Raw genomic sequence first — 72,089 nt, forward strand, 5'->3', positions numbered from 1 at the left:
TTATTTAGTTGATATGAGATATAATGAATACTTGAATTAATTAACTTGGTGTGCATATTATGTTAATTTAATTTAATTGAACTAATTAGAGATATTTAAATAGTAGGTCTTATTGGGCCTATTAATTAAATTAGAGGTATCATTCTCTAAGCCCAAATATAATACTAGTATATAAGAGGTGAGGCGAGTGAGGAGTAGGATTATTTTGATCATTTGACGGCAACGGAGAAAGAAAAGAGGAAAAGTAAGGAGAAGAGGGGAAGAACAAGAGAGAAGCTAGGGTTTCCAGAAAATTGAAGAGGTAAGGGGGAGAATCTTTATTATTATGGGTTAGTATGATTGGGTCAATGGGTAGAATATGTTTACGTTGAAACCCCTAAATTTTATGGTTTGGAATTGTCAGGTTTTGATGAGTATTCTTGATTTGTGGTGATTTGATTGTGTTAAAACTGTAAATTAATGTTATATACTTAGAGTATTGTATGAGTTATAATTTTCTGAACGTGTGGCTTTTTACGGAATCGAAATCGGAGGTCCGAAAGTCCTCCAACGATGGAAAACGCAGAAAATTCTGCATTCTGTTTTGTGTTAACGCAGGAATAGCATTCTGTTTTGCGTTAATCGGTTAACCAAAAGCGTTAACCAGTTAACACTGTTGAAAACCTGTTAGAAATTGTGTTCTGTTTTGCGTTAACCGATTAACCAAAAGCGTTAACCGGTTAACACTGTTGAAAATCTGCCAGGAAGTGCATTCTGTTACGCATTAACCGGTTACTTAAATGCGTTAACCGGTTAACACTGTTTGAAAAGTGAAAAATGGAGACTTTAAAAGTTGTATTCATTTGAAACAAAATCTAGTGTACCTATTTGATAATTAGCCTATATTTGTGAATGATATATTGTTATGAATGTGTATATGTACCATTGGTGGATAATTCATAGAGTTGAATTATGGTGATATGTGGAATGTTAAGATGGTAGAGATGATCTTAATTGCATATGTGTTGGTATTTGTACATTCATTCATGGAATGGTCGGCTTCATGGTGGAAGCTGTGAAACTGTGGGTTCACATGGTAATAGACGTTGATCCTTGAATGGAAATAGGCGTAGCAGACGTTGATCCTTAATTGGAAATAGACGTAGTGGCTTGGATTCTAGATATTGAATCGGAAAGCGGTGAAACTGTGGGTTCACATAGACATTGATCCTTAATTGGAAATAGGCGTAGCAGACGTTGATCCTTAATTGGAAATAGACGTAGTGGCTTGGATTCTAGATATTGAATCGGAAAGCGGTGAAACTGTGGGTTCACATAGACGTTGATCCTTAATTGGAAATAGGCGTAGTAGACGTTGATCCTTAATTGGAAATAGACGTAGTGGCTTTGATCTTGTCCGGATCGGAAGCGTGGCTTGGATTCTAGATATTGAATCGGAAAGCGGTGAAATGTTGGGTTCACATTGCGGTACCACATGCATAGAGTCACATGTCTTGCATTGAGTCACATTAGAGTTATGTGATAATTGAATGTTTGCATTGATGTGATTGTGAGGTGTGTATGAGATATAATAATTGAATTTGGTGATGTTTGGATACATAATTTGGCAAAATATGTGATTATGTGATACTTGTAGTTATGTGCATATTTGGGAATATAGTATTGGATTTTAATATTATACTCCTTGAGTTTTGATGGATGTTTGAAACACATGAAATAAATATTGGTTAGTATTATATACATGGTTATACGAAGTGTGATGACATCCTATAATTGTTGATTTAATCATTGTGCCTTATTATACTTCTTCATAATGATTTGAATTCTCACCCTTCTGTTGGAATGATGCTTAAACATGGCATCGTGCAGATACTCCAGAGTAGTATTGCTGAAGTAAGTGGACGGTAGCTCGCTCGAGATTTGCCGGAGAGTTTCCGTATTTTAGTTTGAAGACTAGGTAATGAGTCAATGCTCTGGTCATGTAACACGGGGTAGATTAGTAGTATTGAACTCATATCTTATTTTGATATGTATTATGTTATTACTTGTGAACATGTTTGATTGCAATTGCTGTTTGAGATGCCATAGTGCCAAATATTCTGGATATGGTTTTATTTTATCTTGAGGAGATTATTGAGAGATGATCATGGTATGGGACATGGATCATTTTATGAAATGCATGAGTATTCATTATTTTCCGATGCGAACGCATATTCTTGAATATTCATGATAATTGAAATGTGTTATTTTAAATGACCAGGTGTATTGTATATTGATGATGAATGATGTTGGTTTTTGAAAGCTTTTAGTTTTTGAAAACGTCGATGTGACGCCCTTTTGTTTATATGCGTGCTTATTTACTCTGATTATATGTTGAGTATTTTGGGATAGAAAAAGGGGTGTTACAGCGGACACATTTGAGGGTGAGGGCCTAAATCCTTGGCCCGCCCCGCACAAAAGTGCGGGCAAAATGGGCCTGCCCCGCGGACCGAGCCCGTTTTGCCACCCCTAGCCCCCGCGCTATCCGTGATGTTACATATTCTGAATTTTTTTATGCATAATTACCTGTAAATCATACTCTAATTGTATCCAACAATCCATAAGTATTCGATTAATTTAATTCTATAAAAATATGGTGAATGTACCTAAATGGTTAAACAAAATACAAAAACACGTGAGCAATTAGTTCTATACAAAACAATGAATGTACCATAATTAGATATACTTACACGCACCAATTTTGTAGTAACCTTACATCCAACCACCGGTTTCCAACGATCATATCCTTTATATCTTTAATAAGAATTAAGAATTCCTCTAACCCATGTAAATGAAAAGTGTTAAACTTTAAGCAATTAATTTTTTTTTAAAATTATGAAAAATATATTATAACGTTGTTTTTAGACAACCGTGGTGATATAAGATTTATATTAATAATATGTTATAAAAATACGTCAGGTTTTAGTAATTAAAATTAAAAAAAATAGAAATAACATCAAAACAACTCTAAAGATATAACTTTCATTTTTTAAATAAAAATGTAAGGCGGTGCTAAAATATTGAAGAAGTCACGAATTAGCAGACAATAAGAATCGAACTCATGAAACATCAACTAATATCACTACGGTGTTTTAAAAGTCCGTGGTATTAAATTAACAACGTTTAATATATATATATATATATATATATATATATATATATATATATATATATATATATATATATATATATATATATATATATATATATTATATATATATATATATATATATATATATATATGTCTGAATTTTGAGATATCACCACGGTCCTTCGAAGGACCGTAGTAATGGTGATGTCGTTGTTTACTTTTTGTAGAAGTGTATGTCGCTCATTTATTGAATATGTCGCTCATTTCAAGAATAACCCGACTGACATGAAAGAATGGGGTAGTGACAGGTATATGATCCATTGTGACATAGAATGAGTCACAATGGAGTTCACCATGCTCTATTGGATATCAGGGGATCAAATGTCCATTTCCCATTTTATCAAAAGTTGTTACTACTTCCAAAGGGCCTAGGATCCAAGCTCAACTAATTTATAAATACCTCAACACTAATGGTGGAAAGGCCCATTTGTTTTACTGTCCATTTCATTGAATTATCCCATTGCATCTTCTTACACACAAAAAAATAAGCATATTGATAAAGCCTTTGTCCATCGTTATTCTTGTTTTATTTAAAGTCACCATCACTTAAATTAATTATCTCATTTTATTACCATCATCATCATTATCATCATCATCATTTAATAATTAAATCTAAATTGCCACTGTGAGTGCAAAGGTTTTTAGTCCTTATTTTAATGATGTCAAACCTTTTTAGTTGCTCATAATGTGTACTTTGGACGGTGTCATCATATCATAGAATGCATTCATCCTCTAACATGCTCAAAGTATAAGTTTAATGTGCCCATGCATATAGGAGCATCTCATACATGTGAATAATTTACTTGATCATCGTTGGTACCTAGGGTTCATAAGAGAATGGTTTGAATTGACCAAAATACATCTCAAAAACTCATTTTTGCAGTTTAAGAACTTTGAGACGACTCGTGTCTTGGAGCGGTCGACTCATTCATGCATATCCCATTTTGTGTAACTCTCGAGTCTGGACAGCTCGAGTTATAGGTCGACTCAATCTTGGGAAAACAAAATGAGTCGACTCATCCACTTGTTGCGTCGACTCATTACTTGTTTCAGTTGAACCATGTTGCCACGGGTCTGAACAGGTCGAGACATAGGTCGACTGAACTCTGGAAAAACCTGTTTGAGTCGACTCATCCCATGTTTGAGTCGTCTTTCACCTGTTTCACTTGAGTAATTTTGTTGCGGGTCTGAACAGGTGGAGTGGTCGCTGTTGTTACTCAATTTTCTGTTGTGTATTTTTGCAAAAATATTCTCTTGTGTTTATAACTTGTTCTATGCATCATATATATATATATATATATATATATATATATATATATATTCTAGAGTTTCTTTTTCAACAGTTAACAAGAAATGTGAAAGATATACAGTAAAGTTCCTCTTCATCTTCATTCTTCATTACATGTTTCAACAACTACGCATAACAATTTTTGTTGATCATATTGCATTACTGTGGTGATAACGTCCAAATGAGATTGTGAAATCTAAGTTTGGGTAGATGCTTTGAGTGGGTTTTCTTGAATAAAACCATTGGGTTTTGTCCTCCAAGAATTGGGTTTTTTTTGCATAAATCTTTAATCCATAGATTCAGCCTAGTGAAAGGTTTGAAGAACGGTGGGTTCGTTCGAATAAGTAACGATAACCGAAGGATTTTTGAAGCGCCACAAAAAATATAGAGTCGCCACTGGATTTTATTTATTCCAAAGGAAAGGGAAAATAGCGATAAAACCCTAAATGAGAGAAGCATTCTTACAACCAAGAGCGGATTCGGAAGTTAGTTATTCAAGAGAAAGGTATTAACACCCCTCACATCAATAGTACTCCATGGGAACCACTTGCTCGTATCAAATGCATATGGATGTTTATTTATCTGTATGTTGCTTACTATCGGGAATGAGATGAGAGAGAATGAGATGAGAGAAAATAAGTTTTAAGTTAGTGTGCTTGCCAAGGATTTGGGCCCTTGTGCCTACGTATCCTAATACATGCAATAAGGAAGTCAGAGCTTCGTAGTTAGGATAAAAAATGGCATATTTGTTTGGTTGTTTTTATTGAACATTATTCACGTTCGCGCACTACTGTTCAATTGCTTGTATACTCTGTCATGGGAGCGGAAAGTATTTGCTTGTCTGTGATAAAGTGGATACGCTTGGTTCGCACTTTAGCAATTGAACATTACTTGCTCACACATGGAAGCTTAAGCTTCGTTCACGGTAGAACGGAAGTAACACATCCTTATTGAAAGGTTTTGAAGAGAAAACCCTAAGGCAAAAGATGATTTGATTGGTTGGGATCAATTTTATGCATGGAGACAAGCATTAAACTCTTAGCTAGATACAGTCAACGGTCCAATAACTCGGGAATTGAGAGGACAAGTTATCCTAACCACTCTTTTTCATCCAAAAAATAGATTTGAATTGTGAAAAAAGTTTGGCAAGTCTAATCGTCGGAACTTAGAGGGAGACAAGTCTCTAACCCTTGACTAAGTACAGTCAACAATTAGAGTACTTTGTAATCAAGAGGACAATGGAGTCCTAACTATTCTTTTTTCTTCCTCATAGACCCTAGATCTGACTTGTTTGAATGATTATATGTTTTAAAGGGGAAAGTCAAGTGTCGGGTCCTCTTCGTGTGTGCGCAAAAATAAAACAAAATGAGAGTTGGTTATTTGTAGGTTGGAGAGAGTCATGAGGGATTCTGTTATGAAGTGGTTGTTAACCCTGGGCAGTTATGGCAGTTGGAAATTCGATTCAGATTCTTTTGTGAGTTATTGAAAGTAAGTCGTGAAGGAGGTTAGAAAATCCTCAGTTTTGAAGGTGTTGTATTGTTAGGGAGGTTGGAAGTTAGTTAGACATTTTGCCTCTTTCTTGAAGGTTCACTATGAAGGTTGGTTGGGTTTTTTTTGTGTGTTAAACCATTTTGTGCAATATTCTTTGAATGCGCATGTTGGTGTATATTGTTTTCAGCATTTTCTAATTCCAGTTCTGCAGGATTCATAAGCTACTCCTGACCATCAAGTGAAGAACATGCCTGAAAAAGATGATCTGGTGGTGGTGAAAAAGATGATCTGCAGGATTCATAAGCTTCTCTTATGAAATTATTATGGAATTGTTAGGAGGTTATATGTTTTGTTAATGGGAATTGGTTCCTTTTTATAAGTGGATGTTGAATGGATGATACCAATGAGTTGCTGCAAGGCCTTACGACCCGCTCTTTTAATTCATCAACAACATGACCAAGTTCTTTGAATTTCTTACTAGGCACTTCATCCGACATTGGCTCAGAATTAGCAAAAGCATCAATGATTGGCTTCAACAACTTATGTATCTCTTATGCCTTCTGGTAATACTTTGAGGCTGGTTCGGAGTTCATATTTCCAGAAAATGATAGATGCAAAACAAAGGATGTGTTGTCAACTAGAATCTTCAACAACGATATCTTCATAACACCTTGCAAGTCTTGAAGAATCTACAACTAGCTTCTCAAAGATGTCGTTGATGAAACTGTTCATGATACCCACGACCTTGCTTATTGCATGATAGTTAGTAAATGTGATTTTTGGAAATTAGGAAGATTTAATTTAGTGAATACGATGAGATGGTTAAGTGATAACAAAACTGTTAGTTATGTAATGTGAATGTAATGCGTAATGTGAATGTAATACGTAATGTGAATGATAAAATGGTTATGTAGTAAAATGGAATTGCTCCAGGTTTGTTTGTGATAACATGTAAGTGTATGTAATGAGAATGATTCTCATGTTATGCATTCTTAAGAGTATGGTTATCATGGCTGTGAAATGAATTAAATGCAGGGTTGTTTCAAGTGATGGGATACAACTTATGAACTTAGGACATTCGGAGCAAGACCACCATGAATGATTTGAAGAAATTGGTTACTTACAAGTGAAGCAATTTTGGCCATGAATTTAGAAGTGAAATGAAAGCATGAGGAGTAAATTGGGAACTAGGAATTATGCTTATGGGTTTAGATGATGGTTTGATTCACGTTTGGGAATGTACAGAAAGTGATTAGATGCTAGTTGGTGTAATTTCATTTCCCTTTTGAATGGTTTGAATTGTAATGAATGTATAATTTTGGTTTAATGTTTGTAAGTATTGCAATTTTCCCATATGACGGACCTACCTCTTTATGCTTTATAATGGAATTTTCTATTCTTGAATGAAATAAGATTGGTATGGAACTTATATGGACATGATTTGAATTAATTGATATTTGGAATGAATTTGAACATGGTTTAGGTCTTGTATAAGATGAACATGGTTTTTTTTAAAAGGTTTAGGATGAACATGAACATGAGTTAAAAGGTGAAAACGATATTGGTTTAAAGTGGTTTATGAAAATTGTTGGATCTATGTGTTGGCATCAATTTTGGTAAAACCTAGAGTGTTCACAAGTTGTCACAAGTGTTGTCCTGACATGAGATAACATCCCGCAGGGTGTTTAAAATGTGGTTGTGCAGGATTTTACTGAGATGTCAGACCCGATGTCAAGACATTTGTATATAGAACATTCAGTCTGAATGTTATGTACTGCGTGATTGTGCTATTTATGCTAATCTCTGTGTGACTGATGAGATGATTGAACGCGCCATTCAATCAGTAATTACAACCAAATTGACTTATTTTCCAACGAGATATTATCATCTGTCATAAGAAGATACAAATGGAAAATAGTTTTAGGGTTTTATGATGTCCAAGCCCAGCCAAACACTTCTATAAAAAGGGCATGGAAAACCTGGTTTTAATACACAAGAAATAACAAACGAAATATTGAGAGAGAATAAGGGTTTTAGTCTTGTGTGGTCGTGTGTATTGTGAGCCATTCATTCATCCATAGATGATTGATTTGGACTGACTTTTGAGTGGTAATTTGTTCACTCTAAACTTTGCAGCATGAGTGTGTGTTCACTTGGTTGAAGCTTTTAAGCAAGATCAAGTATGTGTTCTTGAAGAGTGTCTTCTTTCATTGTAATATTTGTTTTTACATCACTGTTGTAATTGAGGGGGAGTGAGTAGGATCTCATATCTAAGAGTTCTTAGATAGAAGTCACACGGGTAGAGATTAGGTGAAAAGACTGTAACTTGAAGTTGTTTACTGAGACTCTTTGAACTAATTCTGTTTAGTGGATTTCCTTCCTGGCTTGGTAGCCCCCAAACGTAGGTGAGTTTGCACCGAACTGGGTTAACAATTTCTTGTGTCACTTGTATTACTGTTCTTTATCTTTTATCCTATTTATATTGTTCAGATATTAGTGTCGTGACATTAACTTCGATATCTCATATCTGCTACCAGAATTTCAATTGGTATCAGAGCAGGCATCCTGCTCTAGTTCAGGGTGAGATCTAGGGACTTTACTTTCTGGTACTATGGATAGAGACGGAGGATCTGTTCACAGACCACCAATTCTGGATGGATCTAACTATGACTACTGGAAACCTCGAATGGTAGCCTTCCTGAAATCTTTGGATAATAAGGCTTTGAAGGTTGTTCTAACAGGCTGGCAACATCCAGTTATTACTAAGGTAGGAGAAGTTACAACTGATAAGAAGGCTGAGGAACAATGGACCAAGGAGGAGGATGAACTAGCCCTTGATAAGAACATCTTCAGACTAGTAAACAATTGTGAATTGGTTAAAGATGCTTGGAATATTCTCAAAACCACTCATGAAGTCACCTATAGAGTGAAGATGTCTAGATTGCAGCTGCTCACTACCAAGTTTGAAAATTTGAGGATGAAAGAAGATGAAAATATTCATGACTTTCATATGAATATCCTTGAAATTGCTAATGCCTCAGGAGCCCTGGGTGAGAAGATGTCAGATGAAAAACTAGTGAGGAAAATACTCAGGTCACTACCCAAGAGATTTTCCATGAAAGTGACAGCCATAGAAGAATCTCAAGACATTTGCAATATGAGAGTGGATGAGCTAATTGGATCCCTCCAAACATTTGAGTTGGGAATGTGTGACGGATCTGAAAAGAAAGTCAAAAGCATAGCCTTCATGTCAAACACTGAAGAGAAAGAGGAAGAAAGTGGTCAAGATACTGATGAAGATCTGGAAAATGATGTAGCATTACTGGGGAGACAGTTCAACGAACTTCTGAAAAAGATGGATGTAAGGTCTAAGTATTATGTCAAGAACATATCATCTGACATCAGTAGGTCCAATGATGCTGGAAGAAGAACAAGATTTGATGAAAAGTCCAAACAAGGAAAAGGAGTTCAGTGCCATGAATGTGATGGGTATGGACACATTAGAGCTGAATGTGGGACCTACCTCAAGAAACAGAAGAAGAGTCTTGCTGCTACTTGGTCTGATGAAAGTGAAACAGAAGGAGAATCTGCAAATCTTGTGATTGCCTTGACTGGAAGATGGGGTTCTGATGAAGACTCAAGTGATGATGAAGTAACCTTTGATGAGTTAGACACTACCTACAGAAAGTTGTGTCACAAAAGTGAAGAAGTGTGTCAACAAGTGGAAAGTCAGAAGAAATTGATAACACAACTGGAGGATGAGAAGACAGAACACTTGGAAACCATCTCTAAGTTGAAGACTGAAGCAGTGTTCTTGAACTCCAAACTGGATTAGATGACTAAGTATGTCAGAATGCTAAACAATGGATCTGACACCTTAGACAAAATTCTCCAGACTGGAAAAATGGCAGGAGACAAGTCTGGCCTTGGGTTCAATGAATCCAAACCTGAGTGTAGTCACACTGGTAGCAAACCAAAGATGTCACATCATGTGTCACAACATCATAAGGAAAGACAACATAAAGGAAAACACCAAAGATGGAAGTCTGGCCTTGGTTTCAATGAATCCAAACCTGAGTGTAGTCACACTGGTAGCAAACCAACGATGTCACATCAGGTGTCACAACATCATAAGGAAAGACAACATAAAGGAAAACACCAAAGATGGAGATGTCATTACTGTGGAAAATTTGGCCACATAAAACCATTCTTCTTTAAGTTGTATGGCTATCCTAGTCCCTCTCATCATCAACCTAGACCCAAACACGACATCCCTGTCAACAGAAAACAATGGGTTCCTAGGACTGGTGCTACTAACTTGATAGCTCACACTTCCTTCAGAGTTTCAGCCAAAGAAGACTGGTATTTTGATAGTGGATGCTCCAGACACATGACTGGAAGCAAAAACCTGCTAATTGACCTTCATCCTCATGCCACCAGCTATGTAACCTTCGGTAATGGAGCAAAGGGTGAAATCAAGGGGATTGGAAAGCTGAACTGCCCTGGAGTCCCTAACCTTGACAGTGTGCTACTTGTTAAAGGACTAACTGCAAACCTAATCAGCATCAGTCAACTATGTGACCAAGGTCTAAATGTAAACTTCACAAAAACTGAATGTCTGATTACTAATAAATAAAATGAAGTAATCATGAAAGGATTCAGGTCTAAAGGCAACTGCTATATGTGGAGTTCTCAAGAAACTGGTTATTCATCAATGTGTACTCTAGCCAAAGAAGAAGAATTGAAGCTATGACATCAAAAATTGGGCCACCTGCATCTTAAAGGAATGAAGAGGATTAAATATGTTGAAGCTGTCAGAGGAATTCCAAACTTAAAGATTGATGAAGGAAGAGTTTGTGGGGAGTGTCAGATTGGAAAACAAACAAAGATGTCACACCAGAAGCTCATACATGACATTACTTCAAGAGTACTGGAACTTCTCCACATGGACTTGATGGGACCTATGCAGGTGGAAAGTATTGATGGGAAAAAGTATGCTTATGTGGTGGTGGATGACTTCTCCAGATACACCTGGGTCAATTTTATAAGGGAAAAATATGATGTATTTGAAGTATTCAATGATCTTTGCCTAACACTTAAAAGAGAAAAAGAAAGTCAGGTTATCAGAATCAGAAGTGATCATGGGAAAGAATTTGAGAACAGCAAATTTGCTGGATTCTGTGCATCTGAAGGAATTAGTCATGAGTTCTCATCTCCCATTACCCCTCAGCAAAATGGTGTGGTAGAAAGGAAAAATAGAACTCACCAAGAATCTGCTAGAGCTATGATTCATGCTAATAAATTGCCTTACCACTTCTGGGCTGAAGCTATGAACACAACCTGTTATGTTCACAATAGAGTAACTTTGAAGAAAAGGACTCCTACTACTTTATATGCAGTGTGGAAAGGAAGAAGACCTACTGTCAAATACTTCCATGTGTTTGGTAGTAAATGTTATATCTTGACTGATCGTGAACAAAGAAGGAAGATGGATCCCAAGAGTGATGAAGGAATATTTATGGGCTACTCAACAAACAGCAGAGCATTTAGAGTCTTTAATTCCAGAACAAAAGTAATGATGGAATCTATCAATGTTGTGGTTGATGATCAACAGACTGATGTTGAGACATCTCTAAATGATGCCCCAGCTGATTTCCCAGAAAAAGTAATGAGAGTGAACTCACTCAAGCTGAACCTGAAGCTGACAAAATTAATAAGGGACCCTCCATCAGAATTCAGAAGGATCATCCCAAAGATCTCATTATAGGAGACCCAAATAAAGGGGTCACAACTAGATCAAGGGAAGTGATCTCACATGGTTGTTTTGTGTCCAAGATTGAGTCTAGGAATGTCAAGGAAGCCTTAACTGATGAATTCTGGATCAATGTCATGCAGGAAGAGTTAAGCCAATTCAAGAGAAATGAAGTATGGGAACTGGTTCCAAGACCTGAAGGAATAAATGTTATTGGAACAAAGTGGGTTTACAAGAATAAATCTGATGAACAAGGGGTGGTTACTAAAAATAAAGCAAGATTAGTAGCACAAGGATATACTCAAGTTGAAGGAGTTGATTTTGATGAAACATTTTCCCCTGTAGCTCAACTTGAGTCCATTAGACTACTGCTTAGAGTGGCATGTATTCTGAAGTTAAAACTGTTCCAAATGGAAGTAAAAAGTCCCTTCTTGAATGGTTACTTAAATGAGGAAGTGTATGTTGAACAACCTAAAGGGTTTACAAATCCAAATCTTCCAAAGCATGTGTATAAGTCGAGGAAAGCCCTCTATGGTTTGAAACAAGCTCCTAGGGCTTGGTATGACAGACTCACAGTGTTTCTCATTGACAATGGATACAAGAAGGGAGGCATTGATAAACCTTATTTATTAAGAATGAAGGAGGAAAACTCGTGGTGGCTCAAATATATGTTGATGATATTGTGTTTGGTGGCATGTCAGATAAGATGGTCGAACATTTTGTTAACAAATGCAGTCTGAATTTGAAATGAGCCTTGTTGGAGAGCTGACCTATTTTCTTGGGCTACAAGTCAAGCAAATGGAAGATTCTATCTTTCTATCTCAAAGCAAATATGCCAAAAACATTGTTAAGAAGTTTGGCATGGAGAATGCAAGTCATAAAAGGACACCTTCTCCTACACATCTGAAAGTCTCCAAAGATGTAAATGGTGTTAGTGTAGATCAAAGTCTCTACAAAAGCATGATAGGGAGTCTGCTATATCTCACAGCAAGCAGACCTGACATTGCTTTTGTTGTAGGTGTTTGTGCTAGATATCAAGCTGAACCAAAAGTCAGTCACATAAACCAAGTGAAAAGGATACTGAAATATGTCAATGGCACCAGTAACTATGGGATGTTGTACACTCATGGATTTGGATCTATGCTGACTGGATACTGTGATGCTGACTGGGATGAAAGTGCTGATGATAGGAAAATCATATCAGGAGGATGTTTCTTCTTGGGGAACAACTTAATATCATGGTTTAGTAAGAAAAAAAATTGTTTGTCTCTGTCCACTGCTGAAGCTGAATATATAGCAGCTGGAAGTAGTTGTTCTCAACTGGTTTGGATGAAAGAGATGTTGACTGAATACAATGTCAGGCAAGATGTCATGACATTGTACTGTGACAACCTGAGTGCTATAAATATTTCTAAGAATCCTATTCAGCACAGCAGGACAAAACATATTGATATTCGTCATCATTTCATTAGAGAACTAGTGGAAGATAAAATCATAGCCCTGGAGCATGTTGCTACTGAAATGCAGTTAGCTGATATATTTACAAAGGCTTTAGATGCTAATCAATTTGAATGTCTAAGAGGGAAATTAGGGATTTGTATCTATGAGAATTTGTAGCAATTAATTTGGAGTGGAAAAGGTAATAAAAATATTGTCTGTCCACTTAAAATAAAGTACCCCATTTATGGTAAATCATCACCTAGCATTGGAACTTCCATCTATTACCTTTTCACACGCAACCTCTACTCAAACATTTCCACCTCCCTTCGACTTCATCAAGCTTCTCTGCTAGGGAAATAGAAACCTTTCCACAAGAACAACAAGATGTCAAAACATCCTTCACCATTTGGTTCTAAGACTACCAAACCTGCTCACAAAGATAGAACGCCTTCTATGGACCTTCTTGATGAAGATATTTTGGACGTGATTCCCATGTCTGTCATTCCAGGCGGCACTCCTGGTTCATCCTCCACTGCATGTCCTACTCAAGGTAATAGTTCCAATATCCCCTCCAACTCTACTTATACTCCTAGTTCTAAGGACGACATGCATCACACTGATCGGGTTATAAGGATCCTTGTCACGAGAATCCTCAATGAAGGACACTCTGTAAAGGGAGTTTCTACTCCTATATCAAGAAGGGACCCCTCTCCTGAGGCTGGACCTCACAATGAGAAGGAGGATAATTCCTCTAGGTCTGAAAAAGATATAGCTGCTGAAGGATTATGCTCTTTAGGGAAAACTTTGTCTAGTAAGAAATCTATGGCATCACCTACTGCCAATGCTTCACAGTCTAAGAAGCATGATTCTACAAAGAAGGTGATTGACCTAGAAGTTGATAGTTCGAATGATCAAGATGACATCTTGCTTCATCACTTGAAGCCTAGTGTGGCTAAGAGGATGAAGACTAGAAAGGGTAGGTCTGTGGCTGAAATGATGTCAGCCAAAACTGCGAAGAAGGCTACTGGTGTAGACCCCTCAAAGTCTTGGGGCAAGGTTGAGGTGAAGAAGAGGAAAGTGAGAGAGAGTTCTGACTCAGATGAAGATGTTGAAGAATATGTCTCTGACATCTCCCCTGTCAAGAGGACAACTGTTAGGAAATCCCCTATAAAAGTTACTACTGTACACCTGGACAACATCTCTTTCCATCTTGAAGATGGAGCAGCAAAATGGAAGTTTGTAATCCAAAGAAGGGTGGCTATGAAGAGAGAACTGGGCAAGGATGTTGTGGAGGTCAAAGAGGCCATGGATCTTATTAAAATTGTTGGACTAATGAAAACTGTTGCTGGGTTATCTTAGTGTTATGAAGGACTGGTGAAAGAATTTGTGGTCAACATCCCTGAGGACATTGCTGATAAAAACAACAAAGAGTTTTGTGAAGTGTTTGTAAGAGGGAAGTGTATCACTTTTTCTCCAACTGTGATTAATAAGTTTCTAGGAAGAGGAACAGAAGGTGCATGTGAACTGGAAGCCACAGACAATGAGGTCTGTCGGGAAATAACTGCAAGACAGGTCAAGGAATGACCTAGCAAGAAGCATCTCCCTGCTGGAAAGCTAACTGTGAAATATGATATTCTGCACAAGATAGGGTCAGCAAATTGGGTGCCAACTAATCACATCTCTACAATCTCAAATGCCCTTGGAAGGTTCATCTTTGCTATTGGAACCAAGCTGAAATTTGATTATGGTAGATTCATGTTTGAACAAATTGTCAAATATGCTTCTACAAATGCAGTGAAGCTGCCCATAGCTTTTCCCTCAATGATTTGTGAGATAATCCTGAGCCAGCAACCTGGAATTCTGAGCACAAACGATCTTCCTAGTAGAGGAAAACCTCCTCTATCAGTTCATTACAAATTGTTTGAAGGTAGTCATGTCAATGACATTGTCATGACATTTGCTGTGAAGAAGCCAGCCTCACAATATAGTCTTATTGCTGAACTGAAAGAAACTTGTAAAGAATTAGATACAGGGATAAGGGTGGAAAAAGCCAGGAAAGAAGCTTTGGAGGCTCTGATTGAAAGCTTGGAGCAAGCTGATAGAGATAATGTTGGACAGGCCAAGGAAACAGAAGCCCAAACCTCTAGTGAGAGGTCTGAATCTAAAGATGAAACAAGTGGCAGTTCTGGTTCTAAAGCTGATGAAGATGTAAACTCCTCTGACTAGGTTTGTTGAAGTTGTCCCCCACTTTTCTGATGGTGTTTTGTGATGGATTTGGTGATTCTTTTGGTAGTCATGCCTTGATGTATTTTATCTGGGTTCTTTTTGGTTTTTCTGGATTTTTTTTCTCAGCTTGTATAACTGTGTATGTTTGTGGATCTGTAACACCTAACAATCTGCCTTGACATTCTGTGTGACATTCTGTTTGACTAATAGACATTTAGGTGAAAAGGGGGAGAAATAGCTAAGTAGCTCGTAGCTAAGTAGCTCTGCTAGCTATTTTATAAACAGATGACAGATGATGATGAAGATGATGTATGTGGGAGATAATCTGTGTAGTACATGTGTTGTTGGAGGAGATGTCAGATGGGGAGGTGTATGTTACATGTGATGTTGAAGGTGATCTCTGTGTTGAGCAGAATGAGGAGGAGGAGCACAAGCGCATGTGTGTTTAATATGTCTTTACTAGTTGTTATCTTAGCTAGTAATGTGTGTTTTATTACTTTTGTTGCTAAAACTGATACTGTGATTATACTCTTGTGAAACAAATGGTCTGATGTATGTTTTAAGCCAAAATTTGCCAATGGGGGAGTTTTTTGGTTCTATGTGTTGGCATCAATTTTGGTAAAACCTAGAGTGTTCACAAGTTGTCACAAGTGTTGTCTTGACATGAGATAACATGTTTCTGCAGGGTGTTTAAAATGTGGTTGTGCAGGATTTTACTGAGATGTCAGACCCGATGTCAAGACATCTGTATACATAACATTCAGTCTGAACGTTATGTACTGTGTGATTGCGCTATTTATGCTAATCTCTGTATGATTGATGAGATGATTGAACACGCCATTTAATCAGTAATTACAACCAGATTGACTTATTTTCCAACGAGATATTATCAACTGTCATAAGAAGATACAAATGGAAAATAGTTTTAGGGTTTTATGATGTCCAAGCCCAGCCAAACACTTCTATAAAAAGGGCATGGAAAACCTGGTTTTAATACACAAGAAATAACAAACTAAATATTGAGAGAGAATAAGGGTTTTAGTCTTGTGTGGTCGTGTGTATTGTGAGCCATTCATTCATCCATAGATGATTGATTTGGACTGACTTTTGAGTTTTAATTTATCCACTCTAAGCTTTGAAGCATGAGTGTGTATTTACTTGGTTAAAGCTTTTAAGCAAGATCAAGTATGTGTTCTTGAAGAGTGTCTTCTTTCATTGTAATATTTGTTTTTACATCACTGCTGTGATTGAGGGGGAGTGACTAGGATCTCATATCTAAGAGTTCTTAGATAGAAGTCACACGGGTAGAGATTAGGTGAAAAAACTGTAACTTGAAGTTGTTTACTGAGAGTCTTTGACCTAACTCTGTTTAGTAGATTTCCTTCCTGGCTTGGTAGCCCCTAGACATAGATGAGTTTGCACCGAACTGGGTTAACAATTGCTTGTGTCACTTGTATTACTATTCTTTATCTTTTATCTTGTTTATATTATTCAGATATTAGTGCCGTGACATTACCTTCGACATCTCATATTTGATACCAGAATTTCAAAAATGATTAAGAGTTGTCTTAACCTATGAAGATGATAAGAAGTGGACTTTGGCTGGATGGTTGACTTCGGTCAACTGGTTTACCAAAAGTCAAGTTAGGTCGAAATGTTCGTTTTCTTATGAAAGTAGACCATGATGACAATGCAATGCACAGATGAACTGGAACTATTAAGAATTGATTATCTAATGAACCAAACACAAACCAAGGTCTTGACCATCTATGAACATGTATGCACCATGACTGAATGTGGATATGATTGGAAAGCTCAATGTTCTTAAACCAAATAAAACATGCCAAGTTCCAAGACTTGAAGCTCAATCATGGAAAACCAGCCAACTGATGCTTAATCAAGCAATTGTAACACCTTGAATGAATTCTAACCAATGAATCAGAACTATGGATCATGAACAAACAACCGAATCATCCATAATAGACCATATAAGATGAAAAGTTCCGACACAACCATGTCCATCACATGAACCCTATCCTGGAGACTTAACCTTCATTCCATGCCTTGTGTGATAAAGCCATTGAACCCATGATTTTTATATTTATCAAATGCAAGTGGAATGTACTATGATATTATGGTTATGTAAATGAGATGACTGCTTATCAAGATATGCAAATGCTTATGGTTAGTGACCTAGATGAACTTGTGAAGGATAGGGTGAATTTTGGGGTATGACAATTGTGAAGAAAGGTTTCGGCACAAGCGTCTTGCGATTGAAGTCAGTCGAGATAGAATTTTGGAGAACTTAGAGTTCTTGTAATAAGGTAGCTACAATCGGAGGTTTCACACATATCCGATTGAAATCAGCCGAGCTAGAGTTTTGGAGAACGTGGAGTTCTTGCAATAAGGTAGCTACAATCAGAGGTTTGTTCGGAACGCTTGAATCACTTGGTTCAACTTGAATCAAGGAGAGAGAAGTAAATAGGATCTTCTGTTGGTGTAAGCCCTAGAGGCTAATACTTTTGGTACTTGTATCGAATTATTTATTAATAATAAAAGGCATTTTCTTTATTATGGTTGATTAATAAAGTCCCTAGAATAGATAGTCCGTTTAATGTATTAAGTGTGACTTAATCATGAGAACACATTAAACATAAGGGCACTGTTCTTAAAGTATCCGTAGTCGAGCTTTAATGTGAAGTGGGATAACATTAAAGTATTAAGACTATTATGTTTGTAGACCGATGATCACATCTCATGGATCATGGATAAAGAGTTATCAAGTCTTAAACATAGGTATGAATATTAGGAGTAATATTTATACCGGATTGACCCGCTATGAGAATACTATATAGAAAGTTATGCAAAGTGTCATAAGTTATTCTCATGGTGATAATAGTGTATACCACTCTTCGACCTAAAACCACTATGGATCCTAGATGTAGAGTCGAGTGCTTTATTGCTGATCCAACGTTGTCCGTAACCGGATAACCATAAAGACAGTTGATGGGTACTCCACGAAGCATGCTGAGGGACATGAGTGTCCTAGATGGAATTTGCCAATCCTGCGTAACAGGATAAATGTCTATGGGCCCAATATTGAACTGGACAAAGGTGACACAGTCTATACCTTGTGTTCAATATAGACATAAGGGCAAAGGGGTGATTATACACATAATTATTATCACAGGAGGTTTTGTCAGATCACATGACATTTTCGTGACTTGGGTAGCAGTGATGTGTTGCTAGATACCGCTCACTGTTTATTATGTTAAATGCATGATTTAATATAATTGCGAACGTCGCGAAAACCTATAGGGTCACACACAAAGGACGGATTGATGAGAGATAGAATAATTAAGGAACATCGTAAGGTACGGTGTACTTAAGTAGAATACGAAATATGGTAAGGTACCAAATACTTAAGTGATTTTGGCATTTTATGAGATATGAGCCAAAATGCACTTAAGTGGGCTTTTTGGCTTGAAGCCCACACAAGTGGTTCTATAAATAGAACCCCTTGGGTAGAAGCATTGTAACTCACTGAGACAGAAAACACAACTGAAGAGTTGGAATTTCGTATCTCTCTCTCTCACTCAAAGCCTTCATTCATAACAGCTAGCACTGCGATTGAAGGAATCCGTTCGTGTGGACTGAGTAGAGACGTTGTCATCGTTCAACGTTCGTGATCGCCCCATGGATTTGTATCAAAGGTTTTGATCATTATCAGAGATCTGCACCAAAGGTTTGAATCGCCACAAGAGGTAACGATTCTATCACTGATCATGCCCATTCGTAAGGATCACTAAATGGAGAAATTTTTAAATTCCGTTGCGCCTTGGATGGCAATTCTCCTACATCTTCAACAACATTTAGGTTTGCTTGGTGGTGATCATTTCTTCTCTTGTATAAACTTCTTAATTTGATAATAAATATCTCAATTCTAGTTTTAGAATTGGGGGCAAAGGTACCCTAAGCGAGGACGAAAGGGGAACTGCCTAAACAAATCTGGTGTTGTTCTCTCGTTCTCTAACTCTTTAAATTCTGCATAAATTGAATTTTGTGTGAAATTAATTGTAAACTTCATCTAGCTTAATTGTTGTGCATTAAAGTTTTTTGATATATTGGTGCAATCACTTTGATTGCAACTAAGGAAAATTCTGCATAATTAATTCTAGTGAAATTGAGAAATGGTGTAGTGTGCACACCAAGTGTTTGATAAAGTTAACTTCACACAAGTTTATCAATATTTTACTTGTTCTCTTATTGTGTTAAATCATCATTAGCGGTAACTATATCAAGGATTGGTGCAATTAATCGATTTATTAAGATAGTTGTTGATTATCTTTATCTTAGTCATTTCATTTGGTTTAACAGATCGTTTAGATGACCGTGGTCTACAGAGCTTTCGCAACCTTTAAAAACAATTTTGAAAAGTGATAAACTTTAAATACTGATCTCTTCAACTCCCCTTCTAGATCAGTACTATCGTCTAACAAGTGGTATCAGAGGTTGGTTCATCTAGTGCTTCACATATAACTCTTTAGAAAATGAGTAACGATCCTAAAGGGGCGTACAATAGAGCGCCTATTTTTACTGGTGAAAACTACAATTATTGGAAAGATTTTATGCGTATCCATATCAACTCTATTGATATGAAGGTATGGAAAGTCATCCAAGATGATCCTATGGAAATAACTATGACCAATGTGGATGGTATTTTTATACCTAAACCTGAAGCACAATGGAATGAAGAGGATGAGAAAAAGTATAGCTATGATTAGAAAGCCAAAAATATGATCATCGCCACCTTAGATGTTGATGAGTATTATAGGGTTTCCCATTGTACTAGTGCTAAAGCAGTGTCAGACTTGTAAGACCCCAATTTTGACCATAAGATCCCTTATGCTATCTCATCATATGCATTAACATTGGGATCACAACTTGGCATCCTCCTTACCCCTCATTCATTGGGTTTGCATTGGGAGAGATCACCAAGCACATTTGATTATGTCATACTTCATTTTTATTATTTACTAACCAAAATACCAAAAATATGTCAATATATAGTTTGTTGCTTTTGTAGGTAGTGTGCATGCTCACCTATGCTCTATCAAGCTTATATCTAGGGTTTGAGACCCTCAATGCAAGGAGATCAATCAATAAATGGTTTACATTGGCTATAAGTATAATATATGGATCCCCATGTTCTTCACATGTTATTTTTATCAAGAAATCATCAAGATTTTGGAGTTGGTTTGCCTTGGAAACCCTAATTCATTTGGGTATCTTGTGTGACTTCTTTAACAAGTTTCTTCAACAATTGATCAAATATTTTAAAGGATACTTCAGATTACATCATATTAAGAATATATGATCCTCCATGATCCCCAAAAGTCAAGATAATGTCAACCTAGCAAGTTGGTTCATGGTGGTTGACCAGAGAAAGTCAACTGGTCAAAACTCGGGTTCCCTATACCCTATCTCCTACAATTGTTGCCATATGAAAATGATTCCAAGAGAAATGTTACTCAAAATGACATTCCTAACAACTTTCATGTTGAATTCAAGAGCTAGGTTTTCTTGGAAAGTCATTATTGTGAAAGATTATAGGTCATTTTGTCTGGACCCTAGTTTGGAGGTCAACTTCCCAAGACCATAACTTGCTCAAGTTTTATAAGATGAAAGCCATTCAAATTGAATGATTAAATTCAAGATGTCTACTGCAACTATGATGTTTGGGGGAAGTGAAAATTAAACATGAAAATGCATGTGCCAAGAGGAAACATTATAGGTCATTTTGGACCATTACCATTGAAGTGATTTTCCTCAACTTCTAAAATGCATAACTCCTTCATTCCAAATGCATAACTCCTTCATTAGGTTTTAAAGAGATACAACTTTGGTGAAGGAACTATTCTCATATGAAGCCCATAGAAAAAGTTATTCAAGGTGGAAGAAGTTAACATTTGACTTGGGACTTAGAAATTTTTCAAATATGTTTGATTTCCCAAACTTCCACCTCAAAATTCACCATGATCCAAGCTTAAAATGAAAAGGTGTTCAACACTAAAGTTGTTCCCCTTGATCTCACCTTTCCAAAAAGTCCAATATCATCTCATTTGGATCAAAATTGAGGGATTGGCGCATGGCTTCATTGTGGGAAGTGTTTTGGCAAGTTTTGAATTCAAATTACCAAACTCTTTTGCATGCTTCCACATGATGGATTCAGTACACTTTGCACATGAATTTAAAGTGGATTTCATCATTCCTAAGGCCTAAATCATTGCCCATGCACCCATGCAAAAAAGTTTCTAAAATTGGCCAAATTTCAAGTGGTAAAAATATCAAGTGCATTGCCTATTTAAACAAGCTCAATGCTTCAAAGCCATCATCAACACCTTGCCCAAGCTTTTCTAGACTGATTCAAACCCCCACTACCATAGAATTTCTGAAGATTTATCTTAAAATTGAGCTTGAACTTCATCTTCTGTTTGGAAGTTCAAACTCCAGAAATTCACTTCCCTTTTCATCTCAATTGGTTTCTGCAAGCAAGAGGAAAAGAAAGCAATCAAATCCAGATCAAGATCAAGTGGAATTGGATCAACTCAAAGGTGATTTTTCAGAAACTTCATCTCTTCGATTCTCTCTCAATTATTCACCATTCTTTGTGATTTTTCGTTGTCTGGAGTCCTATCAATGTAGGCAAGAAGATTGAGTTGCATTAAGGTCAAATCGAAGCAACTCAGTTCATGATCCTCAAAATTCAAATCCCTGTATCTTTCTATATACTTGGCATTGGACAAAATTGAGGCCAGATTCGAGCTCCTGTGCATTTTTTCTTTAAATCCATGTCTTGCTTTTTCATTTTGGTGATGGTTGATGGTGGACCAGTCCGGTGAGGTCCACCGGAGAAGAAGACCGGAGCCCTAGCTTCGGTGATGTGTTGTCACACGTCTCAGCCATAGGATCCACTTTAAATATTTTAATCTCGTGTGTTGCTTTTGATTACCACGTGTGTGAGACAGTTGACTGAAGCACATGTGGAACGCGCGTTTCCATCCTGTAGCGGTAAATTCATGATCATCAAGCTATGGATAAGCTAGACATCAATAAAACCAGAGTCGCCATCGCGCTTTTATTGCTCCCAAGGGAAAAGGGAAAAGTACGAACAAAACCCAAAAGTAAGAAGTTTTCAAATCAAAACTAATAAATTGTCAGAGATTACAGGTAAGGGGGTTGGTTACACAGAGGGAAGGTGTTAGCACCCAAAGTGTCCTAGGTACTCCTAGGGAGCCCTTTTTGTGCGCATATGTATTTTGTACAAAGTGATGTTTACAAGCAAATAGAATGGGGGGGGGGGGGTGAGGAAAGAATTCATTAATTATATTTTTTGTGTTTGACAAGACCTTCGTACTTGTGCCTACGTACCAATATAAAATTGAGGGATCAAAACCTCGTAGTTCATGGTATAAATTTCAAAGTGGATCCAACATTTTTAACAAAAATTAAGTTTGAAAGGCACAAAGGCCTAAAAATAGTTTGAATGAGTTAATTCGTTTTGGCTTTTTGAAATTTTAGGTCAAGTATAATTAAGTCTATTTACAATTTTGATTAAGAAAAGAAGTTTGAAAATGTAATGGCATAAGGCCAAAGTTTCTAGTTTGCAAAGTGGTCAAAGTTTAGAATAAAACTAGTTCAAGCAAAGAAGAATTTTTTAAAAGGAGGGAGAGATTTTGAAATTAAATAAGTGGGGAGGAGATGAAGAGACTAATCCTATGCACAAAATTAAAAGTTAAGAGTTGAAAAGATCTGACCAATGGGTAGCAATCCAACAGACAAGAATGTCATATAGAAACCCAAATTCCCTTGGACATTTAGAATCAAGCAACACACAATGCATATCATATCAATCTTGAAGAGCAAGGCATCAAATAAAGTTAGCCACATCCAAGCTTAGCCACTCCATGATCTTCTTCAAATTAGCCCATGTAGAAGATGAATTCCACAAGTCACAAGTTCAAAATAACAGCTTCATAATGATCATGTTACATATGAACTCAAAGGGATCTTTAAAGATGTATCAGATGAAGTTTCAAATTGCAAGCACTTGGTTACATGATAGTTGGCATTATCCAAGTCCTTTAGCATAGGAATGTTTTCTAAATTCTAAGTCCAATTGTCCAAGATCAAGCGAACAGTCCACACAATAGTCTTTTAGGTTTTTTTGTTTCTTATTATGTACATTAATGGTCAAAGACCATACAAACAAACAAAATATACACAAACAAGATATATCACACAATATGGTCCAAATGGACAAAGTGAAAAGGCATTAATATAAACAATTAAATGGTAAGAATAATGGCAAGTGAATAGAACTTAAAAATTAAAGTGCATTAAAATAAAGGACTTGAAATTAAATGTTAGTTGTTAATGAGTTAGAAGTTAGTATTTTTTTTTTTAAGTTATTCTTTGGAGAACACTCAACCCACTTATCACAAGCATGAATCCTTGAGCCAAGACATCCTCCAAAGGAAGGAAAAAAGGCCAAGTTTCCACACAATACCCTGAAAGAGGGGAAACTTACAATCTCACTAACCAGAATGCTATGCCTTTTGTATCAAAAATTTAGCGTTGTGTTAAACATTCGTAATTGGACTTATGTAGAAGTCACAACTATTTGAGGCCGGAAAATAGAATTTTGGTGTTAATGCATGTTAGAGACATAATATAATGGACTATGATCATGAAACATATCACACACAAAAAGAATATGCAAAAGAGGTGGTCTAATCTCATCCATACTTATTGCGAATTTGCAATCAACTAGCCTTAGGATTTTGAGATGTCATAGGCCAAATAAAATGAATGCTTAAAGAAGGGGAATTAGATGAAGAGGGAGGGGAATGGATCATAACTCGAATTGGTCAAAGGAGGACTTTTACCAAGTTAATATCATTCATTCATTTTAGGAGATAGAATGTACATTCCATCAATCCCCTATATCCAATGATAGTAACCTAGCAAAGTCAAATCAACCTTAGGCAAGGCCCAACAACACAAGTCAAACTTACACAAACCATCACAAGAGGTGAACATAATTATTTGTCACTTATACAATTTAAAAATACTAAAGTAATGCATTTAAATTAAATATGGTTTGTCAAATTCCTAAAACCTCATCAAAACACCAAAGAAATGGCCATGAGATTTATCATAGGTCAAACAAGGTCAAAGGACCTTGGAGAAAAAATTTCAGAATTTTTAAAGACTTAAAATTATTTTTAAATAATTTAAAATAATCACAAAATCAATATAATGAAAAATATTAATAATGACCCATAAAATAATTTTAATTCAGAATATGAAAGAGGAATTTTTTAAATTGTTTTGGTGAAACTCATATTTTTTGGATCAATATTAAAATTAATATGAATTATTGAAAATCAAATGAATTAAAACAAAAACCAAAAAATCAAAAAAACGTGAGCCACTTGATTTCCCTTATTAATTGAGGTGGCAGATCAAGTGGCTGGAAGCACGCATTCCATGGTGGAACTTAGTCAGCGCGCCACACACGTGGTAATCAAAACCAATGCCTAAGATTAAAACATTTAAAATGGATCATGTGGTCTGGAGACGTTCCAACACACCGCAGGAGCCAGAGCTCCGGTTTTCTTCTCCGGTGGACCTCACCGGACTGGTCCACCCTCAACCATCATTAAAATAAAAAAGAAGGACATAATCTGAAAGAAAAAATGGCGTAGAGCACGAAGCTGACCTCAACTTCAACTAACTCCAAATATATAAAAAGATATGAGGAGTTGAATTTTGAGGTGTGACAACTGAGTTGCTTCGATTTGACCTCAAAGCAACTCAATCTTCTTGCCTATATTGGTAGGACATCAGATAACCAAAGATCCAAGAGAATTGATGAGAATTGAGTGAGAATCGAAGAGATGCAGTTTTCTGAAATTTACCTTCAATGTTGTGCAAAAATGGATCTTGCTTGCTTCGACCTTCATCTGATCACACTTGAGAAGCTTGCAAGAGAGGTTTGGCAATGGTATAAAGCTTTGGATCCTGGAGTTTCTAAATCTCCAAACAGTGAGATTCAAACTCAATTTTCAAGTTGAAAATGCTCAGGTTTTCCTTTGAATGGTGAGGGTTTCAATTGGGGGGAAAAGCTGGCACACAAGGTGTGTTTGAATTGAGCTCCAAGGGCCTGTATTTATAGCAATTTGGACTGATATTTTCACATTTGAAAAATTGCTAAATTTGGACATTTCATGCACAAGCTTGCATGGCCCTATACAAGCCCATGAAGCAATCCAATTTGATCCACTTGCAACTGTTCTGAAGTTCAAATGAGGCTTGGATGTCAAGGCAATGTGAAATGGGATTTTTGGCATTTGATTTCTTTCAATCATGCAGACATGTTAAAGCCATGCGCAACCCTAGCAAAATTTATCCAAAATGCATGAACTTGGGTTCTTTGGAAAGCTTAGATCAAGGGGAACAACTTTTATGTTAGACACGTTTTCATTTGGAACTTGGATCATGGTGAATTTTGATGTGGAAGTTTGGAAATTTCAACATGTTGATATTTTTTCTAAGTGTCAAGCCATATATCTCAATATTCCATCTTGCTTAACTTTATATGTGAGCTTCAAATGAGAAACGTGTCTTCATCAAAGTTGTATCCTTTTCAAAGACCTTAAAAATTGTAACCAATTTCATGTAATTTGGATTTATAATGATAGAGTTATGCATGTTTGAAGTTGAGGAAAATCACTTGTTCAATGGTATAGGTCAAAAATAACCTATAATGTATCTTCATATCACATGCTCACAAAAGTTGAATTAGCTCTTACTCCAAACATAAAAGTTGAAGTAGACATCTTGAATTTGATTTTGCAACTTGGAAATCTTTCATCTCATAAAAATTGAGCAAGTTATGGCCTTGGGAAGTTGACTTTAAAATTAGGGTTTAGACAAAATGACCTATAATGTTTCAACATAGAAAATGATTTTGCAAGCAAAACTAGCTCTATGTATGAACATGAATGTTGTTTGGAATGTCATTTAGAGTAATGTTTCTCTTGGAATCATTTTCATATGGTGAAAATTGTGGGAGATAGGGTCTAGGGAGACCCAGTTTTGATCAGATGAATTCATCTGGCCAACCACCACCAACCATCTTGCTAAGCTTCAATTCTCTTGGCTTTCTAGGCTCATGGTAGATCATATATGCATAAAATGATGAATTTTGAAGTATCCTTTGAGAAATTTGATCAATTGGTGAGATAGCTTGTTGGAGAAGTTACTTAAGATACCTAGTCAAACTAGGGTTTTCAAGGAAAATCACCTCCAAACTCTTGAAGAAAACTTGATCAATATAACATGTAGAGATCATTGGGAATCATATATGATGATTTGAAACATTTGTGGGTAAATCCATGGTTGTGATTTTATTCATAAGGGTCTCAAACCTTTGATATGGACTTTTGACAGATCAATGAGGATCATGCCCTACCTACAAAAAGTTAGGCAAATGAAAAGACAATTTTTTTGGTATTTTGGTTAGTAAAATGATAATATACAAGTATGATACAATCACATGGTGCTTGTTGATCTCTCCCAAAACAAACCCAATGAGAGAGGGGTAAGGAGGATGCCAAGGTATGATCCCAATGCTAATGCATATGATGAAATTGCAAGAGGGATCTTAGGGTAAAAATTGGGGTCTTACAGCTGCCCCTATTTAAGGACATTCAGACTGAGGAGGTGAAGGTTAAAATCTTCATATCGACTTAGTAGAATGGGCTTAAATAACAACATATAGAAACAAATTTTGGTCCCTAAGAGACCTCATGATGCATATGATATGTATGTAAAAAGAAAATTCTCTATGGGGAAATGTTGCCACAAAGGAAAAGAAATCAGAGAGACCGAAGATCCGCAGGAGTATAACACTTTCCGTGAGGAAAACTCACTGGGGAGATAGAGACTCTGGGGGGATAAAAGGTTACGCGTAGGCCATACTACGACTTAAAACTAATCGACGGACTAGAGGAACTCCATAAAATGGAAAGACTCAGCCGGGGAAACAAAACATCTCTAGGGGATTACAAGTAGATCAGGATAAAAATGAAGTTCTTGAATCAATGCAGGAAAAAGCGATTTCACTAAGGAAAAGTGCACTCAACTCAACTGGGGAAGAAATAAACTTCAACACAGAAGGAGCAGAAATTCATTATCCACTACCTGCTACTGGGTAAGGAGATAATAAAAGTCTAACAGAGAGGACACCCATCATCGGTTAGGATGAACATATGAAGAATGACTCACTGGGAACCACCAGGAGTGAATATTCATTACCGGTTACTAGGTAAGAATAGCCTTGCTGGGGAAAACTGCAGAAATAGGATTTACAACTACCAATTATTGGGCAGAAGACCAAAGATGAGAGTATCCATCACCGGTTAAGGTGAACATATCAAGGATAGACTCAAAGGAAAGAAAATCCATCATCGATTAAGATGAACATATCAAGGATAGTCTTGCCTGGGAATTATTAAGGAGGATACCCGTCATCGGTTAAGATGAACATATCAAGGATAAACCAACTGAACAAAAAGTAGGAATTACATCTATCGAATACTGGATAGAAGGCCATCAAAGAGAAAATTCGTCACCGGTTAGGATGAACATATCAAGGATAGACACTGTTGAAAGGAAGAACAGGATTTACAACTACCGAGTACTGGGTAGAAGACCACAAAGAGGAGGAAATCTGTCATTGGTTAGGATGAACATATCAAGGATTAACCCTCTGAGGAACAAAATAGGGATTACAACTACCTTTTTACTGGGTAGAATACCAAGGATGAGAATATCCGACATCGGTTAGAATGAACATATCAAGGATAGACCCAAGTAAGGGAAGAAAATATCCGTCATCGGTTAGGATGAACATATCAAGGATATACTTCTTGGGGAAATGTGAAAACGAATCCGCTGGGGAGAAAAATTTTCTCTTGCCGGGTATTGGGAAAAAGTGAAAAACATGAGAAGAATATTACCAGTTACTGGGTAATAGGCTCTCAGGGGACCAAAAGCATCTATTTAGGTAAGATCTAGAAAGAAAATGTCAATCAAGACTCAACCCAATGAGGATATAGCTCAAGGGGAGTAATTCCATCCAGGTAATCAACTGGGGAGGAAACTAAAACAATGATCATCCACGAGGAAATAACTCAGTGGGGAAGGGAGAAAGGTTAAAATCTTTCTGCTAAAGGGGCCGACACTTTTATCATTGAGAGGACAAACAACGAACTTGTATGGGGATGAAGTACCTCCATAACAAAGAATAAGAATCTCAGATAATGAATCAACAAATATGATTATGCAAAAATATGTAATCATGAAATTATATGAGTGTATATGTATATGTATATGTATATGTATGATGATTATGCTGACAAAACGATCGCAAAGGATACAAAGGTGTCGCAAAAATTTGAATCATCGGTACAATCCTCGGACAATCCACAACAAAGGGATACAACTGTCGGAGAACAGGGAGATCAACATCCAAAAGGCTCAACATTATCTAGGGAAGAGGAGATCTGCTGAGGAAAGGAAATATTATCGAATTTGCAGGGAATTTTAGGTCAACACCATATCAAAATGGGAGACTACCATACAGAGGATAAACACAAGTAGCTGCTCAAAAACCAGGAGGAAACTCTGACTGGGAGTGAGTCGGATGGCTATCGATGGAGAAACCAACGCGATCTACTGGGGAAATCGATCTTACTCTGCTGAAGATCACAACAGAAAATTAACCCTGCTGAGGAACACACAAACTTTGTCGGGGACTGAATCAACCAACTCAACTAGGAAAAGATAGAAGCTCTGATGGGGATCAATCACTCCACAGGGGAACTGGATCAACAAACTCGGCTAAGGATACCAGAAGGGTTATCTGCTTGGGGAACCCATTCAGCTCTACACTTAAGACTTGTTGTTTTTCAAAATGTTGTTGATATTGCTTTAAAACTGCCTCTGAAAAATTCTTGCTTTTATATGTCTAAGAAAATGATTTTGATTAAAAAAATTAATTTCAAAAATGATCATAATAAAATTTAAAACTATTGGCTGAAATAAATAAGAGTAGAAACATTTGGATAAAGGCTCAACTTTATTTAATATAATGGTAGTCTGTAAATGATAAGACTCCATAGATCTTTACAAAGTTGAAAATGGTAATTTACATGGAAAAGGGTTACATTGAATACAATTGACCGCTAATCCTTCTACCATCTCTTGATGTTTGTTGTGCTTTTGACCACCACTGGGGATAATGAATCACCGTTAACCCTTGTGCTCAACAAAGTTTCTCCAATACTAGACGATCAGTAACATACAGTTACTTGCCATAATCCCTAATTTTTGCATAAATTTCCCCAAGGTGGGGTACTCAATTTATCGGGATAAATTTTTCTGTTTTATGTCTCTAATTTTTGCCTGGATCACCCTTTCAGGTTTTCAGTCCACCGAGACGCTCCTTTTTTGCCTAAGCTGCCCTTTCGAGTTTTCAACTTAGCGAGTTGTTCTTTTTTCATTTTTTAGGCGAAGTATTTCTTGACTGCATCTGCGTTCATAGGACGAGCGATCTCTTCACCATCCATAGTTGTAAGAATCAAAGCACCGCCTGAAAAGGCTCTCTTAACTACATATGGGCCTTCATAATTAGGAGTCCATTTGCCCCTAGAATCTGGTTTGAAAGATAAAATCTTCTTGAGCATAAGGTCACCTTCTCTGAATACACGAGGTCTGACCTTCTTATCAAAAGCTTTCTTCATCCTCTTCTGATATAACTGACCATGACACATGGAAGTTAATCTCTTCTATTCAATCAATTTCAGCTGATCATACCTGGTCTGGCACCATTCAGCCTCAGTCAACTTCGCTTCCATGAGCACACGCAATGAAGGAATCTCAACCTCTACGGGGAACACTGCTTCCATACCATAAACAAGAGAGAAAGGGGTTGCCCCTATTAAAGTGCGGATGGATGTACGATACCGGTGCAAAGTAAATGGGAGCATCTCATGCCAATCTGTATATGTGACAACTATCTTCTGAATAATCTTCTTGATGTTCTTGTTCGCGGCTTCAACAACCCCATTCATCTTGGGTCTGTAGGGAGAAAAATTATCGTGTGCAATCTTGAAGTCCTTGCAAAGAGCTTCCACCATATTATTATTCAAGTTCGATCATTATCAGTAATGATCTTACTTGGCACACCATAACGATATATAATTTGATTCTTGATAAACCTTACAATAACTTGCTTGGTTACATTCGCATACGATGCCGCTTCAACCCATTTTGTGAAGTAGTCAATTTCCACTAAAATGAAACGATGTCCATTCGAAGCTTTGGGCTCAATCATCCCAATCATGTCAATTTCCCACATGGAGAAAGGCCATGGGGAAGAGATAACATTCAACAGTGTCGGAGGAACATGAATCTTATCTGCATATATTTGACACTTGTGGCATTTCTTCATAAACTTGCAACAGTCATATTCCATTGTCAGCCAATAGTAACCTGCTCTCAACATCTTCTTTGCCATTGCATGTCCATTGGAATGAGTACCAAAGGTGTAATATCCCATATTCCCTTAAATGCTCAATTAGTTGTCAGTTGAGATCAATTAAGTTCCTGTGTACCCTATCATTTTTTAGTTGTAACAATTAGAGCTCCTATGTGCTCTAAATGTTGTCAATTGGGACCAATAGAGTAACCAGTGAACTCTGAAGAGATTAATTATTAATAAAAGAGACAGACCAATATTAATAAGTACAAGAGAGGACATTTTTGGTAACATTAATAATTGTTCAATTGGTATTGGAAGATGAAATATCAATTGAGATATTTTATGTCACTACTTAATATTATATATTATTTATATATATTATATAGTATATGTGTGGTGGATAAGAAGAAAGGAAAAGAAAGGATAAGGATAAGAAGTAGGTAAGAGAGAAAGAGAGTTATCAGAAAGAACAAGAGAAGAAGAGAGAAAGAGGAAAAGAGAGGAAGGGAGAAAGGAAGAAGAAAAGAGAAAGAGGAAGGAAGCCATGGAACCACCACCATCATCATGTCATATTCATCATCATCATCACCACTTTCTACTCACCATCTCCATGTGTTTGAGGTGAGTTCTAGATAGAACTTTAGATCTAGAAAAGTTAGGGTTGTAGAATGTTAGACAAATCATGATAATCCATGCTATATAATGAATATGTTCTTGCTCTTGTTGACTTCCATGAACATGTGCTTTGTTGTGTTCTTATATTGGTTATGATAACATGATTTGTTATGGTTGTGGTGATATGAGTGGTTGTGATTATGACCTTGAAAATCCTTGTGATTGTGAGCTTGAAATCCTTGATTTATATGTGTATGAGAACATGTAATATAATGGGTTGTTGTTGGAAGAAGTAGTGGTAATTTGTAGAAATGGTAGAACAGAGGAAAATGGTGTCTGTGAGGTGAAATGAGAAAATGTGAGTGGATAACCAATCGATTGACTGAACTTTCTGTTTGTGAAGAAGTGAAATTTTTCAGGAACCAATCGATTGGTCCTTATTGTCAATCGATTGGTTTGGTTCTCACCTTCAATCGATTGTTTCCTTTGTATTTTGTGAGTACGAAGTTGCTAGAGCATCTCGGTTCGAGTCCGAGTAGCGGCATGGCATACTATATTTTTTTTAATTAAAAGAATCATAAGTCCTATAAAGAATTCAATTCCCTATTTCTATTCCGAGTATTCATACCTTTTTTATTTTCATTATAGATATTTTTATTTTCATTATATATATGATATTTTCAACTTTAGAGCATATATTAACTCATATATCGTTTTCCCTGATATCAATTGTTATTTCAATTCATTTGATAACCTTATTAGTCAATGAAATTGTAGGATTATATGATTTGTCCAAAAAAGCCATGATAATAACTTTTTTTCTGTAACAGGATTGTTAATTACACGTTGGTTTTTTTCGGGACATGTACCATTTGGTGATTTATATGAATCCCTAATCTTTCCTTCACGGGGTTTTTCCATTTTTCATATGGTTCCTTTTTTTAAAAAGGATAAAAACCTTTTAAGTGCAATAATTGCACCAAGTGTTATTTTTACCCAAGGCTTTGCGACTTCGGGTCTTTTAACCAAAATGCATCAATCCGTAATATTAGTACCCGCTCTACAATCCCATTGGCTAATGATGCACGTAAGTATGATGATACTGGGCTATGCAGCTCTTTTATGTGGATCATTATTATCAGTGGCTATTTTAGTCATTACGTTTCAAGAAGTCATCCAAATTCTTTCTTTTAGCAAGAATTTGGATTCTTTAAAAAAAAAGTTGATTTTGTTGAAATCAAATACATGAATAGGAATGAAAGAAACAATGTTTTACGAAGAATTTCTTTTTCATCTTCTAGTTCTAGAAATTATTACAGGTGTCAATTTATTCAACAATTGGATCGTTGGGGTTATCGTATTATTAGTCTGGGTTTTCTCTTTTTAACGGTAGGTATTCTTTCAGGAGCAGTATGGGCTAACGAGGCATTGGGTTCCTATTGGAATTGGGATCCAAAGGAAACTTGGGCCTTTATTACTTGGACCATATTCACAATTTATTTACATACTAGAAAAAAGAAAAAATTAGAAGGTATAAATTCTTCAATAGTGGCCTCGATAGGATTTCTTATAATTTGGATATGTTATTTTGGGATCAATCTATTAGGAATAGGACTACATAGTTATGGTTCATTTACATCTAATTGACTAAAAGAACCTGAGAAAGCAAAATATGGAAAGCATATATACTTTCCATAAATCGTCGAGAACCCTTTCAATCAAGTAATGTAATGATTCAAGGGGTTCTCAGAAATAACAAACATATTCAATTATAATTTCAATTTTTTAAGTGAATATAAAATCTAACGGAAAAATATTTTTTTTTATCTTTTTGATTCATTTATTCACAAAAATCATCGTTAATGATATAAAAATAGAATAGTTAATGATATAAACTTCAATAATTCATCATTTCTAAATTTAGTAGTATTATTGAGACGAAGTTCTGACCATGTGTCCGAGAAACAAGAACGGTTGGATCTCTATCAATGGAATCTCATCACCCATACATAACAAATTGGTACGGTATATTCAACTTATATTATAATATATGAACAGTAAAAAAAGCTAGTATTCTTATTGAGACTAGAACTCATAGGGAAGAAAGAATAAAATAGATTTATGAATGGAATCAAATATGCAGTATTTACAGAAAAAAGTATTCGGTTATGGGGAAAAAATCAATATACTTTTGATGTCGAATCAGGATCAACTAGGACAGAAATCAAACATTGGATGGAACTCTTCTTTGGTGTCAGGGTAATAGCTATGGATAGTCATCGACTCCCAAGAAAGGGTAGAAGAAGAAGAATGCGACCTATTATAGGACATACAATACATTACAAACGTATGATCATTACGCTTCAACTGTGTTATTCTATAGAAATTAGAACTAATCAACAATCCGGAGATATATGATAATATTACTTTTGGATATTTCTGAATTGAATCAAAAATGGATATCTGAATTCTCGGAAAAACTTGACAAAGACATTATTATTAGGGTGAATAAGGAAGTAGGGCAAACATATCTTATAGTATTATTCTAGGATGAAGATTAAATTCATCAACAACGTATGATCATTACGCTTCAACCGTGTTATTCTATTCCACCTCTTAGAAAGAAAAGAACTTTAATAAAAATACACTTAATAACATAACATGGCGATACATTTATCCAAAACTTCTAGCCCGAGCACACGCAATGGAGCCGTAAACAGTCAAGTGAAATCCAATTCACGAAATCGTTTGATTTCCGGACAGCATCATTGTGGTAAAGGGCGTAATGCCAGAGGAATCATTACCGCAGGGCATAGAGGGGGAGGTCATAAGCGTCTATACCATAAAATTGATTTTAGACGCAATGAAAAAGACATATATGGTAGAATCATAACCATAGAATATGACCCTAATCGAAATGCACACATTTGTCTCATACACTATGGGGATGGTGAGAAAAGATATATTTTACACCCCAAAGGGGCTATAATTGGAGATACCATTGTTTATGGTACAGAAGTTCCTATAAAAATGGGAAATGCCCTACCTTTGAGTGCGGTTTGAACTATTGATTTACATAATTGGAAGTAACCAATTAGGTTTATGGCGAAACCTAGAAATCAATCACTGATCCAATTGGAGTAGATAGACTTCAACAAAAAACTGAAGAATAACGGCAGCAAGTGATTGAGTTCAGTAGTTCCCAATATACAATTATTGACCCTAGAGATATAGTAATATGGAGAATACAAAATTGTTTCAAGCACCGACAGAACACGAAGCGCTCCTCGTTTCAAATAACGGGAAGACAAAGGTTATTCACATTTCATTTGATGGTCAAAGGCAAATTGAAAGCGAAGCAGTGGTAATTCTAAGGAATCCTCCGGGGAAAAATAGAAATGTCTCCTACGTTACTCGTACTAGGTGTAAGTAGCAACGTAATTTCATAGAGTCATTCGGTCTGAATGCTACATGAAGAACATAAGCCAGATGAAGGAACGGAACAGAAAGACCTAGGATGTAGAAGATCATAACATGAGTCATTCATTCGGAAGATTTTGATTCATAGATTATATATCCACTCATGTGGTATGATACTTCGTTATGTCATATATAATCTACGAAATAAACGATATATAAGATGCATCTGTATATATATTATAATCTACATCCAGAAAGCTGTATGCTTTGGAAGAAGCTTGTACAGTTTGGGAAGGGGTTTGATTGATCAAAAAGAAGAATCTACTTCAACCGATATGCCGTTAGGCATGACCATACATAATATAGAAATAACACTTGGAAAGGGTGGACAATTAGCTAGAGCAGCGGGTGCTGTAGCGAAACTGATTGCAAAAGAGGGTAAATCAGCAACATTAAAATTACCTTCTGGAGAGGTCCGTTTGATATCAAAAAACTGCTCAGCAACAGTCGGACAAGTAGGGAATGTTGGGGTAAACCAGAAAAGTTTGGGCAGAGCCGGAGCTAAACGTTGGCGAGGCAAGCGTCCTTTAGTTAGAGGGGTAGTTATGAACCCTGTAGACCATCCACATGGGGGTGGTGAAGGGAGGGCGCCAATTGGTAGAAAAAAACCCTCAACTCCTTGGGATTATCCTGCACTTGGAAGAAGAACTAGAAAAAGCAATAAATATAGTGATAATTTGATTCTTCGTCGCCGTAGTAAATAGTCAGTGGAGCGTAGAGAAAATAGAATTTGTTTCTTCGTCTTTATAAAAGAAAAGAGCAATTTACTATGATATTATATGATTTTCTTTTTTTAGAGATTCTATATTTTATTTTAAAAAATTTGAAATATAAAATATAAGAGGAATAATTAACAACTATGACATGTTCACGAAAAAAAACCCTTTGTAGCGAATCATTTATTAAGAAAAATAAAGAAGCTTAACACAAAAGGAGAAAAGGAAATAATAAAAACTTGGTCCAGAAAATCTACCATTATACCTATAATGATTGGGCATACCATTGCTATCCATAATGGAAAAGAGCATATACCTGTTTATATAACAGATCGTATGGTAGGCCATAAATTGGGAGAATTTTCACCTACTCTAAACTTCGGAGGATTTGCGAAAAATGATAATAAATCTCGTCATTAAGATTTCTATTAACCTACCACATTCATTTGAAGTTACAAAATTCATATTCATCATTTTTCAATCGGAGGATAAAAAATGATAATACATATCGTGCTTAAGATTTATATTTACCTACAGTTACCATTCATTGAGTGGCTGATTTGGTGGTTCTCAATCAACAACATGAGTGTTGACCTATATTTCCTTAACATTCATTTGACGCTACAATTAGTATTCATCACTAATGATGATTAATTAAGAAATTTATCAATTTGTGTCGAGTCACAACACAAACAAAGCGTGAATGGTAATTAATATTAATAATATTCAAAAATTGAAAGATCGAACTTATGTTTTATGGAGTTGGGCATCTTATTCTATTTTTTTTGAATTGCTTTATTCTGCAGCAGAAAAAGAAAAAAGATATATAAAGATATAGATTAATAAATAAATAAAAGAGATAGATAAAAAAGTAGACAAATAAGATGTATCATTTGATATAGAGTGGTGAGGGGTTATGGGACAAAAAATACATCCGCTTGGTTTCAGACTTGGTGCAACTCAAAGTCATGATTCTATTTGGTTTGCATAACCAATAATTTGATATAGAGTGGTGAGGGGTTATGGGACAAAAAATACATCCGCTTGGTTTCAGACTTGGTGCAACTCAAAGTCATGATTCTATTTGGTTTGCATAACCAATAATTTATTCCAAGAATATAAAAGAAGATAAAATGATCCGATATTGTATCGTGCATTATATACTAAACACGATAAATGGATCCTTGGAATTCGATGTCGATATCTCTGGCTATGGAATTGGACTTCCAAACTTATTAAATGAAGAGGTGAAGGCTCAAAGAATCGAAGAATTAAAGACTCATGTACAAAAAAAAGTAAATTGTGTGAACCGAAAAATCAAGCTTGGAATTACAAAAATTGCAAATATTTATAGAGATCCTCATATTCTTGCACAATTTATAGCCCAACTATTACTGAATAGAATTTCGTTTCGTAAAGCAATGCAAAAAGGTATTGAATTAGTTGAACAGGCAGATACAAAAGGAGTTCAAATACAAACTGCGGGACGTATCGACGGAAAAGAAATTGCACGTGTCGAATGGATCAGAGAAGGTAGGGTTCCTCTACAAACCATTCGAGCTAAAATTGATTATTGTTCCTATCCAGTTGTAACTATTTGGGGGGTATTTGGAATCAAAATTTGGATATTTCTAAACAACGACTAATCAACTTTTCCTTATAACAAAAAATGACGAATTCTTACTACATTCTTATTCTCAAAGAAGAAAATTTAGAAGATTGTGTCAATCGATTGGTTTAGTGAAATTTTTGAGAATAATTCACATTCAATCTATTGATTCATTTGATCAATCTATTGACATGAATTAATTATTTGATGAATTAAAATATGTCACCAATGGGGTTCGAACCCGAGACATCCTTGGAATTGTACAAGTCTTACCACTAGGCCAAAGATGTTGTTGTTGAATACTTATGCAATGAATAAATGTTAATCTAAATCTTGATTAAGATAGATTAATGAATTAATTGAGGGTTATAACTCCGTTTTGGACGCGGACGGATGCGTTAGAAGGATAACGAAAAAGGCTATCATTATTATACCATGTTATAGTATATTATGTGCCTTACAAATTCTATGAATTATATTATGATGAATGTTAAACATTGTTGATATGTTTGATTGTGAAATTACATGATTAAAAACCTTACAAAGATGAGTGAGGAAACTTAGGAGAATAAATTGATTAATAACTTAGAAATATAATCTAGGTTATGGAACAAGTGTGATATATGTATGAGAATACGGTATTAATTCGTACGACGCTTATGTGGAGGTCGTGGACGAATTGTTGACATGATTGAGAATGAGACGCATTGTATGGAACATGCCATGTTATTATTTGTGTATTATGTTGAATGAAGTCACCTATTATTGATGAATTTTGTTATGGTTCATGGAACCGATGATTATGGAACCGATCATGTATTCAGAATGTGTGTTTTTCTGTGATGGTACACATCTCTATTGATATGCTTAGACGTGTAAGCATTGGGATGTGGGACCAATGATTCGAGCCTCAATTGGGTTTGAGCCCCAACCATGGCGGACATGGGGGAAAGGTGGACACCAAAGTGGGATAAGGCCCATACGGTGAAAGAGACTCAAAGTGGGTAAAGTCCCATACGAGTGATGGTTCTCAAAGTGGGTTTAAGTCCCATAGGGGAACCGGATATCCACCGCGAAAGTCGAATCATACGAGCATGCATGAACCGAGTCTAGCTTAGACGTAAGTCCATTCGGGAATTGATGTTTCGTGATCTGAATAATGATCGTGATTGAGTTATGAGAACTCAGATGCACGTTACCATACAATTGCGAGATAGTTTCCCCATCGCTCAAGTCTTCGTTCCCTTGTGGACTTGAGTTGAATATTGATTAGAAACCCTGTAGAGCCGAGTGGACCCATATGATAGGAGAACTCGCTGAGATTATTATCTCATCCCATTATTGTTGTTATTTTTCAGGTAATCCTTGCAGGTTGAATATAAGAGAAGTTGTTTATGGATGTTTCAAGGGATGCTGTTTACCATGATCTTCCGCTGTGGAGTTGTGTGCAATGAAGATATTGCACATAGTTCTTATATTTTTATTGTTTAGGCATTATTGTATAACATGTTCCATTGATGTTTTTAGTTTGGACATGTATATATATTGATGCCATTAGGCACTTATGTTGGATCAGTACCAATTATTAACACTTGTATGATATTATTCTAGATATATATTATACGGGTTGTTACAAAAGGAACCTCCATGCACTTCAGTCATCAACAAGTCTGCTTCGTGTCTATCCACGCATCTGAGCAGAACCATGTTGAAATTTCTCTTGTACAGTACATCACCATTCAAGTAGAAATTTCCAGCTAATCCTCTCAAGGTCTTCTTATCTTTTAAAGATGCCCCAGACGGGTAAAGCTGACTTTGAAGGAAACACTAGATGTCATAATACCACGGCTTCTTGTCTTTGACCTCTTCAACAGCAAACACATGAGCTGGTCTATCAAGACGCATCACAGTCAAATTGGAAACTTCATTCCAATACTTCACTATAATCATTGACGCCAATGTTGCAAGAGCATCTGCCATCCGGTTCTCATCTCAAGGGATATGATGAAAATCAATCTTTGTAAAGAAAGTTGAAATCCTCCTCGCATAATCTCTATACGGTATTAAACCGGGTTGATTCGTCTCCCATTCACCTTTGATCTGATTTACAACCAAAGCGGAATCTCCGAAGACATCTAAATACTTGATTCTGAGATCAATGGCCTCTTCGAGCCCCATAATGCAGGCTTCATATTCTGTCATATATTTTGTACACTTGAAAGTCAATCTAGCTGTAAATGGTAGATGCGTGCCTTGTGGAGTAATGATCACTGCCTCAATGCCATTTCCATATTGATTAACAACTCCATCAAATACCATGCCCCAAGGGGAACCAGGTTCTGGCCCTTCTTCAAGCAATGGTTCATCACAATCATTCATTTTCAAGTACAAGATCTCTTCATCGGGAAAATCATACTGCACTGACTGACAATCTTCAATTGGTTGGTGAGCCAAATGGTCATCCAAGATACTACCTTTGATTGCTTTCTGAGATCAGTATTCAATATCATACTCTGATAACAACATCTGCCAACAGGCAATTCTCCCAGTTAAAGCAGGATTCTCAAATATATACTTGATTGGATCAATTTTGGATATCAACTAAGTGGTATGATTCAACATATACTGACGCAGACGCTTAGCAGCCCAAGCTAATGCGTAATAAGTCTTCTCTAGCATAGAATACCGAGTCTCACAGTCGGTGAACTTATTACTGAGGTAGTAAATCGCGAATTCTTTCTTTCCAGTCTCATCTTGCTGACCTAGAACACAACCCATATTATCTTCAAGCACAGTTAAATACATGATCAATGGTCTTTCTTCCACAGGCGAAGACAAAATTAGAGGCTCAAGCAGATATTCCTTGATACTATCAAAAGCTTTCTAGTAGTCTTCGGTCCAATCACAAGACTGATCTTTCCGAAGAAGCTTGAATGTAGGCGCACATGTGGCAGTCATGTGTGAAATGAATCTTGAGATATAATTCAAGCGGCCGAGAAAACCTCTGACTTGCTTCTCAGTTTTGGGCGCAGGCATCTCTTGTATTGCTTTGACCATGGCAGGATCAAATTTCAATACCCTTCTCGTTGACAATAAATCCCAACAACTTACCAGAACGAACACCAAAAGTACACTTATTGGGATTCAAGCGGAGTTTATACTTCCTCAAACACTGGAATAACTTTAACTAATGCTTAACATGTTCGTCTTCATCAATTTATTTAGCAATCATGTCATCGACATAAACTTCGATATCTTTATGCATCATATCATGAAAAATAGTAGTCATTGCTCTTTGGTAAGTTGCACCAGCATTCTTTAAACCGAAATGCATCACTCTATAACAGAATGTTCCCCAAGGTGTAATGAATGTGGTCTTCTCCATATCTTCGGGTTACATCTTGATCTGATTATATCCGGAAAATCCATCCATAAACGAAAAGACTTTGAATTTAGAAGTGTTATCTACCAACATATCAATGTGTGGAAGAGGGAAATCATCCTTCAGACTGGCTTTATTCAAATCTCTATAGTCAACACACATGCGGAGTTTTCCATCTTTCTTTGGCACAGGCACAATATTGGCCACCCATTGCGGATACTCGGCGGTCACAAGGAAACCGGCATCAACCTGCTTCTGCACTTCTTCTTTGATCTTCACTGCCATATCAGGGTGCGTTCTCCTCAACTTCTGCTTAACTGGCGGGCATTTTGGCTTCAACAGCAATCTATGCTCCACCATCTCAGAATCCAAACCAGGCATGTCTTGATAGGACCAAGCAAACACATCTTAATACTCTCGAAGAAGATCAATCAACCCCTTCTTAACATGTGGACACAGTCGAGACCCAATCTTGACTTCCTTCACATCATCCTCGGAACCCAAGTTGACTAACTCAATCTGCTCTTCGAACGACTGAATGGTCTTTCCATCATGCTCAAGAAGACGAGATAATTCATCACTCACTTCTTCATCACTTTCCTCTTCGGTCTGAAACACACGAAATTCAAAATTTGGAGAAGGAGAAGGATCATTATATTCAATGGGGTTAGAAACCAACCTGCATAATGATTTGATATTTTGATTTTAGAGAAGTGAATTTGTGACCAAATATTATGCAGATGGACAATTATATTGTTTATTTATGTTTTTTTTATTACCATTTTCAGAATAAAGCAAAAACTAAAAACAAAACATCATAGATGTGGATGAATAGAATTAATTTTATTAATGATCAATTTCAAAATGCCCAAACAATGTTCACTTCTCCCTTAGGCATAGGAGAAGGATTTTTTTTAAAACGTATAAAAGCAATTACTTAGATCGATGCAAAATAACAGGAATATCAACAACAGTCCAATTGTTTCAAGCCTTTCCATGCGTCACAAAATTGGTGCAGTCTTCCTCTTCGTCATCCTCTAGCACATCAGCTAAGTGTTGTTCATTTCTATGAATAAACCCTCCGCTGCGGAAGCTAAGTTGCATATCCTCAGACCTTGCAATTGATGAACCTCGCTGAAAGCCCATATCGGTTCTACCTTTGTTGTCAGAGACCTCTACCATGCGCCCCCACTGATCAATATTGCCTTCTTCAACAATCTTCTTTGCATCTTTCAATGAAGACATAGGTGCCCTAACTCTCTTTTCAGCAGCAATAGATAAGGCTTGGAACGGAGTTCCAACCTCGTCCTCATCTTCAACGTAAGAGAAAGATGACACGTGGCTAACCAACATCGCCTTTTCCCCGCAAACAATAACAAGTTTTCCATTCTTTATAAATTTTAGTTTCTGATGCAATGTGGAGGTAACATCTCCCGCCTTATAGATACATGGCCTTTCCAATAGACAACTATAGGCCGAATGGATATCCATTACTTGAAAAGTAATATGAAAATCACTCGGACCTATCTTTACTAGAAGGTGTCATACCCCAATTTTGTCTTGGCATTTTAAGTCTTCGTAAATTTGATTTCATTTTTAATTTGCATCATATGCACATCATGACATGCATTTCATCATGAATAATACTTAAAATATCAGTCGGAATAAATTTATTGAAAATACAGACAAATTGATTAAATCGTTTCTCAAGAACATGCAAAATCAGCAGGTAAAAAAGTTTCAAAATTAAAATTGCAGACACCAGTATTATTAACCTACGGTTCACGTAGTTTAACCTGGTGTGCCCGTTATGTTTTTCAGCTGCTGTTTCGGTTGCGTTTTGACCCACCTAAGCCTTGTAACCGGTGAAAATTTATTTCGGAATTAAAAGAAACATTGTATTTTTTCAATAAATATATTTCACACTGATCATTTTCATGCATTCGATTTAATTTTTTGAGCAAAGTTTCGGCCGACTTTTATTCATAATTAGTCATTTTTATTTTATTCCTTTATCTGAATATCCAAATTAATTAATTAGAATTTTTCTAGTTTGAAATTTTGATAATGAATCTTTAATAAACATATTTTCTTTAATGATAAAAATAATATTTGTTGTTGGACGCGCCAAAAAAAAAGTTGCTTTAGTCACCTACTCTCTAGCCACTCTTGGACGCGCCCCATGCCGTCTTCATCGCAAACCAACTCCGGTCATGAACAACCTTCCACTACCTCATCCGTCTCTCCAACCTCCGCACCACAAGGTTGTTACGCCAACGTCCTCGTCAACCGCATCACCGTCCGTTCCACGCCGACAGCCACCATCAAAACTCCATTCATCACCTCAACACGATTTCAGATCCAAACGTCCACCCTTAACGTCGCCGCACCGCACGATTTCCATCGATGAACCACCACCGCCGCTTCTTCTTCCTAATACCGTCACCGTACAACCGCCGTGAACCGCTCACAACCTTCATCGTCAGCTTCGCCGTCAACAACATCTCCGTCGTTCCAACTTTCTTCCACTCGCAAGGAATCTCCATCCCTCCACTGCGAACGCCTTCAACTGATCTGGTTCAAGCAGCAACCAATTGCATCGTTTCACTGGTTTAGTGTTTGTTGATTTTCGACCGCGAAGAAGTTGTTGTTTGTTTCTATTTCGTTGAACTACATCAACAAGCGTCCACGCACAGGATCCACATAATCGAGCCCAACATGTAATTCCTCTTGTTACAACTTTTCTGTTATTACCTGAGTTTATTATGTAGTATATTTTGATGTTTTGTTTTTGGATTTGTTAAGAATTATTGGACTTTGATTTGATTTGTTTCCAAATGGCCATGGTATGTTAATTATTTGAGTTTATACTTTTTGTTGTGATAATCTTGGGCTGATATAATTAGTAAATAATGTCATTACAGTTTGATTTCATCTGCATTTTGTGAAGGAATGTTGTAATAGAATTTATGAAGAAAGTAATGTAGTGTTGGTGAATTCTATTCTAAAAGTTAAAAAGTTCAATTGTTTTACTCATCTTCATTTCCGGCGTTGTGGTTGTGGTAGAAGGATCACCTTCAGTTTTCCACATTCTTTTACACTTTGTCTTATCAATGTAAATAAGTGGTAGAATCACATTTATTGTTAGAAATTTATATGTGGGTTTTAGTTAGAATTTTAGAATGGACCCAAGTCCAACGTGATTTAAGTTTCCGGTAACTCTTAGTGCAACTTTACTATTAATTTTAATTATAGTATAATGTAAATGCTACTTGATCCTGTTGCAATAATTATGTTTAATCGGATTTATTTTCACGGATTCGACACTTCATATCGTTATGCCGCCCAAATGCCAATATATCAATAGAATATTTTTCACTGCGTTTGGATTTTGTAAATGACATTAATCATGTTGTCATCTTGCACAAACTGGTTTGAGCACACCGATTCAATTCTATTATTTTATATCCAATATTGTCATTTATTTGTATCTCTTTTAATTAAATTAGTTAATTAATTCAATTTTGATTAATTAATTAATTTTTGTTAATTAATTCTAATTAACTTAATTATTTGACTCAATTAAATAATTTTGATAATTAATCTTAATTAACTTAATTAATCGATTTAACCGAACATTAATCAATTAATTCTGGTAACTGAAAATTGATTGATTTATTTTACTACCATTTTAATCATTCTCAAATCAAGACTAACTCAATTCCATCATCATTCCAAACCAATTTCAAAAATAAATCACATATTTCTCGATTCAATGTCGAGCATCTTTTCCATACCCTTGTAAGTCGATCACTTTTAAGCGTCGCCATCAACCTCACATAGCTTAATCTTGGGCTTTCTTACAATGAGACCTAGCCGATCGATAATTGATCGATTAGATGATCGATTCACTAAATAAATTTCATTTCATTCGTAAACACCAAACTCAAACCTCGATCAAATGTCGAGTATTTTCATTCAACTTAAATTAAAATACCCAATCACAATCAAATACAATTTCATTTGGAAAATAAAAGTGGGGATGGTTTTGAGTTTTCAACTCCTCTCCTCGATTATTTGAATACGAGTTTTCTTATTCGGTTAGTCAAATAGTTGTCATTCCCATCCACCTAAACACAATTAAATCAATTCATTCTCATAACAATGGAATGAAAAAGGGAGATGGTTTTGAGTTTTCAACTCTTCTCCTCGATTGTTTGCATACGAGTTTTCTTACTCGGTCAGTTAGACAATCGTCGTTTCTTTACAAACCTTAAACCAAGATTAAATCAAATTATTTTCATAATAACAAAATAAAAAGGAGATGATTTTGAGCCTTCAACTTCTCTCCTCAGTTGTTTGAATACGAGTTCTCTTACTCGGTTAGTCGAACAACTGTCATTTTTTCACAAACTTATACCGTAAGTCAAATCATTTTCAATCAAAACTATATGAAAAAGGAGATGGTCTTGAGTCTTCGATTCCTCTCCTCAAATGCTTGGATATGAGTTGTCTTACTCAGCCATTCAAGTATTTGTCGTCATTCTAAAATACATCAACCATACATAAACCCATTTTCATAATTAAGGATGAAAAAGAAAGTGGTCTAGAGTCTTCTATTCCCTTTTTCGGCTATTAGGGTACGAGTTGTCTTACTCGACTATTCGAGTAATCGTCATCCATTTAAAATACCTTAACTATTATCAATTAATTTTCATAATTAAGAATGAAAAGGGAAATGGTCTAGAGCCTTCGATTCCTCTCCTCGACTATTAGGATACGAGTTGTCTTACTCGACTATCCGAGTAATCGTCATCCAACCAAAATATCTCAACACAACAAATCTATCTTTTCCCGCCCTCGTGCGATCGAAACAAATCAAACAAGACATTAAACATATTAACTCAACTTGTCACCCCCGTGTGACCAGAACCTTTCTTCAAAATAACACTGTTAATCCTTTCTAATGCGCATAACAAACTAGTGCTAGAGCCTCCACCGAGAGTAGACAAGCCAAAGTTTAGCCTTTAGATTAAGTTGGTGGTTGCCTAGTGGACGCCCACAAGGAGTCTTCCTTCTTGGGAAGATACGAAGACCCCGCCTAGAGGAGATTCTCTTGAGATATTATTGCCCGACGAGTCTTCGTCATGACGATAGTATTCTCAAGTTGGATCAATGACTCTAGGGACCTTTTAACCCACTATATCCGACGGTTATGTAGTATTAACCTACGAAGTTTCATACTTGTTGGGTTAATACGAAAACCCCAATCAGATGAGATCCCTTGGACGTATTATTACCTTACAGTAATACTTCCAACCTCGATCTATGACTCTGAGAACTTTATTAGAACCTTAAACTCGAGAGTCGCGTAGTAGAATCCCCATGGAGCCTTCCTTGTTGGGACAATATGAAGACCTCGCCTAAGATGAGATTATCTTAGGGGTATTACTGTCCGACGAGTCTTCGTCATGGTAGTGACGCTCTCAATGAGAATCAATGACTCTGGGAACTTATTAACTTTAGAGCCTACCCTTGGGAATTTCAGTAATCGGAGAAACCTATTACTTCCTCCTATTATCGTGATGTGCACGAAGCGTGAATAATCTAGAGTATTTGTATTCCTTTACGAAAAACATGGCAAAACTTCATGCATTTGCATATCATAAACATGCATTGTATATCATCTTCCAGAAACAAAAAACTTACACCATATTCTACCCTTTGTCCAGTAACACTGACTACTCGACACCGGTACGAGACACGCTGCAACTACAAGATGACGCTCGAATAACTTGAAGCAAACCAAGTCTCAATGAGGACATACATTGACTCCATGCAAGCGAAGATGGACCGTTTGCTTGAAACCATGTTGCTCCTAACTCAGAAGGAAAGGGATGCTGAGACTAGCCCCGAAGCCAGAAGAGTTGCTGCTCAGTGTGGATCGCCATCTCTTGGCATTGTAGTGGGGTATTCATTAACTTTATGTTTATTGACTAAACTAAAAGTAAGCATACAATTCGAGTCTCCACCGCACTTTTATTTGTCCAAAGGAAAGGCTAAAAAGCGAACAAAAGCCAAGTAAGAAGTTTTATCAAATCAAAAGCTAATAAAAATGCCAGAGATCTGGGTAAGGGGGTTGGTTATGAAATGGGAAGGTTTTACGCATCCAAAACATCCTTAGTACTCTAAGGGACCCTCTTTTTGCAAATGTGTGTTGTAGGTTGGTATTTGTGAAAATATGTGCAAAAGATTGGGGGGATGAGAAGAGAATAAATTATATTTAAAATTTTGTTGTTTGAATGGATGAACCCATTACCTATGTACCATCACAAAGGTAGGATCAAAACCTCGTAGTTCGAGGTAAAAATCTCAAAAGATTGGTGAATTAATTTGATTAAAAGCCTTAAGGTCTTTTGTTATCAAAAGGAGAAAACTAAACCTAAACCAACAATCCACCATGTGAGGAGAGCTTCAACATACTAGTGAGGGGTTAACCCTATAATAAGTATGGAAGACTTATAATCCAATCACTAAGGATAAGGCGAGGTTTACATCAACCACTATGATAACTCAAACCTATGACTAATGTTTATGAAAAGGTTTTAACAAAGGTGGTCATTGGAACCACAAAAGCAACTTGAAATGAGTTATATTTACAAGTTAGATTTATTTACAAAAATGAAGTCAAAGTTGGATTAAGATTTATTCACAATGAGTATTAATGAAAAGATTTTGAAAAGTCAAAGGCATAAGGCCTAGGTTTCTAGTTTGGAAACAATGTCAAAGTTTGCACAAAAGAGTTTGGCTTGGGTTAGAGTGAGGAGAAGAAGAGAAGGGCTATTCCTAAAGCATACAAAGATAAGCGGAGAAAGATAAAACCCTTGGAGTTCCTTTTCTTGAAATCATAGAGATGATTCAAGATGCTCCTTTCCTTTGGACTTAGCAAACAAACAAGCAATCACACAATATTTGGACTCAAGCTCCTAGGATCTCCATTTGGCTTGTCTCTCTTAACTTGGCTACTCATGACAACGGTCATTTATAATATCTCAAGATGTAACCCCTATCACACAAAAGCAAACATCAAAAAGTTCACAATACAATAAGAGGAGTGGACAAAGAAAGAGTTTTGGAAATGAAGTCCTTTGAAGTCAACTTTGAGATTTAGCATTCTAAAGGTATGAGGCCTAGTTGCTCTTCAACAAGTTTAGCATTCTAAAGGCATGATGCCTAGTGTCTCTTGAACTCCTTTAAGCATAGGTAAGTCCTAATTCTAAGTCCTTTCTCTTTTTGCAATAGGTTCACACAAAACAAAAGCAAAACCAACACAAGGCAACAATATATTTATATACAATAATGAGCTCAAATGAGCAAAAGGAAAATGGCATAAACATAAAATATGTGCTCAAGTGAGCAAAATGAAAAGCAATATGAATAAATGAGCAAGAAGTAAATTACATTAAAGTAATGGGCAAGAAATTAAATGCTCAAATTAAAGTTAGTAGTTAGTATGGTTATGTTAGTTTGTCATAAGACAATTTAGCGCTATGTTAAGCAATTGTAAGTGGACTAATGTAGTAGTCACACCTATCTGAGGCTGGTCAATAAAACTATAGGCAAATAAACACAAGTTAGAGATCATGACTAGTAAGCCAAGCTCCTAAAACTTTCCATGCCAAAAGAAAAGAGAAAGGCCTTGTATGGACTTTAGGTTTTTTGCTTGACCAAGAAGCAACCTATCTTGGACACAATGCAACTCACTTGATCTTGGATCAAGTTGAGTTTGATTTGGTTCAAAGAAGGTTAAACCTCTCATTTGTCAAGACCAACCATAAGACATTAACTCATTGGCAAAAAAATAAATAAAAAAAGAAAGAGATGAAAATGAAATGAACGGAAAGAGAATTCAAGTGTCAAACACAATTGGTCAGAAGTGAATCAAATCATCATCAACCAATGCTAAACAAAAGAGAAATGAAGATCACAAGTTAACAATGTAGCGGGGTATTCGTTACCATTGGAGATATTGACTAAATCCAAGGTAAACCATACAAAGTCGAGTCGCCACCGCACTTCTATTTATCCAAAGGAATGGTTAGAAAGCGAACAAAAACCTAATAGTTTTAACAAAAACTAATAAAAGAAACAGAGATCTGGGTAAGGGGGTTAGTTATGCAATGGGAAGGTGTTAGGCACCCAAAATATCCTAGGTACTCCTAGGGAGCCCTTTTCATACTTGTGAAGGTTGTTTGTTTTGTGAAAATTTGATTAAGAAGTGGTCATTGAAACCACAAAAGAAATTTGAATGGGTTATATTTACCAATTAGAAGTATATACAAAAGATGGTCAAAGTTGACTTAAAGATTCAATTCAAAATGAGTGTTATGAAAAGAAAGTTTGAAAATAAAAAGCATAAGGCTTAGGTTTCTAATGTTGAAAACAAAGGTTGAATGTTTGCACAAAAAGGGTTTTGGCTTGGGTTAGAGATGAAGAAGAAGGCTAAGTCCTAAGGGAAACAAAAAGATGAGGGATAAGAAATGAAACCACACTAGGAGTTCCTCTCTTGAGATCATATTGATGATCCAAGTAGCTCCCATCCTTTGGAATAAGCAAGCACAAAGTATAAGCAATCAAACAAGTCTCATAAGAGATCCTCAATGTATCTTGTATCTTCCACTTAGATGAACATGGTAATGATCCTCCAATTAAGCTCAAATGGAAACTCCTAGTTCAAGAGCACACACATCAAAAGTTCCAAGTAAACAAACATCACACACTACATCCATACAAGAGGCTCAAACAATGGGTGGGCTTTAGTCAAGAGGGGTCATGTCAACCTTGACAAACAAGCCAAACTGTAATGGGTAATTTGTAGCTCTTAACCACTAACATTGAACGTTAGGGTGAAGCTGATCAAAATGGTAATGAGGATGAGACCTCATGCTCTTAACCCTGGCCAGGGTGAGCTCATGACAAAGAAAGCGTGGGGATCCAGAAAGTGGGATCCTTTTCCACTTGACAGACTCTGGACAAAGATCTGGGGAACATGTTCAGAAGCATCAGCACGCAGTGCGAGCATAAAGAACGACACACTAAATAACGGGGGATTGGCTACTAATCCCTTTTATCCGTCAATTGCCTCTTATCTTGGAGGTCTTATCAAATATCACATGCCTCCTCTTGGAGGTCTTTGAGCACAATTTTAAACAAACACAAATAGAGCCTCTGAAGGAGGACTTGCCAGCAAAATGCCTGCCAAAAAGGTGACAGGATTTCAGACTACATGAAGTAAGAGGCTAACCACCTGAGTGGTGTGTCAACCACACTCCAATGCTCAAGCAAGAGCTAAAGCAAGCAAGCAAGCAACTAAGGTACCTGTACAAAGACTAAACAGTTAGTATTTCAGTCATAAAACCAGCAGACAAACAGTGAAACCCTCTAACAGTTACACAATTCAGTGCATAAGTGCCATAGCACTCAAATGAGCTCATGAGTTCACCACATCAATTAAAACCCTACAAAACAACAATAGGTCAGTATTCAAAGGCATTTGCATCTCACAAGATCAATGATGAGTATCCAAACCTGAAACACAAGACAAAGTTAGTTTATGTGCATTTAAACAACACAACAAAACACCAACAAACAAAGGCATAAGAGATGAATTCAAAACCTAACCAAATGACTAAACCAAAACCCACCCTTCTACACATTACACCTTCAAACACTCCACTAAATATCCTCAAAAGGACCAACATCAAATCAATAATCAAATGCCTCAAATTGCCTATGCCATGCAATGACCAAAAATAGGCACAAAATGAACTTCCAACTTAGAAATTTCATATCAAATCAGAAATGCATGCAATGACTTTGTACAAGTTTCTCATGCCATGGATGTTCAACATGCAAAAGATCAAATCCAGAATGACGCAAATGCTATGCGAACAAAAATGCACCAATTCAATGTCAAAAATGTGACACAAATTGTCACATTATTCTCTATGTGTCAAAAGTGATGATAACATGTGAGAAAAATTCCAAACCAGTGACCAAAAATTCATATTATGTATGAATGTCATGTATGCACAAAATTGGATCAAATGGCTCAAAAATGAGGATTTCACAATGCATTGAATGCAATAGGTCAAATTGGCACAACATCCATTCAAAAATATCCACATAAACATCCAGACATCAACAATTCATGAAATTAACATAAAAAAAAGTAGACATCAATACAAAACCATGAAAAAAAATTGGGACTCATTTGGATCATTTTTGCATTTTTTATGAATTTTCTAAAATGAGCAAAATAATTGGATAATGCATGGAAAATGGAGGGAAAATAAAATGTTTGAATTAATCCAGAAAAATCCACAACCACAGGATCTAGCGCGCGCCAATGATCAACGCTCCACATTCAAATGATGAAACACACCGTTTCATTAAAACACATCAGCATCCCAATCATCTTTGAAACACACGCGTGGCTTGGTCAAACGATCCTCAGCCAATCAATCTCACACGCAAGGCACACATGGCACATAGTCAGCATAAACCCTAAGTACACACAGACGTCGGAGCTATAGCTCCAGTCGTCTTCTCCGGAAAGCCCTACTGTGGCGCCGCCGTGAAAATTTCCAGAATCTTACAAGGCCTACACCATTCGAACCCTCTTCCAACGTAGGCTCCAAATATCACATCAATTCAACCTAATTCCTTCTAGATTTTTCAGATCGAAGAGAAACATTTCTGAGATCTAAACTTTCAGTTAACCTAACTTCCTCAATTCTCAGCCAAACTCAATTCTAATCATATGTACATGCTCTACTCAACGAGATCTACAAGTCTACAACCTAAAAACAGCAAAAAGAGAGAATGAATTTTGAGTAACCTTGAAATGGAGACCTCTGAATTCGCGCTCTCACAAGCTCATAAGCTCCAGATCACTTCCTCTACACTTCCTTTGAAGCTTTGAGCAAAAATGAATGGTTGAAACTTCTTGAATCCACCTCAATTTCCAAAATCCATCGCCATGTTCATGCTCTTGATCTGCTCAAATTCTGGCTGAATTGCTCCAACCAATGGATGATTCTTGCTCAGTGAAGCATGAGGATCAAGAATATCCAATAATATTTGAGGCTTGTGTGAAGAAAAATGCAAATCGAAGAGAGAGAATTTTTGGAGAGTTTCTTGAATTTTGATCTAAAAAGTTCTGTTATTGCAGCTATGATTAGGGTTTGGCCTTTTATACTTCATGCTAATGACCATGCTAATCCTCTTTTCCATGTATTAATCATGATTAGTGAGTATTGAAGCAAATTGCAAAAATGTACATTAAGCTAGCATGTCCATAATGCACGTGTTCTTTCCCATGCTGAGCTTCCAATTCACTCAAAATTATCTAAGGGTCAAGATTTGAAGATTGGTTTGCTTGTACCTTAAGCCAAAAATGAATGTTGAATATTTTCTTCAATTTGCACATGTGTGAAATAATGAACATTTTAACCATGATTCCTTTGCACAATTGGGCCAAATGATGTCAATTTGAGATGTCTTGAACATGAGAAGCATTTTGCAAAAAGAATGAACCAATTTGGAGCATTGTATCAAAAGTTATGCCATTTTGAATTTCCATGTACACCTTGTGATCAAATGATCATAACTTCTCAACCATTCATCATATGGACATGAATTAGGACTTTTTGGAAAGGGGAGACAAAGATCTACAACTTTCATGTTCACCAAAAATCCATTTGAAACATCCTTGATATTTAAAAGTCAAGTTGAATGTGAACCAAAAACTTGCCAAATTTGGAAACTTTGAATTAAAGGTCATTTTCCATTTTTAATAACTTTTGCCATGACCTTTGAATCTTCAATATGGATGTTTAGAATGATAAATAGACCCCGTTTGAACATGATTGAGGTGTCTCAACTCATTTCCCCACCTCATAGCCTTCAGTTGACTGCACAATTGACTTTTGATCCACAAATGACCTTGAAATGTATTGATTAACTTGAGCCTCTACCACTTGGTGAAATTGCTTCAAAATGAAACCCTAGCTCATGTAAGCTCCTTATAATAATCATGTGATCCTCATACCAAGGAAATACCTCATCTCTTGCACAAAGGATCTTCTTGAAGCTCTTGACCTGGTGATTGCTTAAGCTACAAACAAAAAATGTTAGTGACATATTTTTGTGCTTTTGGTTAGTGAATAAAACAAGAAAAGCAATGATATACAATTCAAGCATGCTTGGTGATCTCAAACCACTCACAAGAGATCCCTACCCAAAGGGAAAGGGAGCCAAGATGCTCAATGATCCTTGAGGCTATGCAATGCAATGTTATGGTGCCATGAGGGATATTAGGGACAAAATTGGGGTCTTACAAACAAGTCAAACAATTTTTTTTGGTATTTTTGAATTAAAAATAAATGCAAAAATAAAATGGACAAAATATGGTCAAACCTCAAATTCAATTCAAATCAACTTCAACAAGTCCAATTAAATTCTCATAGGTCTAACATGGTCAAACAAGCTTTGGCAAATTTTTTCAACAATTTTTGAAATCAGAAACTATTTTAAAACAATTAAAAACAATTAAAAACAATAAAAATAACACAATATGAATTAAAATATCAAACCAATTAAGAAATTGATGAGACCATTTTTCATTAACTTATCATGATACATATGTGTTAGGAAAATATTTTTGGAATTTTCAGATATCAAAAAGTATTTTAAAATGAATTAAAACTATTAAAAACCAAATAATTCACAAAAAATATTAAATGAAGTCACAAAAATAATTAAAAATCAAAATATGAAACTAGATTTTTCAAGAAAATTTTTGGCATTGGTCTCATATTTTTGTGACTTCAAATAAAATATTTATGAATTTTTGAAAATAAAAGGAATTAAATGGAATTAATCAGAAAATAGGAAAATAGCAAAAATGCGCAGCCATAGGATCCTTTCATTAATTGACATGGCATTGATCTGAGGGTTCAGAGGCGCGGTCACACGAAAGACCAAAGTCAAGCGCGCTACATATGGAATTAAAATAAGTCATAACATTGGAAGGCTGGGATTAAAACAGTTGAGAGTGATCCAATGGTTCTAAGGCTCCCACGTGGGGATGGTGGTGGAAACCACCATCTTCTCCGGCGATCTAACCAGATCCGGCCACCACGCACAGGGAATCAAACCTCAATGAAAATGAAAAAGGAAGGTATCAAAATGAAGCTGAGGTGATGTACATCACCCTTGTGACCATAGATCCTCCTCAAAGTTCCTATTTAAAGAGAAACATGAGCTTGAAGATCATGGTGCTTGATCTGAAATGGCACGATTTGCAGAAGTAAGACCACCACTGACCTGCCTCATGTGAGAGGACTTCAGAAAACAGCACAAACCAAAGAAATTCACATCATATAGCAAGATCTAGATCCAGAAAAATTGAGGTTCTACCTCTGGAATGCAACTTCAAACAGCACGAATTGTCCAAGCTCTTGATCCAATTTTGATCTGGAAGTGTGATGATGATGCAAGGTTAAGGAATTGAGCTGTGAAGATCAACTAATGATGTTGAAATTCAAGCTTGAAATTGAAAATGAAAACTGAAAATTCCTTTGGTGAGGGTTTGGTTTTCAATTCAGCAGCGTTTCAGATCTCCTTATGGTTACCATTTGAATGAGATTGCACTTCTATTTATAGCTGGAATGGATGCAAGGCAATGCTTGGCTTGTGTGCATGAAACTTGGATCCTCCATGGATGGGCCTGTACAGGCGCATGTGAGGCCTAAGAATGAATGGAAATCCATGCTGAACTCATATGGAAGTGAATTGGACATGCACAAGGGACTGCACAAGCTTGCACACGAAGTTTCAAAGTAAAATGCAACAATGACCATAAACATTAAGCTCTTTGAAAATCACTCATGGAAAGTCAAAAAAAATAATGTGAGTAATGGTTAGAAAGCCCTTGAAATGAGGAACAAAAGTCATGTTAGGCCAAAATTCATTTGGAGTTTGGAAATTTATGAAAACTGGCTATGAAGTTTTGGGTACAAAACATGTCTAGGTTCCCTTTGAAATTTTTTACCAAAAGCTAGCAACTTCAAGCCCCTATGTTTTAATGATGCAAGCCTGAAATGGAAACACCTCCAACATAAAAGTTGTAGATATTTTCAAGCTTATAAATTTAGACTTAAATTTTGCCTCATTTGGATTTTTCATGAGAAAGTTATGGGCACTTGAAGTTAGGCATTTTTCAAATTCAATGACCTTGGTCCAAAGTGACCTATAATGTTTTGTATTATCATATGTGTTTATTTTAGGATTATGAAATTTTGTCCAACATAACATCTGAATTAGACATCTTAAGCTTTCCAATGCAAATGGTCTTACCTCAAAATCATAAAAATTAAGGAAGTTAGGTCCTTGGGAAGTTGACCTATAATTAGGGTTTTAGTCAAAATGACCTATAATGTTTTGAAATGAATGATGACCTTACAAGTTTTAAAATGGATTTTTGATGAAAATAAAAGTTGTTCATATGGTTCTTAAGAACATTTTTTCTCTTGGGGTCATCTTCATTTGACAAACACATCAAAAGTTGTATCTCAGTGATCCTCAGTTTAGTCAGATGACTTGACTAGTCAACTTCTCAAGGCCAAACTTCAAATCTTGATGAATGAATGATTGATGATTCTCACTATCATCCTTTTGGTGGTAATAAGTTATGTTGTTTAATCTTACATTCATCCTTTTGATGATGGTAATTGTCGACTTATTATCATCCTTTTGGTGGTAACAAGTGTTGTCGTTTAATCTTACATTTATCCTTTTGGTGATGGTAATTGTCGACTTACTATCATCCTTTTGGTGGTAACAAGTTTTGTTGTTTAATATTACATTCATCCTTTTGGTGAATGGCGACCTCCACAAATTACTTGTTTACCGTCATCCTTTTGGTGTCGGCGATCCTTGTGGTGATAGGAATCCTTGTTATTTTGGTTCAACCATCATCCTTTTGTTGATGGTGACCTCTGTTATTATGTCTAATCAACATCCTTCTAGTGATATCGTCCAGTTCGATCTAAACATCATCCTTTTGGTGATAGAGACTCTGGAGTTTGGTTTAAGCTATCATCCTTTTGGTGATTGTGACCTAGGGAAAGTCCAACCCTACTTCCATCCTTTCGGTGTCAGTGATATTTGAAGTTATTGACTTATTATCATCCTTTTGGTGGTAACAAGTTTTGTTTTGATCTTACCTTCATCCTTTTGGTGATGGTGACCATTAAAGTTGTGACTTATTATCATCCTTTTGGTGGTAACAAGTTTTGTGTTTTGATTTTACCTTCATCCTTTTGGTGATGGTGATCATTTGAGTTGTTGACATATTATCATCCTTTTGGTGGTAGCAAGCTTTGTTGTTTGTTTTTACCTTCATCCTTTTGGTGATGGTGGTTGATGACTTGTTATCATCCTTTTGGTGGTAAAAAATTCTGTTATTTGATCTTACCTTCATCCTTTTGGTGATGGTGACCGTTAAAGTTATTAACTTATTACCATCCTTTTGGTGATAACAAGTTTTGTTTAGTCTTACCTTCATCCTTTTGGTGACGGTGATCATTAAAGTTATTAACTTATTATCATCCTTTTGGTGGTAACAAGTTTTGTTATTTAATTTTACCTTCATCCTTTTGGTGATGGTGATTGTTGACTTATTATCATCCTTTTGGTGGTAACAAGTTTTATTGTATGATAATACATTCATCCTTTTGGTGATGGTGATTGTTGACTTATTATCATCCTTTTGGTGGTAACAAGTTTTGTTGTTGATCATACCTTCATCCTTTTGGTGATGGTGATCATTTGAAGTTTGTGACTTATTATCATCCTTTTGGTGACTTATTATCATCCTTTTGGTGACTTATTATCATCCTTTCGGTGATAACAAGTTTTGAAGTTTTTTTCTTATTCGGTTAGTCAAATAGTTGTCATTCCCATCCACCTAAACAAAATTAAATCAATTCATTCTCATAACAATGGAACGAAAATGGAAGATGGTTTTGAGTTTTCAACTCTTCTCCTCGATTGTTTGAATACGAGTTTTCTTACTCGGTCAGTTAGACAATCGTCGTTTCTTTACAAACCTTAAACCAAGATTAAATCAAATTATTTTCATAATAACAAAATAAAAAGGAGATGATTTTGAGCCTTCAACTTCTCTCCTCAGTTGTTTGAATACGAGTTCTCTTACTCGGTTAGTCGAACAACTGTCATTTTTTCACAAACTTATACCGTAAGTCAAATCATTTTCAATCAAAACTATATGAAAAAGGAGATGGTCTTGAGTCTTCGATTCCTCTCCTCAAATGCTTGGATATGAGTTGTCTTACTCAGCCATTCAAGTATTTGTCGTCATTCTAAAATACATCAACCATACATAAACCCATTTTCATAATTAAGGATGAAAAAGAAAGTGGTCTAGAGTCTTCTATTCCCTTTTTCGGCTATTAGGGTACGAGTTGTCTTACTCGACTATTCGAGTAATCGTCATCCATTTAAAATACCTTAACTATTATCAATTAATTTTCATAATTAAGAATGAAAAGGGAAATGGTCTAGAGCCTTCGATTCCTCTCCTCGACTATTAGGATACGAGTTGTCTTACTCGACTATCCGAGTAATCGTCATCCAACCAAAATATCTCAACACAACAAATCTATCTTTTCCCGCCCTCGTGCGATCGAAACAAATCAAACAAGACATTAAACATATTAACTCAACTTGTCACCCCCGTGTGACCAGAACCTTTCTTCAAAACAACACTGTTAATCCTTTCTAATGCGCATAACAAACTAGTGCTAGAGCCTCCACCGAGAGTAGACAAGCCAAAGTTTAGCCTTTAGAACTCCGTCCTACACAGTCGTTCATAAAACAAAGCACACCAATTAATTGTAGTTCCCCGAACTACGAATGCTTTGATTTCCTTATTGCACCATAAGGATACGTAGGCTGGAGATTGTTGTATCTTCGCGAGCACACTAATAAAAAAACCTCCCTTTTCCCCCTTCTGAGGTTCCCATCCATCTCTATTTTTCAAACCTTTAATCACTCGAAGAAAACAAACAACATAAGTTAACATTCAAATCGCAAATTGAACTAAAATGTTCCCATTGAGTACAACGGACGTGAGGGGTGCTAATACCTTCCCCTTGAGTAATCAACTCCCGAACCCGAATATGGTTGCGACGACCATTATTCTATTTTTTAAATGTTTTATCGATATTTTCCTATTCCTTCATTGGAATGAATAAGGTTCAGTGGGGAATCTGTTCGAATTAACATTTTTCCGCGTCCATCGCGAGGGATCGTATTTTTTTCGAGGTGCGACAGAAGGTCCACTTCACCAATAATTGTTTTGCGTGAACCGTCAAAAGCTTTGACGATTACACATCTATACCTCATGGGCGCTCCTTGATATGATAGCTTTGACAGAGTTGACTTTGGCAGCACATTCAGTGACGACCCGGTGTCAACAAGCACATTAGACAAAGCATCATCTATGCAATTCATAGAGATATGCAAAGCAAAGTTATGATTTCTACCCTCCTCAGGGAGTTCTTCATCACAGAAACTAAGATTGTTACAGGAAGTGATGTTAACCACAATATGATCGAATTGATCCACCGTAACATCATGTTCCACAAATTTTTGCTCAAGAACTTTTTGTAGTGCGCTTCTGAATTCATAAGCAGAGACAATACTGAAATTTTTGAGGGGGTTTGAAGAAGCTGCTCCACCATATTGAACTCGCTCTTTTTAATCAGACGAAGTATCTCATCATCATCATTAGCCTTCAAATTGTTGGATTCACCAGACTGACCTTTTGAAGCACTAACCGGATCTACAACAGGCACTTCCACTTTCTTACTAACAGTTGACTCTTTTTTATCTTTTGGGAACACCGGCCCAAACACACAACCACTTCGGGTCACCTTGGTAACATCAGCAATGATCACTACAGAGCTGGTCGTAGGCAACGAGACCTCTTGACCATCCTTCATCATTGTTGCATTGTACTGATATGGAACAGCTTTATCGGATGAATACGGGACTGGACCCGCTAACCGTATGACCAACGACGATATCGATATGTTGCTGATGCTGTTACTGTTATTACTATCGTATTGAATCACCACTCTCTCGAGATTCTTGAAAATGGGCACTATGACATTCACATCGTCATCTACATGACAGGATTGAACAATTTGAATCATGCCTTCATCCATCAACCACTGGATGTCCCTTTTCACAACCTCACAACCTCTCGGGTTGACACTACAAATAGCACAACCATCATGGTCGTGCTCACAATCACTCACCATACAAATGTCCTTATGCATTGCCACTAAGGACCTCCGAATAAAACGAACATCAAACACTTTAAACTCCCCAGGACAACCGTCCACCATATTAATAGAAGAATTCCCATGAGCGGGCAATGGATTTGCTTTCACGTTGGGTGCACGGTCCTCGAAGGACACTATTCCACTCTTTATCAGCTTTTGAACCTCATACTTGAGCGGATAGCAGTTCTCAATGTAATGTCCGGGTGCTCATTGGTGAAAAGCACAACGGAGTTCCGGTTTGTACCACCGTGGAAGTTGTTCTGGAATTTGTGGAGGGTTTCTTTGTTGGAGTAGGTTCTTGAGAACCAAATATGGGTATAGTTCAGCGTACGTCATAGGAATCGGGTCAAAAGAGACCTTCTTCCTCTCAAAGTTTTGTTGATGGTGATTGTTGGTATTGTTATTGTTGTAGGTGTTTGTTCGTTGTTGTGGTTGTTGCTGTTGACGTTGTTGTTGTTGAATTGGTGTTGATTGACTGTTCGAAAATACTGGAATTACTGAAGATACTTGATGATCGTTTTGACGGGATGGTTGATTCTTTTTTATATGAGGCCTTCTCTGCCTCTCATTAGAAATTGCATTAGCTTCACTATCTTTCTTCTTCCTAAAACTGCTGCCATATCTCTTACTTGATGATGCTTCCTCCTTTGACAAACGTCCTTCTCGGACACCTTCCTCAAGCCTCATCCCCATATTTACCATTTCGGTAAATTCACTGGGGCACTGGCAATCATACGTTCATAATAAAATGAACTCAGGGTCTTCAAAAAGATCTTTGTCATCTCCTTCTCTTCTAAAGAAGGAGTGATCTGAGCAACCAATTCTCTCCACCTTTGCGCATACTCTTTGAATGTCTCTTTATCCTTCTGAGACATAGATCTCAGTTGGTCTCTATCAGGCGCCATATCCATGTTGTACTTATATTGTTTGACAAAAGCTTCTCCCAAGTCGTTGAAAGTGCGAAAGCTTGCACTGTCCAACCCCATATACCAACGGAGCGCACACCGATCAAACTGTCTTGGAAGTAGTGTATCAATAGTTGATCGTTGTCAGTTTGGGTAGACATCTTGCAGGCATACATCACTAGATGGCTGAGCGGACATGTGCTCCCTTTGTATTTTTCAAAATCAGGCACTTTGAACTTCACTGGAATCTTCACATTACAGGTGTTAGAGAAGATTGACTCTAAGAAGCCAACACTGACTCCATCATGGTAGTCAGTCGAGCAATCTTGTTCTCTTGCTCAAGATGTTCCATTATTCTCAGATGATTGGCGCGAGTGTTGTACCGATGAGTCAGCTTGGTTGAAGCATAAAAGAAACACCAATGAGACATCTGGCGAAAGAGAAACCTGCTTATGCAAATTGAAATTCTGGTATCAGATATAAGATGTCGAAGGTAATGTCACGACACTGATATCTGGTTATAAACAATGGATAAACAGAAACAAAATGGTAAAGCAAATAACACAAGCAATTGTTAACCCAGTTCAGTGCAACTCACCTACGTCTGGGGGCTACCAAGCCAGGAAGGAAATCCACTATTATAGAATTAGTTCAAAGACTATTCGTACACTTCACCAAGTTACAGTCTTTCTCACCTAATCTCTACCCGTGAAATTTCTACCTAAGCACTCTTAGATATGAGAACCCACTCACTTCCCTTACAATCACACACCTGTGATTGATAACAGTAATCCCTTGTGAAAAGCAAATACTTTTCAATTACAATATTCTTGATTTTACTTCATAGTTTCAATCAAGAAGACACACTCTTGATCTTGCTTCAAAGCTTTGATCAAGAAGACAAATCAGTCCAATTCAATCATCAATGGATGACTTGAATGACCTACAGACACAAACCCTAGCTCTCTCTCTAAATTTTGCTCAGTCTTGGTTGTGTGTACAATCAGGTTTTCTAAGTCCCTTTTTATAGAAGTATTGGACACCTTGAAAACCCTAGATATATTTTCCAATCAAATCTTTTCATATCAGCTGTAAAGATCTCCTTGGAAAATAAACAAATCTGGTTGATGTCCCTGATAGAGTGCACCAGCTAGCCATATCTTCAATCAACCAATGATTGCCACTAATTGTGCAATCACAAAACACCAGACATTCATACTGAATGTTCTGTGTACAAGATGTCAAGACATCGGGTCTGACATCTGGAAAAATCCTGCATAATCCAGTTTCCTTTTATAGCAGGTACAACCATATCAATTACCATGACAATGAGTATGTCAACTGAAACAATCCTGCAACATATGTCTTCCATTTCAGCTCCAGCAGGTACAACCAATATCAGAAGCCTTGTCAATGTCTGTGGCATTCTGAAACAATCCTGCTTGCATATGTTCTTCATCTTCAGCAGGTACATAGGATATCTCATTTTAAGACATCACACAAGACATCTTGTGAACACTCTTTATTTTACCAAAATTGCTGCCAACTCTTAGAATCAACAAACTCCCCCTTTGGCAAATTTTGGCTAAAACATATATTTGTCCTTTTTGTTCACAAGTTAAACTATTAGCAGTTAAACCACATAACAGTAGTTTAATCAGCAGCAGAAGAAAAACAATTACTAGCTATGGCTACTAGTAATACACATATGCACAAGGGTACTTCTCCTCCCCCTGAATCTATGCACTAAACAACAGAATTACTAGTTATGGATGCAACTAGTAAGACACACAAATGCACAATACACCATGGTACTTCTTCTCCCCCTAAATCTGTGCATTCATCAAAACCAGCTACTGAAATCTCCAGCACCTGTACCAGCCAGAATGTCATACTGACATCTGCTTTAACAACAACACCTGTGCACCATATCAGACATCTGTAAACATACAACCCTACTGTTGTAGCACTTGTGCACTTCTTCCAATAATAGATGTCCTCCAGTCCAGCCACATCCAACTTCCATAACAGCACTTCTCCCCCTTTTTAGTCAAAATTGACCAAAGGTGAGCAAATCTTATAGCATCTTTACACTCCTTACCTCTTTCACCATACCATTCCTCACCTATCTTCAAACTCTTTTTGTGAGAACTAACCACACACCCCTTTGATTGCTATAAGTTCTCATACACACAAATCCCCAATTTTCCTCTTAAACATTCAAATTGATTGGCATCCAAAGCTTTTGTGAATATGTCAGCTAATTGCCCTTCTGTAGGAACATGCTCCAGTGCTATGATCTTCTCTTCCAGAAGTTCTCTGATGAAGTGATGCCTGATGTCAATATGCTTTGTCCTGCTGTGCTGAATAGGATTCTTGGAAATATTTATAGCACTCAGGTTATCACAGTATAATGTCATGACTTCTTGTGTGACATTGTATTCAGACAATATTTGTTTCATCCAGACCAGTTGAGAACAACTACTTCCCGCTGCTATGTACTCAGCTTCAGCAGTGGATAGAGATACACAGTTTTGTTTCTTACTGAACCATGAAATCAGATTGTTCCCTAAGAAGAAGCATCCTCCTGATGTGCTCTTCCTATCATCAGCACTCCCAGCCCAGTCTGCATCACAGTACCCAGTCAACATAGATCCAGATCCATGAGTGTATAACATCCCATAGTCACTGGTGCCATTGACATATTTCAGTATTCTCTTCACTTGGTTTATGTGACTGACTTTTGGTTCAGCTTGTTATCTAGCACACACACCAACAGCAAAGGCAATGTCAGGTCTGCTTGCTGTGAGATATAGCAGACTTCCTATCATGCTTCTGTATAGACTTTGATCTACACTGACACCATTTTCATCTTTGGAGATTTTTACATGTGTAGGAGAAGGAGTTCTTTTATGGCTTGTATTCTCCATGCCGAACTTCTTCACAATGTTCTTGGCATACTTGCTTTGAGATAAAAAAATAGAGTCTTCCATCTGTTTGACTTGTAGCCCAAGAAAGTAAGTTAGTTCTCCAACAAGGCTCATTTCAAACTCAGATTTCATTTGTCTAACAAAGTGTTTAACCATCTGTTCTGACATTCCACCGAATACTATGTCATCAACATATATTTGTGCCACCATGAGCTTCCCTCCTTCATTCTTCACAAACAGAGTTTTGTCAATACCTCCTTTCCTGTATCCATTGTCAGTGAGGAACACTGTGAGCCTCTCATACCAAGCCCTGGGAGCTTGTTTTAACCCATAGAGGGATTTCTTCAATCTGTACACATGTTTCGGAAGGTTTGGATCTGTGAAACCTTTAGGCTGTTCAACATATACTTCTTCATTTAGGTAGCCATTTAGAAAGGCACTTTTCACATCCATCTGAAACAGTTTGAATTTCAGAATACATGCCACTCCAAGCAGTAATCTAATGGACTCAAGGCGAGCTACAGGAGCAAAAGTTTCATCAAAGTCAACCCCTTCAACTTGAGTATATCCTTGGGCTACCAATCTAGCTATGTTTTTAGTAACAACCCCTTGTTCATCAGATTTATTCTTGTATACCCATATTTTGTACCTATGACATTTACTCCTTCAGGTCTAGGAACCAATTCCCATACTTCATTCCTTTTGAATTGACCTAGTTCTTCTTGCATGGCATTGATCCAGAACTCATCAGTCAAGGCTTCCTTGATGTTTCTGGGTTCAATCTTTGACACAAAGCAGCCATGTGAGATAACTTCTCTTGATCTAGTAGTGACTCCTTTATCTGGGTCTCCTATGATAAGGTCTTTGGGATGATCCTTCTGAATTCTGATAGAGGGTCCTTTGTTGATTTTGTCACCTTCAGGTTCAGCTTGTGGTGGTTCTTCTTCCTTATTCTTATCTGAGGAGTCAGCTGGAGAATCATTCAGAGATGTCTCGACATCGTCTGTGACATCAGTCTGTTGATCATCAACCACTACATTAATGGATTCCATCAACATATTAGTTCTGGAATTGAAGACCCTGTAGGCTCTGCTGTTTGTTGAATAGCCCAAAAATATTCCTTCATCACTTTTGGGATTCATCTTCCTTCTTTGCTCACGGTCAGCTAAGATATAGCATTTGCTACCAAATACATGAAAGTATTTTACTGTAGGTTTTCTTCCTTTCCAGACTTCATAGAGAGTTGTGGGAGTCCCTTTCTTTAATGTCACTCTGTTGTGGACATAGCAGGCTGTGTTCATGGCTTCAGCCCAAAAATGATAGGGTAGCTTCTTAGCATGAATCATAGCTCTGGCTGATTCTTGCAGAGTCCTATTTTTTATTTCCACAACACCATTTTGCTGGGGAGTGATGGGAGATGAGAATTCATGACGAATTCCTTCTGAAGAACAAAATTCAGCAAATTTGCTGTTTTCAAACTCCTTTCCATGATCACTTCTAATTTTGATAACAGGGCTTTCTTTTTCCCTTTGAAGTTTCAGACACAGCTCCTTAAAGACTTCAAACACATCAGATTTTTCTCTTATAAAATTGATCCAGGTGTATCTGGAGAAATCATCCACCACCACATATGCATATTTCTTACCACCAAGGCTTTCTACCTGCATGGGTACCATTAAGTCCATATGAAGTAGTTCTAGGACTTTGGTAGTTGTGTCATGTCCGAGCTTCTGGTGTGACATCCTTGTTTGTTTTCCAATCTGACATTCTCCACAAATTTTACCCTCATCAATTTTTAAGTTGGGAATCCCTCTAACTGCTTCTACTGATATGATTCTCTTCATACCTTTCAGGTGCAGATGACCTAACCTTTGATGCCATATCTTCACTTCTTCTTCTTTGGCTAAGGTACACATTTAAGAGTATCCAGTTTCTTGAGAGCTCCACATGTAGCAGTTGTCTTTGGACCTAACTCCCTTCATGATTACTTTATTTTCTTTGTTAGTAATCAGACATTCAGTTTTTGTGAAGTTTACATTAAGACCTTGATCACATAGTTGACTGATGCTTATAAGATTAGCAGTCAATCCCTTAACAAGTAGAGCATCATTAAGGTCAGGGACTCCAGGGCAATCCAGCCTACCCATTCCATTGATTTCACCTTTTGCACCATCATCAAATGTAACATAACTCATGGCATGAGGCTGAAGTTCAGTCAGCAGGTTTTTGTTCCCAGTCATATGTCTGGAGCACCCACTGTCAAAATACCAATCTTCTTTGGCTGAGACTCTGAGGGAAGTGTGGGCTGTTAGACTTGCGACCTTTGTCTTAAGAGCCCATTGCTTTCTACTGACAATCTTGTGATGTTTGGTCCTAGATTGGTGTTGAGACTGAAGAGGACCAGGATAGCCATGAAGCTTATAACAGAAGGGCTTCAGGTGGCCAAATTTTCCACAGTATTGGCATTTCCATCTTTGATGGTTCCCTTTCTGCTGTTGTGACATCTGATGTGACATCTCAGGTTTGTTTTTACCATGGCTGCTCGTAGGTTTGGATTTTGATTTGCAACTGCACTCAGCCTTGAATCTTGTCTAGTCTGGAGAATCTTGTCTAGGGTGGCAGATCCATTGTTAAGCATTTTTACATACTTAGTCATCTCATCTAATTTGGAATTCAAGAATACAGCCTCAGTTTCCAATTTTAAGATGGTTTCCATATACTCTTTCTTCTCATTTTTCAGCTGGGCTATCACTTGCTTCTGTCTTTCAACCTATCTGCACACTCCTGCTCTTATGTGGCACAACTCTTTGTAGGTAGTTTCCAGCTCTTTAACGGATTTTTCATCATCCATTGACTCTTCCTCAGACCCCCATCTTCCTGTTAAAGCATTCACATGATTTGTGGCTTCTTTAGTTTCACTTCCATCAGACCAAGAGGTTGCAAGGCTCCTCTTTTGTTTCCTGAGGTAGGTCCCACATTCAGTTTTAATATGACCATATCCATTACACTCATAGCACTGAACTTCTTTGGGCTTCACTTCAGACTTTGTGGTCTTACCAAAGCTGTTGGATTGATTGATGTCAGAAGTGATGTTTTTGACATTGCCCTTAGCTCTTAAGTCTACCTTTTTCATTAGTCTGTTGAATTGTCTTCCCAACATTGCTATCACATTTTCCAGGTCTCCATCAATGTCATGACCATCTACCTCATCTTCCTCTTTGGTGTTTGACATATATGTTATGCTCTTGGCCTTCTTTTCCGCTCCATCACATATTCCCATCTCAAATGTTTGGAGGGACCCAATTAGCTCATCCACTCTCATATTTGAGATGTCTTGAGATTCTTCTATGGTTGTGACTTTCATAGCAAATCTCTTGGGGAGTGATCTTAATATTTTTCTTACAAGCTTTTCATCTAACATCTTCTCGCCCAGGGCTCCATAGGCATTGGCAATTTCAAGAATGCTCATGTAAAATTCCTGAATATTTTCATCTTCTTTCATTCTTAAGTTTTCAAACTTGGAGGTGAGCAGCTAAAGTCTCGACATCTTTACCCTAGATGTGCCTTCATGAGTGGTCTTGAGAGTATCCCAAGCCTCTTTGGCTATTTCACAGTTATTTATCAGCCTGAAACTATTCTTGTCCACTCCATTGAAGATGGCATTCAAAGCTTTAGAATTTCCCAGAGCGAGATCATCCTCCTTCTTGGACCATTGTTCTTCAGGCTTCTTCTCAGTGGTGGCTACTCCTTCTTTAGTAATGACAGGATGCACCCAACCTGTTAGCACAGCTTTCCAAGCCTTGTTATCAAGGGATTTTAAAAAAACTACCATTTTAGGTTTCCAATAGTCATAGTTAGAACCATCCAAAACTTGTGGCCTATGAACAGATCCTCCATCTCTTTCCATTGTACCAGAAAGTATTGCCCCTAGATCTCACCTAGAACCAGAGTAGGATGCCTTCTCTGATACCAATTGAAATTCTGGTATCAGATATAAGATGTCGAAGGTAATGTCACGACACTGATATCTGGTTATAAACAATGGATAAACAGAAACAGAATGGTAAAGCAAATAACACAAGCAATTGTTAACCCAGTTCGGTGCAACTCACCTACGTCTGGGGGCTACCAAGCCAGGAAGGATATCCACTATAATAGAATTAGTTCAAAGACTATCCGTACACTTCACCAAGTTACAGTCTTTCTCACCTAATCTCTACCTGTGCAATTTCTACCTAAGCACTCTTAGATATGAGAACCCACTCACTTCCCTTACAATCACACACCCGTGATTGATAACAGTAATCCCTTGTGAAAAGAAAATACTTTTCAATTACAATATTCTTGATTTTACTTCACAGTTTCAATCAAGAAGACACACTCTTGATCTTTCTTCAAAGCTTTGATCAAGAAGACAAATCAGTCCAATTCAATCATCAATGGATGACTTGAATGACCTACAGACACAAACCCTAGCTCTCTCTCTAAATTTTGCTCAGTCTTGGTTGTGTGTACAATCGGGTTTTCTAAGTCCCTTTTTATAGAAGTATTGGACACCTTGAAAACCCTAGATATATTTTCCAATCAAATCTTTAAATATCAGCTCTAAAGATCTCATTGGAAAATAAACAAATCTGGTTGATATCCCTGATAGAATGCGCCAGCTAGCCATATCTTCAATCAACCAATGATTGCCACTAATTGTGCAATCACAAAACACCAGACATTCATACTGAATGTTCTGTGTACGAGATGTCAAGACATCGGGTCTGACATCTGGAAAAATCCTGCATAATCCAGTTTCCTTTTATAGCAGGTACAGCCATATCAGTTACCATGACAATGAGTATGTCAACTGAAACAATCCTGCAGCATATGTCTTCCATTTCAGCTCCAGCAGGTACAACCAATATCAGAAGCCTTGTCAATGTATGGGGCATTCTGAAACAATCCTGCTTGCATATGTTCTTCATCTTCAGCAGGTACATAGGATATCTCATGTTAAGACATCACACAAGACATCTTGTGAACACTCTTTGTTTTACCAAAATTGCTGCCAACTCTTAGAATCAACACAAATGATGCATGAAATGCAATGCTTGTTTGTTTATTTTTATTTTCAAGGAACTTACTATATCATTTACATATATATATACTTAACAATAATTGCAACAATTTGATATGACCATAAAAATCTCTTTTCATTTATATAATTGGAAGGATTATACTGAGTACAACTTCAGAAACCAAAAATAAAAAATACAAGAGAAAAAGAGACTAGTCATCCTAAGGATCCCTAACAACAATGTCAGAAGATCTGGCTGAAGGCGCATACTTCCTTCGAATGCGTCGAATCTCGGTCTCGAAAGAAGCCTTCATTTGAGTCTTCTCGAGGACCAGCTGATCAACAATCTTCTTCTAAGAGACGGAAGGTTGAGGCATGCTAGCAGATGAAACCTCCGGCTCTCTCTGTCTTCAAGTAGCTCAATAAGTGCATCTTTGTCCTTAGACTCCAACTGCAATTCTTCATGCTTCTTGCTCAAAGCATGGTAACGCTCTTCCCACATGTCCTTCTCTTGGTTCATCTTGGCGAGTGCGTCTTCCAACTCCTCTACATCTTGGTTAGGGAGAGTTAATGGCTCAACCACAACCATAGACATAGGTCTCTCACAAGGATAGGGCATCTTCAACTCCATTGCTCTCTTCCTCACCCAAAGAGTGTAAGCTACCAAGGCTACACAATTGTGCGAACCAAGCTCGGATCTTCCTTTCCTATGCACATTATGCCAAGCATGCACAATCTTTTGCTTCAAATATTGGGGATCTTTACCCTCTTGATAGAAAAGACCTTCTAACAAAGTGTTATTAGGTTTGTCTCTCAAGGGGAACCCAAGTTGACGACGAGCCAAAGTAGGATTGTAGTTAATTCCTCCTTGTGTACCAATGAGAGGCACATTAGAGAATTCACCACGACAATCAATAATCTCCAAACTGCTCAAAGACGGATCATACCAAACTATATCATCATTAGTGAGAGACATAAGTCTCTGAGACCACCTTAGACATTGTTTGTTCTCCACAAAAGCAGGTGTCTGAGGCAAGTTCGAAATAAACCACTTGTACAGAAGATGGATGCAACAGACATCAGTTCCACCACCCTTAGAATTCCTTAAATGCAAAGAGAAATACATATCACCCAACAAAACCGTCAATGTTAGGGGACAAAGCTAATCCATAGATAAGCAACACAAAGATAGCTTCAAAAGCGTCCATACTAATGGCTTTAGCAAAGGCAGTAGCTTACTTGATGAGGAAATCAGATGGCAACCCAAATAAACCTCATTTCTTCACCCAATGAGCCTCTATCTCAGACTTCTTCAAGTGAAGAGCTTCAACAATAAGATTAGATCGGGGAATCTCCTCCAATCCACTAAAAGGCACCCTACTAGAAACAGGTATCCCTAAGAGATGGGCATACTCCTCCAATGTAGGCACAAGCTTATAATATGGGAAAGTGAAGCAACGGTAGAGAGGATCATAGAACTGTACCAGTACACCCAGAAGTCCTTCAACCACATCAGCAGACAAGATAGACAATAGCTTCCCGTGACTTTGTTTTTAGTCCAAGGGATCTAATACAAAAGATGCTAGCTTCCTTAACTCTTTCAAGTCAGGACATCTGAAACTGTACTTCTTAGTGTTCCTTCGTTCACAATCCATGGTTTGAAAATATTTGCAAATAATACCTCAGTTCCTTGAAATTTTCGTGTGATGAATGTTATGATGCGCATGAATGCATGGATGCAACAATCACAGATAAAGGATCACACACAAGGAAACAAAACAAAGGTCTAGGGATGAATCAAGCCATTGTCAAGATCAATCATCCATTTTGGTGGATTACGGATTTCACCTTATCAACACCCAAGTTCCATTGGTATTAACAAGACTTGATTGGATCAACCAAGAATCAAGGGTTTGTTGTAAGTCAGGAGCATGGAGTATGGGTAAGAACCATCCCAAAGGAGTGAACTAAGGATAAAAACCTGTAGATCATGTCCTAAAAAGTTCCCAGAGTCTTAATTCCATCTATCGGATGTTACAAGTTAAGATGACTGACTCATCGACCTATAATATTCTCAAGAGACACTCGTCTGAGTGTAGTATCGCGTAATAATTGTTATCAAGTCTACACTTGAATAGTCTCTGCATTACGTCCTAAATAGGCCAAGAAGGGTCAATTTTCTACGGTCCTCAGCTTCTCGGACCCAAATTAGAGATATTAATGCCTAACCACAAATACTTGTGTGACATCTCCAAATCCAAAAGGGTCTCCACTGAGCAGATGGATCTCAAGCCAACTTGTTAAGGACAACTCCACACAAGGCGAACATGACTATACCATCCTCCTATCTTAAGTGCACTCAAGTTTGGGATAGAACTTATCTCACCACTCATAGATCACCAAGCACAACAAGCAGATTATATCATACAAACAAACATAAATCACATATATACAAATATATACACACAAAAAGTAGGCTAAACCCACTGGAGACTACTCCCCAGCAGAGTCGCCACTTAATTTCTGTAGCGGTAAATTCATGATCATCAAGCTACGGATAAGCTAGACATCAATAAAACCAGAGTCGCCACTGCGCTCTTATTGTTTCCAAGGAAAAGGGAAAAGTACGAACAAAACCCAAAAGTAAGAAGTTTTCAAATCAAAACTAATAAAATGTCAGAGATTACAGGTAAGGGGGTTGGTTACACAGAGGAAAGGTGTTGGCACCCAAAGTGTCCTAGGTACTCCAAGGGAGCCCTTTTTGTATGCATATGTATTTTGTACAAAGTGATATTTATAAGCAAATAGAATGGGGGGATGAGGAAAGAATTCATTAAATATATTTTTTGTGTTTGACAATACCTTCGGACTTGTGCCTATGTACCAACATAAAAATGAGGGATCAAAACCTCGTAGTTCGTGGTATAAATTTCAAAGTGGATGCATTGTTTTTAACAAAAATTAAGTTTGAAAGGCACAAAGGCCTAAAAATGGTTTCAATGAGTTAGTTCTTTTTGGCTTTTTGAATGTTTAGGTTAAGTATAATTAAGTCTATTTACCAGTTTGATTAAGAAAAGAAGTTTGAAAATGCAATGGCATAAGGCCAAAGTTACTAGTTTGCAAAGTGGTCCAAGTTTAGAATAAAACTAGTTCAAGCAAAGAAGAATTTTTTAAAAGGAGGGAGAGATTTTTAAATTAAATAAGTGTGGAGGAGATGAAGAGACTAATCCTATGCACAAAATTAGAAGTTAAGAGTTGAAAAGATCTAACCAATGGGTAGCAATCCAACAGACAAGAATGTCATATAGAAACCCAAATTCCCTTGGACATTTAGAATCAAGAAACACACAATGCATATTATATCAATCTTGAAGATCAAGGAATCAAAAAAAGATAGCCACATCCAAGCTTAGCCACTCCATGATCTTCTTCAAATTAGCCCATGTAGCAGATGAATTCCACATGTCACAGGTTCAAAATAACAGCTTCATAATGATCATGTTGCAGATGAACTCAAAGGGATCTTCAAAGATGTATTAGATGAAGTTTTAAATTGCAAGCACTTTGTTACATGATAGTTGGCATTGGCCAAGTCCTTTAGCATAGGAATGTTGCCTAAATTCTAAGTCCAATTGTCCAAGATCAAGCCAACAGTCCACACAATAGTCTTTTAGGTTTTTTTGTTTCTTATTATGTACATTAATGGTCAAAGACCACACAAACAAACAAAATATACACAAACAAGATATATCACACAATATGGTCCAAATGGACAAAGTGAAAAGTCATTAATATAAACAATTAGAATGGTACGAATAATGGCAAATGAATAGAACTTAAAAATTAAAGTGCATTAAAATAAAAGACTTGAAATTAAATGTTAGTTGTTAATGAGTTAGAAGTTAGTAACGTTTTGCTTTTGCTTTTTTTTGTTTTAAGTCATTCTTTGG

At 36.8% G+C, this 72,089-nt stretch overlaps 1 protein-coding gene and 1 pseudogene across 1 annotated transcript; both read left to right on the forward strand.

Moving 5' to 3' along the window:
- Positions 1-32,541: 32,541 nt before the first annotated feature.
- Positions 32,542-35,936, forward strand: LOC127084742 (50S ribosomal protein L2, chloroplastic-like). Its single transcript, XM_051025249.1, has 2 exons — positions 32,542-34,667; positions 35,354-35,936. Exons 1-2 carry the CDS (start codon positions 34,277-34,279, stop codon positions 35,797-35,799), a joined length of 837 nt encoding a protein of 278 aa, XP_050881206.1. The 5' UTR covers positions 32,542-34,276; the 3' UTR covers positions 35,800-35,936.
- Positions 35,937-36,833: 897 nt separating this feature from the next.
- LOC127084743 (30S ribosomal protein S3, chloroplastic-like) lies at positions 36,834-37,532 on the forward strand (annotated as a pseudogene).
- The last annotated feature ends 34,557 nt before the right edge of the window (positions 37,533-72,089 follow it).

Source organism: Lathyrus oleraceus, chromosome 5 (genome assembly GCF_024323335.1).
Source record: "Lathyrus oleraceus cultivar Zhongwan6 chromosome 5, CAAS_Psat_ZW6_1.0, whole genome shotgun sequence".
In the NCBI taxonomy this organism is placed as follows: Eukaryota; Viridiplantae; Streptophyta; class Magnoliopsida; order Fabales; family Fabaceae; genus Lathyrus; species Lathyrus oleraceus.

What these genes read in the sequence shown, in the direction of transcription:
- LOC127084742 (XM_051025249.1), top strand. Translation starts at nt 34,277, where the DNA reads ATGGCGATACATTTATCCAAAACTTCTAGCCCGAGCACACGCAATGGA. An exon ending in GGGAAATGCCCTACCTTTGA is followed by an intron (nt 34,668 to 35,353) that starts GTGCGGTTTGAA and finishes ATCAAAAAGAAG; the next exon opens with AATCTACTTCAACCGATATG.